The sequence below is a fragment of the Sipha flava genome, unplaced genomic scaffold (genome assembly GCF_003268045.1).
Source record: "Sipha flava isolate LNK unplaced genomic scaffold, YSA_version1 270_pilon_pilon, whole genome shotgun sequence".
NCBI lineage: Eukaryota > Metazoa > Arthropoda > Insecta > Hemiptera > Aphididae > Sipha > Sipha flava.
In genome coordinates, this window is record NW_020272934.1 from 14,572 (window position 1) to 77,034 (window position 62,463).

At 30.2% G+C, this 62,463-nt stretch overlaps 4 protein-coding genes across 4 annotated transcripts; 1 reads left to right on the forward strand and 3 right to left on the reverse strand.

Annotated features, from left to right (window-relative positions):
- Positions 1–16,391: 16,391 nt before the first annotated feature.
- LOC112685241 lies at positions 16,392–18,747 on the reverse strand. The gene is made up of 4 exons (XM_025557075.1): positions 18,736–18,747; positions 17,001–17,078; positions 16,775–16,924; positions 16,392–16,703 (listed from the first exon to the last, which is right to left on the reverse strand). Exons 1-4 carry the CDS (start codon positions 18,745–18,747, stop codon positions 16,482–16,484), a joined length of 462 nt encoding a protein of 153 aa, XP_025412860.1. The 3' UTR covers positions 16,392–16,481.
- Positions 18,748–29,467: 10,720 nt separating this feature from the next.
- On the forward strand, positions 29,468–38,286 carry LOC112685242 (protein phosphatase 1 regulatory subunit 7-like). Its single transcript, XM_025557076.1, has 4 exons — positions 29,468–29,863; positions 30,026–30,182; positions 37,348–37,459; positions 38,235–38,286. The coding sequence occupies exons 1-4, from the start codon at positions 29,468–29,470 to the stop codon at positions 38,284–38,286; spliced, it is 717 nt and encodes a 238-aa protein (XP_025412861.1).
- Positions 38,287–46,594: 8,308 nt separating this feature from the next.
- Positions 46,595–50,594, reverse strand: LOC112685233 (probable protein phosphatase CG10417). Its single transcript, XM_025557062.1, has 6 exons — positions 50,222–50,594; positions 49,470–49,722; positions 47,889–47,932; positions 47,407–47,653; positions 47,078–47,298; positions 46,595–46,984 (listed from the first exon to the last, which is right to left on the reverse strand). Exons 1-6 carry the CDS (start codon positions 50,333–50,335, stop codon positions 46,844–46,846), a joined length of 1,020 nt encoding a protein of 339 aa, XP_025412847.1. The 5' UTR covers positions 50,336–50,594; the 3' UTR covers positions 46,595–46,843.
- Positions 50,595–55,921: 5,327 nt separating this feature from the next.
- Positions 55,922–60,687, reverse strand: LOC112685230. The gene is made up of 3 exons (XM_025557059.1): positions 60,578–60,687; positions 60,274–60,447; positions 55,922–56,275 (listed from the first exon to the last, which is right to left on the reverse strand). Exons 1-3 carry the CDS (start codon positions 60,627–60,629, stop codon positions 56,031–56,033), a joined length of 471 nt encoding a protein of 156 aa, XP_025412844.1. The 5' UTR covers positions 60,630–60,687; the 3' UTR covers positions 55,922–56,030.
- Between the last annotated feature and the right edge of the window lie 1,776 nt (positions 60,688–62,463).

Here is a 62,463-nt window from a genome sequence, read left to right on the forward strand (position 1 = left end):
CCGTCCGCACCCGGTCACTGTCGTCACTAACATCATTACATTACTAGGGTAGAGGACTTGTGGCTCTAAAATAGTTCTAAATATGCAAGCACTTATGCACTTAAAAAATTTTTTAGCCTCTTTATTTATAATTATTAATAAAATAAATAGCATTAAAAACAAGGCAAAACAATTACATAAATATATTATATACCATAGCCAAATAAACAAAATACATATTACTTAATTCATAAGCGGCACTTGGTAGAAACTCATGTGGGTGCAAACGTTTATGGTGATTCACAAACCGGTTGGTGAGGGGGGGGGTATTTTTCCACGACACCTAATATTTAACTACTACTATTACAAAAGTAATAAAAAAAATCTTTATGTAAAACTTTATTATAAATTTCAATTAGTATAATATAAAATTGTAAATATTAGTTATAATTTATAAATATATAAGGAACCTATTTTTATTAACATAAATAATAATAAAAAACAATTACTGTTAGTAACATATATTATAATTAAATTACATTATATTACTATTGTTAGCATTTGCAATTCAATAACTAAAATATAATATGTTATTTTTGACTGTTGTCTGTGGGTGCAAAATGATACTTTTGCCCCCTAGAAAAATTGTCGTGAGTGCAACTGCACCCTCATGCTCCCCCCAGATGCCACCACTGACTTCATTTTCTTAATTTTCCTTAAAGAAACGACGTTATCACTTCTAGGAAAAATGTGTGCCCGCGGACAGTCAAAAAACATACGAAAAAAATTAAAAATAAATACATTTTTATCTAAACATTTTGACTGTATTGTTTGAAATAAAAATGTCACTTTGGAAAAAAAAAATTTAAGTTAAATATGTTTTAAAAAGTATAAAATAGCGTATAAAAATGTAAAATATGCCCTAAAAACAAAAAGGACTCAAAATATGCATTTATATGCAAAATAAAATTTCAAAACTTTGTGAAAGCATGAAATGTATTTGTTTTGTACTCTGCTATTTTTGTGACTGTGCAAAACAAATATGCAAATGCCTTAATCTGCTCTAATCATTACCGTTTGAGTTTCGGTTATCACGTTAATTCATTGTTCATAACCGGTCTCTCAGTTTTAATCGTTTCGTGTGTACTCGAAAACTGAACACTGCGAACGCTATGACGTGGTGCACGAACTCCGTTCAGCATTCGTCGCGCTCAAAAGCGTACCTGTGGGGAGGAGTGGGATATTCGCCCTCCCCCTTCGTAAGCCGTAAAATTATATGTGTACATTATTTGTTTTTATGTGCTTACAATATTATTATGAAATTTTTTTTTCTCGAATAGTTGATAGCTATAAGGCGGCTTGTTCACAATAGTTGTTTCTCTAATCTCTATTATTATTTCAATTTATCACTCAAGATTTATATATAATATTATTATCCGTTGCCTCTTATCATTGATTTTCAGTTACAAAATAATAAATAAATATTATATCCAAATTCCTAAGTGTTAATACTTAGTAGTTAATAATATTATTCGTTTTGAACAAGCAAAGTAATCTAAGTAGCTGGCTGTGTAAGCAGAAGCAGAACCATCCATCAACAGCAACAAGTATAGATAACAATCATACAAGCAAATGAAAATGAAAGTAAGACAAGTAATACAGTTAAAAATGACGATTCTATTACCAATACTTTATCTACCTCCAAAAAGAGAAAAGTTGATTTCTCAGATCAAAAGGTACATAATTTTTTGTCTCCTAGTGAAAGTTCAAGTAATAAAGATCAAACTTTAGAACTGTTTAAATTCAGTGATGACATAGGGTATTTTTTAAGACCTGCTAATCCTTCTGATCATATCAAGTTTAAGATTCTTGAGAAACTGAATATCCCAAAAAACAATTTCGTTTGTCCTCTCCCAATACATATTAAGAAAAGCAGAGAGGAAAACGATTTCTTAAGCGCTCACATTATGAAAAATTTAAGTGGCTTGTCTATTCAAAATCAAAAAATGGTTTGTTTCGTAAATGTTGTGTTTTTTTTAGCAATAAAGGTGGTAAAGACAATAATGTGGAACTGAAAAAGTTAGTAAATGAACCATTAAATAAGTTTGCTAAATTGTTAGGGAAAGATGGTGATTTAGAGAAACATAATTCAAATTTATATCATTTAAATGCTTTAACATCTGCTACTGATTTTTTGAACTGTTATAAAAATCCAAAAAGGGAAATAATAAATATTGTTAATACTTCAAGAATGAAGTAAGTTTTAGAAAATAAAGAGAGACTAAAACCAATTATTGAATCCATTATTTTTTTTGGCCGCCAAAATATCACATTGAGGTGGCATAACGATTCAAGAAATTTGTTTGGTGAACATACAGATAAAGAAATAAAAGAATCTATTTCCCCCGTTACTTTACTAATAGTGGTAATTTTCGAGCTCTTCTTAAGTACAGAATATTATCAGGTGACACTATACTTGAAAAACATTTAAAATCAAAATCATCAAAAGTCCAAAAATTTAGAATGATATTATTGAACGTTGTAAAAATTATTAATGAAGTTGAAATATTGAAAGTAATTTCTCCAGTATAATATTTGATGAGACTACTGATATAGGCCACGTTTCACAGATGAGCCTTATACTCAGGTATGTTCATAATAATATTGTGAAAGAAAATTTTGTCACTTTAATTGATTATCACAGTTATTGGTATTCTAAAAATGCATCTACTTCCATAGAAGAAAGTGAACTAAATGAAGATGATAATATTACAAGAAATGATACATTGGAGCCAAAACTAACAGGTGATGTCCTTGGAGATATTGTGATAAAAATATTAGAGATAGTTTCACCTTCTAGTGCATTTCTTAAATAATAAAATTTTTGAATATCTGTTAATGCATTATTCGAGTGCATCATTGCACAATATATGTCTTGAAATGTAAGCCGATCATCGAATTTACCCGTAAATGTAGGAATCTCTAATGCTTAAAGTTTTACTAATGGAAAATTATGATTTTTTTTGTAATTTCATCTTGATTATCCTCTATTTGTTGTTGACTTTGCACAAGCGCGTTGCTTCCCGATAATCTATCGTCAACTTGTGACATTAAATCGAAATATAAATCTTCGAATGTAGATCGATATTGTGACCGGTCATTATTAATGTCTAATACTTCAATATTGTTTTGAATTGTGTCGAATTCGTTCCATGCTTCGCGAATTTTCTCGGCCCTTAATCTTAATTGCGTTATAACGTTGGACTTAGGATCACTCAGAAATTACTGAAATCGAGTGAGCATTGCCTTTACGTCAACGACGTAGAATGAATGCAGTTAATTCGCTATTATTTCCCTGCATTATGATCGACCTTTGCCTACCTATTTTATTGATAAAAGAAAGGGCCCCGGGGTAGTAAATAAATTAATTTCCTTAATTCTATTTATAGGAAGAACCACATTATACGTTAAATTGTTGTTTAAAATATAAATACCTCTATAAAACCATTAATGAAAATAATAAACAGATAATTAATTGATACTCTTAATAAAAAGGAAATTCATTTCATTACTAAAACAAATTTTAAATATTTACATTTTATCATTATTAATTTATTAATTCTATCTAATCAAATGAAATTTATAATCTTTTACGAGCTTTAATATTAGCAAAGTGATGTATCACTTCACTTAAATCCAATTTTGAAGCTGCCTTGTTTTCAACTGCAATCAACGATAAATATTTGATTAGGTCTTGTCCGGTACTATTTCTAAAATAATTTTTGATTATTTTTACTTTGCTGAAGGATCTTTCAGCTCTTGGTGAAGTACAGGAATAGTATAAAATAGTAAAATTGCCATAAAAATTTTGTTATATCACATTCCATCACTCCAAATTTGGTTATTATATCCCTGGACAACTGGTAAACATTACTACGATCACGATAACTTTGCGCTGATGATTGAATAGTGAATATTATGCTACTCGTACGTGAAAATAATTATATAATAATATGTTTAATAATATTTCACTCGACAATACATTATATACATTATACATTATTATACCAATACATTATAGGTAGTAGCATTGATTATATATACTAGTATTTATAATCAATGGTAATAGATACAATAAAATTGACAATATGCTATTTTAGGATTGTTATTTTCGCGGCAATTCCTATATACGTCCCAATTGTCTTTAATATTTACAAGCCTTGGTGACCGTTGTGCGATAGCGATTACTCCGCAGTCGAACACCGATCGTTGTATATTGTGTGTTCAAGGTACCTATATAATATTCATATTAAATTTCTAATATTCAATTATCATAATAAAATTATCCAACCTTTTTTCAATTTTATTTAAATTATTTTACGGATTTATTTTTAAAATTTACTAAGAGCTCTGAGGGCCCCTGAGCTCTAGGAGCCCCAGGGCACTGCCCGGCTTTGCCCGATGATAGCTACGTCACTGAATGGAGTATAGAATATACATTATAGAGTACTACTATATGTACATAATAATAATTATAGAAATAAACTGAACGCAGCTCCAGATTTAAGATTATATATTGTATCATTTGAATCTGATTTTAAAAAACTATGAAATTCGGAATAAGGTCAAAGATCTTACTGTATTTTTGTACTACAATTTTTATATTCAAGTTCAATAATTTATATATTTTTTTTGTGTATTATTAAAAATATAAAAATGTATTATTACACTATATTATATTATTCTTATTTTTAATTTAACCATTTTTAGAGTAATAAAAAAATAAAAAATGTAATTAAAATTCAAAATTATCGAATGGTTAACAATTGTAAATTAATATTTAACTAAGTAAACAAATAGTTTATATGTAGAAATTAATAAATAAATAAATTAATAAAAAGGTACGACTGGTTTCGAAAAAAATTATCGTTAAGTCGCGACTCACATGTACCTAACAAATATTATAGTACTCCAGACTTATATATTTATATATTATTTTTAGAGTACTCATATGAAAAAAAATTGTAATGAGGATACAATTTAGCAAAATATTAAATTTAGGAATAAGGAAGGAAAAAATGTTTGGAGCCATTAGTCTAGTCAAAATAAATTTAAAACACTAAGCATTAGGTAACTATCATAAATTGTATGTGTTTATTGAAAGTTGAGAGTATAATATATTGCTTATTTGTTGTGTATATTATAATTTTATAATTGTATATTTCATATTAAACTACTTTTTTCAAGTACTTACTGATATAACTTAAGGATTTATATTGCAAATAACATTTTATAGCAATATGCACTTAAAAGTATCGAAATATGCCATATAATATGAAGTAAAAATCATGAAAATATGGAAAAAATATGCAGTCAAAATTATTAAAATATGCAAAAAATATGCAATAATATTTTATTTATTTAAAATTTATAATTCAACTTATAATAATTAATTACTTAAATACTTAATACAAAAAATTTAGGGAATTATCTGAATTTAATTTATTTATAAAATTTTATTTATTATTAAAATGAATGCATCATATGCATTTCAAGTTTATCTTCTGTGAAGCTGTGTCGTTTATCGTTTAATATATTTTTAAAGACTAAAAACGAACGTTCGATGTCAATTGAAGTTATTGGGGCATATTTGAAGCAAGTGGTATGTCGATAACCGACTGATAAAGCAAGAGCGATTATTTTTACGTCGTAATCGATTATTTATTTTATAACTAAATATATATATGTAAATTATTATTTAGTGACTATGAAATTTAGTTTTAATTTTTCTACTTGACAAAGTATTATTTTATATATATTTTTTTAAATTTTCACATCAATATGCAATAAATTTTGATTTTGCTAAAATATACAAAAATATGCAGAAACATGCAAAAAATAATTTTTAACATTAGCTTCTAAATAAGATGATTCGTGAAGATAACTGACAAAAATCGAAAAATATTGACAGGAAAAAAATATGCAATTGCATAGAAATCCGCGTTCTAGTTATTATATTAAAGCATTATCTTTTTATTTTTTTATTTTTTTTTTTTTTTTTGGAAGGTCATCTCATACTCAATACAAATAGATCTTATTGGTTCTAGCATAAGGGTTGGGAAACACTGCCTTAAAGCTATCACTATGGACCAGATAATAACCATAAACGAACTCTTAAAGAAAATAACGTATTTTTTTTTAAATTAAATGTTGAATAAATAATGATCGGGTATGTACCTAGTTGCTGATAGTATGCTGATGACATAATAATTATGGGAGAAACCGAAGAGGACCTAAAACAGTCGGCAGAAAAACTAATAAGTAAGGGAAAAGAGATTGGACTACAAGTTAATGAAGGAAAAACGAAATACTTAATAGTATCACGTAGAGAACAAGTACAAAATTCGTTAGTAGTCGGTGGATTTGCCTTTGAAAGGGTAACAAACTTTAAGTACCTGGGAGTAGATGTTAACCAACAAGCAAACAGCCATGATGAGATTAAAAGGAGAATAACTGCAGGAAATAAGAGCTATTTTGCGCTCGTACCTATATTTAAATTAAGATTAATCTCCAAAAATACAAAAATAAGACTATATAAAGTACTCATTAGACCTATAGTATTGTATGCTTGTGGAGCATGGGCATCAACAAAGTCGGACGAGAAAAGATTACTACTATTTGAAAGGAAAATACTGCGAAGAATTTATGGACCCAAAAGAAACGAGGAAAATGTATATGAACGAAGAACTAATGCAGAATTAAGGGCAATGTTCAATGAGCCAAACATAGTGGGAATACTTAAAAGCAGACGAATAAGCTGGGCCGGGCATGTATGGAGAGCGGAGGGCCAAACAGTATATGATGTCATAATGTGGAAACCAAATAAAAAACGACCGATAGGAAGGCCAAGACAGCGATGGACAGACCGGGTTAAAGAAGACCTCAAGCTCCTGGGGATTAGAGAAGGAGAACAACTGGCGAAGAACAGAGAAGTGTGGAGAGGTGTAGTAGAAGCGGCGATGGACCTTCAAGGTCCGGAATAAGCCAAAAAAAAAAAAAATGTACCTAGTTTGCCAGCTTTAAATAATAAATATGTACTGTAATAAGTCGCTTATATATTGAGTGAGATTGTTGACACAAATTGACGCGGACCCGTGCGGCAGCCGTTACCGAAACGGCCGTCGCCGGCCGTGCCCTTATCTCTCTCATCAACCACCACTCCGCGGCACGTAACGTCGCAGCGACACCCCGTCCTCCCATCCATCGCAGGTCAGAGGACGCGAGCGGTCGCAACGATGTCCGATAAGTACCACCATCTGAACCGTGCTGTTTTTCCGAGACCATGTAACGATACACAGCTCTACTTTCTTTGTCTTTATCTTTTTTTTTTTTGTCGTTGTGACTACTGCCACACATTATACCGATATATATAAAGGTTTAAATTTGTGTAAGAACTCGATTATTAGTAATTAATCATTTTGCTTTTAGGTAAATGCATTATATCAAAAATTATCCAATGACAAATATGGTATAAACTAAAATTCTCTAAACTAAACTAGATTCATTCTCGGATTCATTCATTTTAAGAACTTAAGATTTTTCATAAATAGACCAAAAATAAACAAAGCATTTTAAATATAACTTGTGTGAATGATATGGGTGTTTTGATAAAAGATAATCATATTAAATAGAATATTATGTCATTTTTTGGTTCAAAATAAAAATTTACCATAAAATTTTTTATAAATGTAGGATAAATAATTATTATATTCTAATATATATTGTAAAGGTAAAGTAAATAAATGAGTTGTATAAAAGTAAAATGAAAATAGAAATAGGTAGAAATTTCATCAATAAAATAAAGAATTTTTTAATTTTTAATAAATTAATTAATAATTAATATTATTTTATCATGAAAATTAATAATGTAATGAAAAAATGGTTTTAATTTCAGTAATAATTATTTTTCACATAAATACTTTTTTTTACTTTTTAAGAATATAATTACTATGATAAAAAATTTCCTTTAGCCACATCATAAGGTCACTCATTATAATATATAATCTATACTAGATAATTTGTTCAATAGAATTATAAATTACGATTGATAGAATAAAATGTCTGAGAATTTGACAGACGTATAATGTTTTATTAAAACCATTTACACACAAACGTGCAGAAGAAGTTGCCTATATGTGACTTGATATTTTTACTACTTTGGAGCTCCATGTAGCAATCTTACAGATTGATAACGATAGAGAATTTGTTCATAAGGTTATTGAACAGTTATGTAGTATGTAGTAATTAATTGTTCTCCTCATGAGGCTTTGGTACACGGGCAAAAATAGGTTAGAATAAGCCTGAAATCTACTTCTCTACCAGAAATTATTACACATAAACTTAAATCTGATGATTATTTAGAAACCGTTCTGAATTCTATAAAGACCATTCATAAAAAAAAATGCCGGGAAACAAAACGAAAAAAAATCTGATCATACGTCTTTCGAAGAAAATATCGATTTTATCGAAGAACCAGTTGATATTATATAGGTAATCAAGACAGGAAACGATAGTAAAAATAGAAAAGAATCATTGCATAATTTGAATGTCCAAACGATGAAAATTAAGTCTAACTCAGAATATCTACTTCATAAAGGCAAAATTGGCGAAAGTGTAAAAATTAGAATATCTGATGTCGATAAAGCACGGAGTGATCTGCGATCCATTTTAAGAGTCATTATGTCTGTTCATTTTTATATTGAATTAGGTATAATTTTTTTTCTTATCATCTTATAACTAAAATCTGATAATTGTGATTTTGGTTCCACTGAAGATAAACTTCAACAACTTTACATTAGAAACCAATTTAAAATATGTAAAGAGTCATTTGTCCAGATAGAAACAGTACCAATAACACATCCGATATTATTAAGAGAAGCGGTTAGAAAACTTTTAAATCTTGGCGGTCGAGACAAATAAATGCAAGTATAGGGCTACATGTGAACTATGTGTTTTTAAATGTCATGATAGCTTAAGTTGTAAAAGTAAATAGAAAAAATTGATAGTAAATAAATAATTATAAATTATAATCAAAAACAGTTTTTTTCTTTTTTGTTGATAGAAAAAAAAATAGTTTAATTAAAATTTCAATCACTTTTATTGGAATTCAAGGTTATATATTTTTAATTGTAATTGCCCACTGTGTTTTGATTATTTTGAAAAATGCCTGGTCAAAGTAAATAATTTTTCACATTGTCCATAGAATTTGAGAATTGTATATATTGCCAAGGCATTGTACTACAACGCCCAATTATACACTTTGACTGTAGCATATATATTATTTAGATAATAATACATTTCTATTGTATTAAAATTCTATTAAACCTGTACAAATAATAAATAGGACTTATTCAACAATAAATACTCGCACAATGCACATTTATAATTGGAATCAATATTGAATAATTAATAGCCAATCTTATCATATATATACAAATAATATTTATATTGCACGCGTGCGTGTATTGTACATAATTACGTGTGTGTATTACATACAGTATATAAGTATATATTACACAACGATATATCACATATCAAACAAATCATTATTTATTTCTTCTTTTTTTCTCTCTCTAACAATGTATAAGCTAACCTAATTTAAATTATCTTAATTTTATTATTTATTTTGATTAAACGGTCGAGTCCAATTACAATAGTTAATGTGGAAGTATAAAATAACAATATGCAGTATGTCATATGAGATTATAATATAGGTACATTTAAATAGTTAAATTACTAAGATATAAGTTAAAAGAAATACTAGAGTTACATATGAAAAAATCAATATTAAAATTATTTACATCTTGCATGGTTCTAATTAAAGTAGAGTTTTTACCATATAATTTACGCTGGAAATAGATGGATTTTAATATATACTCTTTGTATTTGTTGAGCTATGGTACTCATAGTTTCCACTAATAAGTAATAAGAATATAAATTAAAAAAATAAAATATCAACGATGTAATATTATTTGTGTTATCACCTTATATAATTGTACTGTACGGAACGGAACACAATTATTAATATAAACATATTATGTTATTGTTTTTTTTTACCATGTGCAAAATGACCAGACAAAGTTCATATCATATAGGTAAATAATACCACATTGCCCGTCTAAATATTTTGTATAATGAACATCAATTAATGCAAACGTTTGTCAGGTATTATAAAATATTCCGGATTTTTCGATTTACCGGGACCTACTTATAAATATAAAAACAGACACCTATTAATATACAATATAGTGCGAGAGACAAAGGCAACATAACCAATGACTAATGTGGGTACTGAGTTTAAACAATTATAATTTATTTATTGTTACATCAATGGGATAGTAAAACAAAAAAATAAATAAATAAATAAAAACTTTAAAAAAATATTAAATTTAAACCGCGTTTTGACTGCGGTGCGTTGAACGATTACAACATTATAGTTTACACTATCATTACAACAGTGAATTAATTATGTTTTCCAGAAACATTACGTTATAACAGATTTATTATTCTGTTTATAATTATTTCATGCACATGTACGACGAAGCGACACGAACACCGTTACAACAGTATAAATCGTGTCCGTTAATTATCTCCAAACCTATGATACACGCGTCTCGTTTTACTGCGCGATAAAAATATTATTGTCACTTATTATTATTGTCAGCAATTTAAGAACAATTAAATGTGGGTACTCACGTTTTATGAACGACTCGATAGCTAATACTATGCCATTATGTTTGATTTATTATAATTACAGTCACTCTGGGAATGATTTGAACATATATATGTCCTGGGCACCGTTGTTAAGTCTAAGAAAAAAAAAATTGAGAAAGTCTATTAACAGTCTAATCAGTACTTTACTTAAACAATTTAATTACGCACTATTATTTTAGTTTTTTTTATGCAAATTCATCGATTATGTCATTAAATGCTTATTTGTTCGTAACATAATGATTGTTTACGGGTTATGACAAAGGGTCCACTTTTTTCGTTGTTAAAAACGTAATATTTTTATCGTACTATACACACAGCGAACATTATATTATTAAAGAGTGTAATAATATTATTTACATAAATTTAATTAGGTAAACTAACATTTTTATATTCTGTTTCATAATTATTGTTTTGTTAAGCACTCGATACCACTGAAAATAAAAATGCACATGCGGGTTTTGAAATTACCTGGATCACTGTAATGTATCGTGCATGTGCACATCGTTTACAATGCAATTATTATATTCACTTTTATTATTTTATCTAATATTACATACATTGTAGTATTTAGGTTCGTAGTTAAAATAATCGATTCAAGGCTCGATTTTAAAACACGAGTAATACAAATTATAATTATTATTATGGTTGCCACCAGTATCGCTCGGTGATCGAAATTCGAACAGAAAAACAACATTATTTATCTTTGCGATTCGTTCAAGCGGACAATTAAACTGAGTATGTCTAACAGTAATATTAATAATAATTTCAATAGCAATATAAATTGAATACTAATAATAGTGAGGAGTATTGACATCAATAATGATTCGGTCGACCATAAGTAATGTCATACTGGATTAGAAATGAAGCGTAAGGTATACTGCATGACGAAGATGTGCAAAAAGTGCAAAACTGCACTTTAAATCCATTAATGCAAAATCATAACGTCGTTAACGTTTCGTGAAATTAATATTAACACACGCTTAAACGCAAACGCTTAAAGTATTATTATTTTCATTTGAAATTATTCTACGATAATCGTTTAAAATCCTTTGTTTCTCATCCCAAAACGCTGTAAAACACGAAACTTCAATGGATTTATAACTATGGTGACCAAATATTAAAAAAAAAATAAGTACAAAGCCCATAAGTATTACAATATAAAATTATTATATTATATAGATAAAAAATACAATACAAATAAAACAACCTTTATTAATTTTAAAACATAGCTTACATAACATATCATACATTTGCAATCTTACTAATAATTAAAAAATATTAATTGGCTTAAATCGTGTTCACACTTTTATAACAACATTTTTTATTTAAATAATAAACTTTTAGAAAACATACAAAAACTTTAATACTTATTACATATAATCATCTTTTAACTCGAACATTTAACTTACTTTCTTAATAAAAAGTAAAATTTATTATATTAAACAAACTAACTTTTAAAATGAACAAATGTTAATATTTTAAATATTTTTGAGATATATGTATTTCTCTAAGCACATTTTATCTGTTTTCATCTTTTTAAACATTTCATAACACGTTTGGTCATTAAAAAAAATTTCAAAAACTTTAGCATTTTTGACATATTATCATATTTTAACCAAAAAATTTAACTTAATTAATAAGATATAAAATGTATTAAATTTAACAAACAACTAATTTATCAAAGGAACAAATATTAATATTTTAAATATTTTTGAGATCCATGTATTTCTTTAAGTAACTTTTGATCTGTTTTCAACATATTAAACATTTCATGACATGTTTCATCAAAGTTTGTATAAACCTACATTACTGATTTTAATAAAGAAATTTCTAGTTGGGATTTTTCAGAACACCAATATTTGTTGATTTGTCAAGATTTGTAAGACACTGATAAGGATGCATTACATTTTCCTACAGCGATAATTTTACGAATTTAATAATTAGGCGACGTTAAAACAAATTTCCATTTAGAATCGGTACATAATTTAAGATAAGTACTTTTTGGTGTACTCCAGCCATTTATTTAGGACAATAGGACATGTCTTCAAAAAGAAGTACTGTCCTTATAAAATAAGTACATCTGGTGACCATACTTATAACTCCCGCTGCAACGGCAAAAAGCGTAATATTTGTTTTCAGATAATCTTCTGGACAATACCTTACAAACGACATGATTACTTTTATCCGGAGATGTACGTAAACTCGGTTCAATTGATAAAGAACAAAAAAAATTCTCAATTATTACTGTTGTTATTATTATTTTAACTGTGCCCGTCCGAAATGGTGTGGAACGATTACTGTAGGCACACGTTATTTTACATCAGAGTACCTGTACAAAAATATTTATTATATTTATTTTATTTTTTTATTCCTCTGCCCGTTGGTGTTACCGATTAATCATCGCGTTCTCACGCACACGCAGTCATCGCACACTTACGTATACACAACACACGCGCACGTACTACAGGTACATATTATATAATATGTAGATTAGTTTTCGGAGGTAAAAGTAACCGGCTCCGACTGACTAAAAACGTTTTACGACAACGACGCATCCTGCACAGTGTTATCCACGGCACATATGAATGTACGTCTTGTGTATACGTGCACTCCTCTCACTCCTGTCTCTGTCCATCGTTCCACCGCTCACTCTATAAACGTATACACGTCCCACAGTCGTACTGCGCTGCATAACAGCTGGAAGGATCGGTGCAGCAATAAAAACGTTCGGGTCGGCGCCATTATACCGAAAACGTATAATATTATACATATACCGTACATAAATGGAACGAAAAAGATAAATAAAACCCACCCTATTCGAGATGACATGAAATAAAATAAGAAAGATTTGTGTCGCGCGGGAAAACTCGTCGTGCCTGTTGTCCATGTACTCGGTACAAAACTACTGCGGGAACCTGCCCCGGCCGCGCTGTCGAATAAAAGAAATCGGTCCGTGAAAGGACTAAGGAATTTCTCGAACCTGTAAACAACTTCTTAATTCTTATAACGCGTTTATCGTTTACGATCTCGACGCGGTAACCTTTTTTTTTTCCCGAGTATGCCTAAGTGTATGATAAATATATACATATACTCGTATATATGGTTTTTTTTTCAAATATTATTAATACGTTGTATTCTGTCGGTTCTCACTGATTAATATTTATATACCATTATGCCGCATTCTCAGACCGTTTTTGAAATCGTGAGACACACGCGTTTTATTAACGTATACACCTTATTATCGTCGTTGAATAATCAACACTTGAGTCGTTCATAACATTACGGCCCCCAATCATACGGGTCGAGTCCTTGAAGTAATATTCTTCCAAATATTTTATGTTTTTTCTTTTTTTTACATCGATATAGTACACAGTATAATGATGCACGATAAGTATTTAGTGATTTCGAATCTAAAACATTAATTTTCAATTAAGAAATCACCCTTAAGTGGACATTTAACCAAAGAATATTTCAAAAAGATATTTATCAAACAATATGTGTATATATGTAATATATATTATATATTTTGACTAGAGTTATTTATTAAATGTGTACACGTGAAATTAAAAATTTCGCTTTGGAGACCGTGTAATCTGGAATTCACGTACATTTCGTGTGTTTAAAATTCGTGTAATTTATGAAAACCTACACGTTAAAATATAAATAGACGTTTATTTAATAATAATGAATAATTCAAACGATTATTAAGATATGTTAATTGTAGTTATAATCGGAAGAATGAGAATAGTAAATAGTCACTGTTATATTTTAATCCATATGCAATTAATTTACACAAAACAGAAATATACGCAGTATCCTACAAACCGTAGGACACATGGTTTAGCAATTTATCACTCTCAATAAGCAAAATAAGCGCTCAACTAACTATGAGCCATCGTAACTCTGTAAGAACTACTAAGAGTTAGCGACGAATATTAATAATAATCTTAATCTTAAATTTGGATATTCTGCTACATAATATAAACAATAATAATATTTGTTGAACATTTAATATTTAAAACTAATTTATAGTCAAATACTTAACATTTATTTGAATTAATAATTTCGAAAAAATTAAAAGTAATTGAAATAAATACATACTTTAGATAAAAGATATTTCTTAGATTAAATATTAATATCACAAGGAATGCATTGGTATTTTAAATTTGAATCTAATATATCATGGATCTCGAAAAACGATTCTCAGTAAAAAATGTATAACCTTATAATCAAATTATGAACAATTGAAAAGCTCAAGTTTCGATAAACAGCGTACATTTCATTAAATACCAAACTCAACTTACGAATTTAAATTATGGTACGTTTTTTGACTTCACTTCTTGTTAATTGTCTATACATTTTATTCAGCCATAAATGTCATTATAAACCTCATATAATAAAATAGTACCAATAATATAGCGGTGAGTAAGTTAATTTACAATAATTATATAAATGGTAATTTTTCGATATAATTTTGATTTTAATGGTAAACAACGACATTTACAACATGGCTAACGAATGATAGACCGGACAAATTATTTTATATAAAAAAAAAATAAAATAAAATAACGTATTAAATCAAAAATTAGAATTTACTAGTAAAATGTTGTACAATAAGATATATGCTAACTCGACGTTAGCATATAAACAAAGGTTAGAAATTTAGAATAAATACCGTCTGCAGGAGTGCCTATATATGTGTTTGTTTGTAAAATTATGCCTGAAACGGTTTTAAATGTCCTGTTCGTAATATAAAAATTATCACTAATAAGTTTAATTACTTCGAATCTGGCTTAAAAGTTTAAAACCACAGTGCTCTTAGATATGTTAATATTTCTTCTAATAAGGTCGGTCCAACTGATAACGATTTTCTTTAACTAATTATCTTCACCTAGGTACTATAAGATACGATGATTAATTTATCTGCATTACTCATTTATACCTTTATAAAGTTTTTAATGGATTATCACGAGTCGATTGTGCCTATTTGAGATTGTTGGGTACTTTTATTATAATTTTCTTGAGTGTTTCAGTAACACGGTTATACAACAAAAGGGTTTTGTGAACATTGTAAATGACATTGCTTGGGTTCGTTGTAGCGTTAGCATGACAAAAACAGTATAAGGAATCTCAAGACCTTTTTTTGTGACAATTCTTTTCACATTTTCAAGAGAAAAAACGATGTCCATAACATTTATATTTTGTCATCGTCACATATCCGTTTATAATAAATTTACCGTCTATAAACTCCATTATAAGTGAAGTGTATACAGAACGAACACATTTTTGACCCTTAAAACAAGACGCAACAAGTTTTATACAACGCGCTAGTATATAACACTATAATCGAATGAAAACAATTATCATTTCGAAACTCAAATTGTATATAGTAAAATCTTCTGTTATTAATACATAAATTAAGTGCGTTATATTTCTTCATACCTAACGTTATAACTCTGATAGAATGTTAACTCGATTTAGTTATTTTCAAATTTGTTATTTTTTGTTATTTATTTATTAAAAATATTGATTATCTGTTTTGCTTTATTTTATTTTTTAAGAAATTTATATTAGTATGCCCAGTGGTGTAGCCAGAAATCTCTCAAGGGAGGGGCCCACCAGATATAACGCCAAAATCATACGTTTTAGTATATTATATTTTATATTTAATTAAGATTAAGACAATTGAAGTACTTATATTAAAGCATGTACAATTTAAGTAATGTTTATTATTTTGACCAGTCTTGTAATTGCATTCTCCTGGCGGAGATTTTTATGAAATCTTGTGCTATTTCCTCCATAGTTACATTTACTTCCTTATTAATGTTTGTTAAAGCCAAACCATTTAGCCTTTCTTGGGATATTGTTGATCTCAGGTAAGTTTTTATTCTTTTAAGAGTAGAAAACGTGCGTTCTGGAGTGGCAGAAGTAACTGGTAGTGTGGAGAACAACTGTAAAAGTGTTTTAATGTTCGAAAAAAGATCTTCGCAGTGCTTTTTTGATTGCTGAGAAGTACGTTTACCGCTGTTTGGTCTCCATTTTCATAGTTTTTTAAGAAGTCTTTTGCCCTTTGACTAGAGATCATATGATAATTGGTTTTAGAATGTTCATTTAAATCAGCCATTGCATTCTTATACTTGGTCATCGGCTCTCTTACTAGATTATTTAACGACTACAAGAAATAATTATAAAATTATTATATTTATAAATAATCAAGGGAAATAGTTATTTTTTTCTGTGTAATATACCTGGTTGCCTGATCCACCGCCTGAAAGCAAATACAACACACCATTTGCAATAGGCTCCTTTATTAATCTCACTATAAGCTAACCATGGAAATATTTCTAAATACTTATATTGAAATTTTCTGCTATGTTTGCCTTCTGCATGTATAGGAAAATCATACTTTGGGTCGGGTATCCAAGTCAATTTCAAACAATTAAATATTTCAGAAAACTGTAAAGTGTGTTTGACCACAAAATTGGCAATATCATACAAATGCCCTGATTTATAAAATAATAATAACAAAAGCGTATTACATATTACAATACTAATTAAACCTACATTTTTAGTATTCATAGCTAAGAATTGAAAATTTAATACAAGGTTTTCTATAAGTTTTAAAATTTATATTTGATGAAAACTGTGTCTTAATAATTATTATAATTCTATACATGAGTGGTGTCATATTATTAAACTTTTTAAAATAAAAACAATAATTTGTATTATTTTATTTTTGTTAAAACTGCTATGTCCATGCTATTCCATAATTAATATTATGATTATAATATGATAATGATCAAATTTTTTTACTTCTGTAAAACAAAAAGTATGTGCAGCTCTAATATTTCTTTAGCGCAATCTCTGAGACATTAAGATTTTTAATATTTGAAAAACTAAACGTCATATTACTCAAATACTACACAATAGTATCATTGCGACAATACGTATAGCGTATATACCTACAGTCTTGCTTATTTATTTTATAATATAATACCTTCTTGATTTCCGTTGAAATTAGTCTCTGTGAGTCATACTGTGACTGCTGCTGTCCGTCATCCACGACGTCGTTAGATTCTGTTTTAATTTTTTTTTGTGTTGAGTTAAAAAAATTAGTTATCTTCGATGTTCTTTTATTTTGTTGCATATTATTTTTAAATTCGGTTGTCAATTTATACAAATATTAAAATATATACACAAGTAGATAGTTAAGTTATAACTTATAAACAATGCATTGACAAGTAAAAGAATACGTTATTCACAACTACACGATTAGACTAGGATCACACTATATTGTGTTTTATCGGCAATTAAACAGCAACTGAAACTGAGCAACGCGTGTGCGGTATCGAACGGTTCCAGAGAAACAGTCTAATCTAGAATCTAGATACGATAATCCATTATCGATTTTATCTTTTGCTATTTATATTTTACTGGGTATTGCAAAATAATGCGAATTAACAATTTACTATTTTTATTTTGGTTTTCATATCAAATCATTATTTAATCATACATTATAAAGTATTAAAGTATAATACGAGTGTCGATTACTGAGTAGTATTGTGTTATACTATTATAATATGTACTACACGGGCCAAGGGGGGGGGCCCGGGCCCCTATGGGCCCCTCCCTAAATACGCCACTGAGTATGCCGGTGTAGTTTTGAATATAATTCGGTGTGATTTGATTTAGCCAGATCGTTAAAGATTCGTCGAATTTTCTATGTGTAAACATTTTTGTTTGTAACATATTCAAAGTATTAGTTTGCTGATTTTAATCTTTGTTTTAAATACGAGTACGAGTTTCATTTGAAATGTTTATTATAATTAGGTATTATAAATATTAACAAATGCACGTTATTCGTGATTACGAAATTGTTCGTAGTCCGTTTAAAACAATCAGTAATTCATAATAGTCTACGATCAAATCATTCATTTTCAATCCATTGACCCGTACCTTTGTTGCTTATATACTCGTACTTACGACACCGGCCATTGCTTTCCACAGAGAGAAAGAGAGATGCGGTAGCCATCAAAGGTTTTTGGGGTGACGCCAAGATTAAAGAGCTGTTATTTGTAATGTAATACCTAACCAGGTAGTTTAGCGAAATGAATTATATTTTTATGAGAAAATAGTAGCAACTATATGATTATACAGGAAGATCATCAGCTGAGCAGGTAAAACCATAAAAATATATGGATAACAAAAATATGTACCTTCATCAATTGCATCTATTGAAATTCGAGTGTAATAAATAATTGTACAATAGAGTATCAATTAACTGCAATATTTGTGACTGAGGAGGGTGTACAATCAATTTGAGCGGACAATCAAAAATGAGCTTAGATACTTGCACAATAAAAAAAAAACTAATGCACTGAACCTATGTTTAATGTTATAATGTAATATATGTACCTATATATTATTAAAGGTAGATAATTATTAAATAATTTGTATGTATTTGAAATAATAAATACAAAATAAAAATATGATTCATGAACAAACTAAATTTAAGATTACGTATTATCTTCATTGAAGTGAACTGTAATTTATATTAAAATTATCTCGAATATCATAGTACAAACAATAAAATCGGAATCTGTAAATAAATGTGTACATACATTTCATAGTGCGAATAATTGACATACAGATAATCGATGCTATTCTACTGCGTAACAATTTATTGCGTTGATTATATCAAAATATACACATTATATTGTTTTTTTAAATATGAATACTTACCATGGGACGATAAATGAAAATATTTAACGGATAATTAATAATTATACAAAGTAAAAAGAAAATCCAGTTCAATACTATAAAAAACATGTTGCATATTACGTGAATTATAATTCTACTTAAATACTCGATCATAACTAGAATTGATTTTGAATAAATAAGTGGCATATACTATTTAATTTTAATATTAATTATTTCAATAATTTTCATTTACTGTTATTATTTTCCATCTAGTTCTTTATAACATAACATGTACTCTTTAAATAAATAACTAAATTATAATATTATCAAACTATCACGCATAATTAGGAATTAAATTTATCAACATTCTAAATTGTTTGAAGGAAGTATAGTCTCAGAACTTTCCAAGGTCCTCTGTGTTTTGGGGCTCTGAGGTACTGCCCCGCTTTGTCGTGTGATTGCTACGCCACTGTACATAATAGAGGCGTAGTTGCCCAAATTAGGCGAAATCAACTTACACCGACGTACAATAGAGCCTTAATAATTTTACACACGTGTAAACCATAGTACTGCCGGATCACCGATAAAACTAGATATTTTAACAGAAGTCGGGTAACAATTAAAATTAATGAAATTATAATAAAAAATATAATACTATTATTGGTTTGCGACGATTAGTAATGGCTTAATGATTGATTGAATTCCTAAAATTTAAAGAAACACTCCATTTAGTTAAATCTTTAAAACGACGAGCCGAAGACGTAATTATAGCTGGACGTAGTGAAAAAATGCGCTTAATTACTTTATAAGCGTGACAGGTTAATGCCAGTGTCGAATTCGTCAAAACTCTACGAGTGTGCGTTTCATTAAAAATGAATTTACACTGGAGCGCGTACGACATGCCACGAAATGTTAAAAAAAAAAAAAAAAACGTCAAGAAAGAACAAGAGTTACAACTTCTCAGATAATATTACGATTCGATTGAACACTGTTTTAACATTAATATATGAATTCGGTTTCAGATTTAAATGTAATATTAAATAACGACGAGCGCATTTTAGAACCACGTCCAACAACACCAGTGTATTACATAACATGACGAACTCTGCATTCCATCCACGGTTGAAACTAGGCGTCTTACGTGGATACAAACCCACGTGTTCACGGATATCATAACAAAATAAAATACGTTCGATTAATAAGTGCTGAAACACGTTAACACATATAGTCATAATCATTTGAATACGTACATTTGTGAACAAATACAGTACGTATGAAAATGTATACTACTTACTACTTATACCATGATAAAAAGATATTATTTTCGGGCATTCGAAAGTGCGTGTAAGTATACAAGTAGAACTATGGGAATCTATCGGCCAAAATTTAATTTTAACCGTAGTTACCATTGAATTCGTAATAGCGGAACTTCAAAATAAAATATTCAGTAAACCACATTGTAAGCAGTTAGTTCTATTTTCACCGTATCGGAGTTTATTGCGTGGTTGTTCTATATACACACGTGGAAAAAATGTATAGTCACAAAGTGAACAAAGTTCAACCACAATTCAATTTTCTTTACATAGACAGCATGTGACGTCGAGTGGTCCCGATGACCAACGTTGCTGCGGGTTATATTAATAATAAAAACGAATAAAAAAAATAGTTATCTTGTCCAAAGCAATAACCGTCTGATTTTTAGAATATTGTCGTACATTGCACTGGAAAAACTATAAGACGTGAACGCAGACGTTCACGGGCATACGCGTTAGTTATAAACGCATCGACGGAGCTGTAACAACCAAATATTGCGCTCGTGGTGAAACTTCAAAATGCAACTTTAAGTATATGAGTTTTTTTAAAAAAAAAACTCACAAAAAATTGAATATTTTCTATAAACGCAATATAAATAATAAATTTTCCTTACGATTATGTAAGCGTTTCTTAATATTATTTAGATCAATTAATAACCTATTAAAATATAAATATACATAATAATTATAAGTAGATTCATAAATGTAGCATAATAATATTTATCAATAATATAATTAAATATATAAATATATAATATTCCTTTTCTAGGTAATAAGTTATAAGTAACAATTCAATTGAAATTTTTTCATTTTTACGCCCTCCAAGGAACTGCGCCCGGGGTGTAAGCACCTGTAGTCGCCCCTTGCTACGGTCCTGCCTACGAAAAACTCTGAGCATCGGATCTTGAAAATCGAATTTCAATATCACGTGGACAAATGAAAAAAGGAGCCACTGGTCGAAGAGTCGTTTGCCCGTTACGCGATCGTTACCGGCGGCCACTGGTGTCATTGCGGTGCGACGTATAAAGGACAGAAAGAACACAGTGAGCGTCCCGTGGGGGATGGGGATCGTAGACGCGACAGTCCGCGAGCCGAAATAGAGCCCCTTCGCACGTAGCCACTCGTCAGCGTTTCTCAGCAGCGCGTCAGTGATGCTACGAATCATTGATCAATAAAAACTGAAATCAAAACGAGAACAATTGAACTCGTTACGCTGATTAATCGCACTACCAACGAGCTACAAAATTGTTGCGCGATCGCAGTCGCGTATGAAATCTCTAATCTAAAAACACGTTCCGTTACTAGAAGCGCGACTTTTAAATGCGATGTTCTGTGGTGGAGTCATCCACTGACACCGTCTGTGGCCCTTCATGGGGTGTCCTAGGTAAACACGATTTTGCGAGCTGTTGAGTGGGCGGGCGGACAGGCAGTTGACGCGATATTCAATGCGAGCGAGAGATCTATAGGAATGCATACTTAAGTTGTAGTTTTTTTATAATTATTATTACATATTATTAACTATTCATTATTATTATTTATAACGGTGTAATATTATGAAGTATTTAAATTAAAATTAAAATTATAATTGAATGCTTAAAAAAAAAAACACTGACTAATGTGAACGTGTGTGAAACCATCCGTGTGCGTTCATATTTTTCCATGAGCAGCGCTGCTAAGATGCGCTACTGAGTGGCCACATGTGAAGGGGCCTTAAGGGTGCGGGTGTGTTAACGTCGAACGCGACCGTAATATCGGTGCGTATTGTTCCTGCCCATTCGATATCGGACCGCGTAACGTACAACGTGTACAGGACGCATCCGGGAGAACGCGGTGTATAAAGCGGTCCGACCGGATACCGGACCACGAATCTCACCCCCGTCCGCCATCTACTTCGCACTCCGAATCCTCGACGAAAACGTTCATATGCGATCGGTGTCCGTTCGACGCGGCCACTCTGTACGAGGCCAGTTAATTTTATAGATTACATATAACAACCGTTCACGGGTGCAGTCCAAGGGTTATTTTCGGTTCGATCGAACACCAACTTATTCGTTTATCGGTCTTACCGGTTCTTTCCGGTCCTTGCTGAAACAGCTGCTTAGTGACTAAAACCGGGTGGGTGGGTGGGTGGGTATTGCGGTGCGATAGAAATGTTAAATCGTTATTTTTTAAAAAATACGATTTTGAGCGGAGCTTAAGCGTTACATAATATACTGATTTCAGTCAGTTTTTAGAATCCAGTAAAAATGTTATTCGATCAAAAGTTTTGTCACATATTTTCTTATCTAAGTACCGAATCGCAAAATTGTTACAAGTGATAAAAACCTTCTTTCGAAGCAAGCCGAATATATTTTCGTCCCATTCAAGATAAACGTTGATCAGGCAGTGCCCGGAGTTGAAAACAAAAAAAACGACGATGGGTAGTGCCGGTGATGGGCAGTGGCTCGGTACAAATAATCGAGTGGAGATCACCGGCCCCGGTCGCGCAGCAATGTCCCGACCGTGTACAGGGTGTACCGCGGTCTCGGGAACGGTCGAGCGTCCGCGGCACACCCGGTAGTGCAAGGCCGCTGCGTGCGCAACAAAGGTCTGAGAATCAAGGCGCGGACGTGTTCGGGAATTTCGGGTATTATTGTTGATTAACAAGTGCACTGAGACGGGAAAAAACCGAACGACTCGGTGGCGGAGGAGGCGGTGCGACCAAGAGAATGGAAACATGCGCATGCGCGGGCACACTGCACCGCGTAGCGATCCTGATCGAGGACGAGCGGACGAGTGGACGACGGCGGCGGCAGCGGCGGACGTGCGTTTACACCGAAACGCGCGCGAGGGTGCGCCGGGGGCTACGGGTGAGATCGGCTACCCGATACCGGCGGTATGGCGACGGACTATCGACCCCTCGGCGACGGCGGCGGTGTCTTGGGCCGGTAACGATATATTATATTGTGTGCGCGTCGTTAGAAATCCGCGGATAGCCCGGCGGAGCGGGAGGGGTGTCGGCCACCGCCGACGCGACGACGAACACAGCGCTCCCCGGACAAAGGCGCCAACCACCGACTAGGCTCGTCGCGGTCCTTGTAACGCATTCGGCGGGGTCCGACGGTGTTTTATTTTTATTTTTTACGGTCTTGATCTTCTCCTCGGCCGTCATTTATTTTTATTTCCATTATAAACGGACAGTTCCATTACACCGCCTCGCGCGCAGGGCATAATATATACACGAAACGTTGTTACGAGTGTTGTGCGCGCACTACGGGTCGAGAAGTACCTTTTTTTTTTTTTTTGTTATAATCGAAGTGGGGGTGGAGGGGTTAAACAAGAAATAAAACCATTAACTCGAATTCTATAAACGTAAAAGAACCTTAGACGCGGCGGTATTATTACACACGGGTCCGTAAAAACGAAAAGTGGTTTCGAATAAAAAAACAACAAAATATTTATGCCCTCGCTTGACGTTTGCTCGATCGTTTGTGAACCGTATGTAGTCTTTATTGGAAAAGAAAACAAATGAAATACAAACCGAGACTTGTGGTGTACACCGTTTCCGCGACGAGTTTATTTTTTTATTTTATTTTATTACAGACGTACCGCGGTCCAACTAATTAATAGAAACGCCACGATTGGTTTTAGGTAACTTACGACTGCAGCGACATCGAATTTATCAAAATAAAATTTAAGCCATAACATTGGTAGTAAAAGTTTTAATAAATGTTAAGAATAAAAATCTAAATCATTATTATGTAGAATTACTATTACGTTACGGAGTATTGACGGGAGACAATGTATGTATCCAAGGGAAGGACGAGTAGTACGTAATAGACGGGGATCCGTATAATGTATTTTGTTAATTTATACTTAATAAACGACAATCGTATGTTTTATTATTCAATATTATTATTTTCAATAATATAATGACCTGTTGTGCAGAATTTTCGTAGAAATATCGGTTTAAAAATTACAGTTCCAAGTTGTACCTTAAAAGTCCATTACGACGTACCTATGTACTATGCGTGACGAAATGTGTCGCCGACGGCCGAATGGGTTTCCGCACTGACCGATACCGTGAACCGTTATCTACTAGATTGCACGAGGAAGACGTGAAAACGAAAAAAACCTAACATTTCTTGTACCCGCCCGATTTAATACCTATCATCATCATATTATTAATACCGATGGCCAAGACCCGTGCACCACAAATATGGTATTTTTCGTAAATCTTGTTTTCGAGTGACGTCAAAAGTATTCGTGTTCGCGTCTACGACGTTTGAAACGCGTCATCACGTCATCCGAGGGACACCGCGCCGCGGGGCAGGAAATTCGACAGCTATTTTTCGCATCGAACAAAAAATGACCGCCGTCCGTGTAGCGTAACGCGCAAACTTTGCACCTTGCCGACGGGCCCACAATTCCAATCGTCGCGGTCGGTGGTGTACTCGATTGTGCGGAACAATCGTTCTCCTAACCGCAGTTTCGTTTCTCTAATCCTACGCCGAATGCACTTGCGGTCGTGAAAAGTGTACTAGAAGTACAGATGATCCGAAAACAGGTACATCGTGACACGATGTATTTCGATTTCTCCGTCTTATAATTCGCTATCGGCATTGTACGCTGTACGCTGTATACATTCTGCATCTGCGCACAACGTCATCGGTAAAACGGTACAAAATAATCAGTGGCGGTTCGTGAGTTCTGGTGGTGGATGTACTACTTTATATTCAACACCCCTAATCATAGGTTTAACGTATAAAACATGAAATAACACGCTGTACACATATTATTGATTATTTAATGTTACTAATTTCAAGCTGAATATCTTATCCGTCAACGTATCTCAAACCTATACAGGTGTATTTTGGTATATATTATTGTACGATTTTAATAGCAGTTAACTTATAGAGTTGTCTTGTGAATGAAATCCATGCGCCCGTTTTTGGCTGATGGAAAACGGTCGTAAACTAGTGTCTGGTCGCGGGCCGCAGTGGGAAACAGAAATACAATTTTTAACGTCGCGGACGACGTTGCTGGTCGTCGAAAACGCGTACACAAGTGTACGGTTCAAACGTACGCGCGTGCACACGATTATGAGCATTCGCTTATTACATGTCATAATACGCTGATACGTTTAAAAATAATAATCGGCAACAGTGACCGAGTGACGGGTGTTTACGTAGTTATTTTTTTTTTTTAAAAATAAATGACCTAACGTGCGAGCAGTTATCAGTAATGTACTAACGTTTTACCGTACGGACGATACTGCCAAACGTCCGGAACGCATATAAAGATATATAAAGATAGCAGTTCGCACGCACGCACACGATTGCCGCGCCGTCGACTATAAGCTATAATGTACGTGTTCAGAATGGTTCGGACGACGCTGTATGGTCGTCCCATCACTGGTCAGTGCTCGTGTTTACACGCGTACAAACCATACACACACCCTTGGTATCTGAGGAAACAAATTTTTGTTCGAACACAACAAAATCTATATAATATAATAGTAATAATAATTGACGTACGGTTATGAACCGTAGAACTCCGATCTAATAATTATTTGAAAACTTAATTTCAACATTATTCGAGTTTTAAAAATCTAGTTGAATGCTATTCTAATGTATCTCAAAAGGCTTTCCAAACAGTTTGTAGTCAAGTTATCTTATTATACATTTGGTTCAACTTTTATTTGCGAGCAAGTGTTTTTCACTACGAAAACCAATAAAAGCAAATCTTGGTCTCACATAACGAATGAACATTTCGATCGGCATTTGAGTAAATTCGATAAAATAAGAACCTAATATTGATGCTCTCTGTGAAAAAAACAAAGACAACACCGACATAAAAAAAAATATATATGTATACGTATACTTAAATTTTTTTTTCATATTTATCAATCAATATATTATAAATAATTAAATTTGTCACTGTACCTATATTCAGATAAACCTTCAATAAATTAGAATATTTTATTAAGTTGAAAGAAAAAGTTCTTGGCCCATCTAGAATTTTTTTTTTTAACGATCCTTGGTCACCACTGGTGTAGCACATATCTACAAATAAACAACAATAATGTTTATACTATACGCGTGTATTCCAAGTAATAAATTTAAATTATCAAACACACACACACACACACACACACATATACACAGCTGTGTTATTTTTGTAACTATCGACTACTTTCTTTCTTTGTCACAACTGACGATCAATGTTTTAATTATTTTTACAATTATTAAATTTCTATGGCATACCGATAATTTTTCTAAAATAATTACGATCGCTTGCATAATTCATATACGTGTATCTAAATATTTTCACGCATTATCGTTATAACGTTTTCAACAAGTACACTGTAGGACTATTAACGTCTATGCAATCATATAGACTGATAATTTTCCAGTGGACCACATGAGTTGTCAACGGAACTTTTCGAGAAGATTATGTAGGTGACTTATTTTTACAATTTAATATGATTATCTATCCCACTGATACTATTATATTATATTTATTTTATTATAATAACACCACTGATGTTCTATGTTTTTATACATATAAATTATTAACGTTTTTATTAGATTTATTATTTTATTAAAATCTTACAACAATTAACATTGCAATTATGATTCTCGGTAGTATTAAAAAATAAAAAATCGTGATTCTCAAACATGGCGGGGTTTGGGTATCTTAATTTCATTAAACGTGTAAAATAGCATCAGTTAGCCATTATATCTAACTATAGTTAATAATAATTAACTATAATTAAAATACATAACCCTGAGGTTCCCAACCAGAACATCGCGGTGCTCTAGGGCGCCATAGAATTATTTGAAATATATTTTTTATGAAAAAACGATTATATGGAAAATATAGCACGAGGATTAATAGCACAGATATTAATATAAAACCTATTGTGTTTCATATACTTTGTGGTAGTACTGAAATGACCAATCTATTTTAATTTTCATACCGGTTTAATTGCTATCGCTTCGGCGTGGACTGATGTAAAGTTATCACTTATTTACGATGAAATATTTGTGACTTTATCTATTTTTATAGTTGAAAAAAATAAATGTGTATAGAGTATATGAGTTGAAAGATGAACTTATCATACTTTTTACTCTTGAAAATGTACTTGAATTTTGTGAGTAATTGAGTAATTGAACAAAAAATGTGGTTGACAATATTATTATACTTATCAGATATATTTTTACACTTAAATCACATGAATTCGGGTAAACAAGGACCAAATGAAAATATATTAACATTGTGTAATATGTTATTTACTCTTAAAGATAATTTAAATATCTGGAAAAAACGTGTGCAAAAAATTAACAATTTTTTTTATTAGATGTTTCGTTTATTATCTATGACACAAAAAAGTTCTGAAATTATGCCTTTTGTGTAGAAGCTTTAAATGCCTTAAAAGAAAGTTCAGACAAGTATTTACCCGATATATATTTTTTAAAATATTATTGGATAGAATTTGAAAGAAATATACGTTTTACTGAATTTAGTCTTGAAGAAGAAGAACTCATTGAAATACCAAACAATCGAACAAATCTTTGAAATAATTTTTTATCAAAATTCAAAATCGTTTCATGAAATAAATCTTGGACGCAAGTTAAAAAAATGTACGTAAGCTTATATTGCAAAAAAATCTCTAAGAATATTACTGCAGTTTTGACGTCATAATTATGTGAACAAGGATTTTCCACTCTTGTAAACATAAAAATAAATAAACGAATGAACATGAAGTTCATTGAAAAAGAAATGAAAGTAGGTACTTTTAAATATTCGACCACGAATTTGTGTAAAAAAAAAAAAAAAAGAAGCCCGAGTGTCACATTAGTTCCATATGCTACCTAATTTTTAATTAATCTTGATAATCAAATAATATTATCTAATAATAATTAAATATGAAAATATATAATTAACGTTCCGTATAATAATTTGTTATATAAAATAAGGGTAGCACTACTTATGTTTATACTAAGGTAGTAAGCTAAAGAAAATAAACGTAACAAAATGTAATAATTATATTTACTTTTTATTTTATTGTACTTATAATTATTATAAGTACACGTTATATTACTATTAAGTATAGAAAGCAGGTTGCCTTCGGATTTTTAGAAAATAACTTAGGGTGCTGTGAGACAAAAAAGGTTTCGGAATTTCTGACCTGATCGAATGCAGCAGGTAGCATTAAATAGAATACCACGGTACAATTGAATAGATGTTTAAAAATCAAAGAAATTATACACAACAGACAGTTGACATCATACACATCAAAAATAAACTTATAACCATAAATAATTTATGTATACAATAAAAGTAGTTATTATCATTTTTTTTTATCTAATTACAGACGAAGTCAAAAACTGCAAAAAAATAAAAAAAACAAAAAATATTTCAACATGAATATAAAATATTTCGAACAGATAATGCTAATTAATTATACAGAGATAACGAAATATCTAAACTTTGAAGATATACTAAACGTAATAAAAGTTCTTGATATAAAAAATATAAAAACTAATTACGATACTATATTTATCGGAAACCGGGGACACTTAAAAGAATTACAAAAGAATCCAAAACATTTCAACTATTTGCATTTGAATATAAAATATGTCAATTTAAAAAATGAACATATTGACTTTAATGAACATACATTAACATTAAATTTATATAATGATAATATAACTAAAATGCCATTATTAAACGGATTCACAAATATAAAAAAATTACACATGGTCAAGAATTTCATCGTAGAATTGAACGAGAATCATTTACCCAAGAACGTAAATAATTTAGACTTATCCAGCAATTTAATCAAGAAAATGAACGGAATAGCCCACTTAAAAAAACTACAAGAACTCGACCTTTCAAAGAATCAGATATCAGAAATTAGCAGCACTAGTGACCTTACAAATTTGACTTCATTGTATCTCTCATCAAACAAGATAAGTAAAATTACGAATCTCAGTACACTAAAGAAATTAAAAGTACTAAACCTTGATTATAATAATATATCATTAATAGAAAACCTAGAGTCCCTAACTAGTTTAACCTCACTTAGTATCTGCAGCAACAGAATAAAAACAGTACAACATTTAAATGGTTTAACCAATCTGGAGTTTCTCAGCTTATCTTGTAATAATATTACCAAAATTGAAAATTTGAATATAAAAACCTTAAAATATATGAACTTGTCTTTCAACGATATTAAAAAAATTGAAAACATTCAATACCTAACGAATCTTCAGACTTTAATGCTGTCGGACAATAAAATATGTGTATTAGAAAATATTTCCTCTCTCGTCAGCTTAATGGAACTAGATGTAAATTATAATTTGATTGACGACATAGAAAATGTAGATTATCCACCAAATCTACTTTGCATACGTACTCGGAAGCCTCACGGTACCGAAAAAATCATCTATAAAAATATGATGCGTAATTGGCGTACGGACTCTTGTTGTATTTAACCGATTTATGTCATACCTTAAAATCATGAATTGAATAATGTATCTAAACTGATAAATATGTATATATAAAATGAAAATACATTGTACGCAACTTAACTGTATGAGTTATTACAGTATGAGCTATGTATATATATATAACATATATATATGGTACGATCAAAGAGTATAATTATGCGTTATAATACAATACCCGTTAAATTCGAAAAAAAGTTGATTATATTTTATGAATGGATTACACTCCTCGATCTTTTTTATACATTTCCCGACACTCTGAACCTAACACACACATACACTCAATGAAATGTATGGCTTAAAATAATTTCAATAAAATATAAAAATAAAAATTAATGCTTTTCACACGGTATAACCATTTCTCAGAACTAAAGTCGTAATATTTGAATATATTTAATGATATAAATAAACGTATATTTTAAAATAAAACGACCTTATATTTTATTCCCAACCGCCTTTAATGCTCATGCTTAAATTCTTTTTAAAGGTCAGCCGTACAATTTTGTTTAAGCCACTCCTCCGATCACATATTCTGGGCTACGTGTATTTGTAATGATGCGGCTCGTCATCAGCATCATAATTGCATCTCTATTAAATCTCTTTACCCGTTCCGTCTCAAAATTATTATTTGAATATTATATTTACTAATGAATAATCGTTTACCAGAATAAGTAGAATGTCGAATTAGAATTTTATAATGTAAAAAAAAATTAAAAATCAATTCAGATGCGATGGTGCGAGATAAATTACCGTATGGGTGCGAAGACGCTATCATTGTATCGTTCACTGATCACTCTTACTTGTAGCATTTAAAATGTTTATCAGAAATTAAAATATTTTAATCGCCACATCGGCGGGCCCCCGTAAAAGTAAGTTCATGGTTACCGACGGTCACCACTGACCACCACATACGCAACACACTTACACACGTGTACACAGCGGCGTAGATACAATTTTTTCTAAGTAGGGGATGTTTAAGAATTAATTCATAACATTCTTATTATATCTTAATGCGAGGTCCTATATCATAATATTACTTTTAAAATGGTATTATTATTATGTCCCGTATTTAATAAAAATTATTTTGTTACTCAATTTTTAATCTATACTTAATTATAGTAAAATGAAAATATAATTTTACCATAATATGTAAATATTAATAAATAATAATTAAATAACATTTAAAAAAAAAATTTGGGGGGGGGGGTTGAAACCTCATTACACCCCTCCACCACCACCACCACACGTAATTACGTCACTGCGTGTACATATGCTCATGCACTTGCACACATACGCTTGCACATGAAGTGTTATGATAACTAAATCATCAATCATATCTGTTCACGGTTTTGCGTCGCAACCGTGTGAGTTATGCAATCGAAACGATGCCAGTTTTATTCTGTACGGTAGCAACTACCGTAAAAAGTTAACAATTATGTACGTGCTAGTTTTCTCTTCTATTTTTACGAATCGCCGTCGTATTGATAATTTTTCGTTCAATTAAAATACGCGCTCATATCTCCGTTATTCGTACTATAATTTAGTGCACGTCGATCCGAAAAGTTTTTAATATTAAATGATGTACGCGTATTGGTCACCCTGTTCTATTAATAATTTATACTATTTATTTGTTTGTGCGTCAACCGTTGTTTTCAGATTCCCATTTAGTTATATGTACAGTTTTCTAGAACGAGTCGCGTGTCAAACGTACACAACGTCCAGTGTCGTCATAAAATAATTACGTATATCTGCGACAGTTATTTGTATAGGTTTCAAGTAATTGCGGCCGTCCAGTTTCGAGGTCCACAATATTCTTAAGTTATAAAAATTTATACACATTTTTATTTACAATCGTTTCGATATCCTTTTCTGTTGCGGACTGTTCGTGTAAATGTATTCGTATCATAATCGTGTTTCCGTGAATTGTTTTACATTCATTGTTTTTTTTTATTTTATTGCTAGTTCGTATTATCTGGACTCGCCCGAAATATATTTTACTGTCTTAGATCACTACAATTACTAATCCTACACCTAGAAATGTTAGGTCGGAAAAGCGCACAATCATCGTTTATTACTATGATATTTATTTGAATTTATTTATATTATATTTAATAACATATAATATCTCAATTGGTGATAATTAATACCAACGTGTTATAAAAATAAAATATTTCTAAACGAAAAAGTGAAAGGAATTAGATGACTGATATTTAATATCAACAATAGAAGAACCTATCTAATGCGATTCCAACGGAACATAAAAAAAAATTTTTGTATCCTTAAATTAACAATGATCTACAACCGCAATGGTGTATTTGAGACTTGGTTTCCATGTAAAAATGTGATCAACAATAAGTGATAGTTTAATACAAATTATAAACAATATAAATATTGAACAGTAAATGATCTGACCGAGTCCAAACGATTGAGTCAATAAAAACAGGCATAACAGTACACAACAATAGTACAAAAATTGAACAAACAATAATAACAGCTGACTGAGTAAATTATGAATTAGTGTCTTGCAATCACTCTGCAGTCATTCAAAGAAAGTTTTTTAGTCCTTTTGAATACATTCAGTCATAGTTTGAGATAATTAAAGAGAAAGATTTTAATACTATAAGTAAATGTATATAGGTTTTGATAATTAATAAGGTTAATAAATTATTATTTATTAGATTAAATTACATTTAAAAGAATATACAAAAAAAAAAAAAAATTAACACTAGAATAATGAAATTTAAAAAAATATTTCATCAGTAGTCCGTGATCTTCTAAAGGTTAAGAACCACTGGTCTAGAGAGTATACGGTAAAGTCCCGGATAACCATGAATAATAATAAATAATAAACAATAATTAGTTTACATTTATAGTATACATTTTACAATATAGCCAATATTATATCATATATATGTATATTAATATGTTCTACTCATCAAACAGTTTAAAAATATGATAAAAATTAATTATTTCAATTGTCTATTATTTAACTATAATTTTGATAGACGTTTTATTTATTAAATAATCCTATAGTTGTTGTTTTTAATTTTTCAAATTATGCATTATATCGAGGTTTTTTTATGAACTCAAATAATACGTTTCTTGAAAATCATCATTTTTTATGTTAAGGTAAAAACATTTGTAAGATATTTTTGTTGATACACAAGGTAAGTTACAAAAATGTTTGTTTTAAAGTGAGGTTCCTATTTGTTTATTTATTTATTCCGGACCAATGTTCAATTACAAGATAAACAATAGTTCACAGTTAATATTGAGCAATAACAAATTATAAGAGAAAATTAATAAACCACAATGAAATATGACTATTAACTATAATAACAATAAAAATAATAACCGAAAGAAATTCCGGTGATTAATTCCAACGCATCTATGAACGCGTTCAGAGACGCGCAGCCAATGCGGCGCGATTTAATTTTGGCTGTACAATTACTACATTACTTGTTTTTAAATGTAATCGATTCCTATGACCACCCCGAGACGCACAATTAGCGCAACCGGGCAAAATGTATTGTTTTCATATCGTCCTTAAAGAAGATTAATATATAATTAAATTTATGAAATCAATGTGGAAAATTCCCTGAACTTAGTTTCATCTTTCCTTAAATGTTTTCCTATCAGGAAACTGAGAAATCCTTCGGTTTTCCTGGATATTAACATTTCATGTGCTTCGTTTTTAGAACTGGCTAGTGTATATTTCACTGTTTCTTGTTCTTCATCTACTTCTTGTAAAAGAAGTAGATTCAAAAATAATTTTTTTTTTTTTTTGTTAACATTTTAAAATCGCCTACATGGTACGCGTACCATGTATGTTAATATGTTCCGAATTGAAAACTTGATGTACCTACACAATACAATAAATCTCGCGGTCAAGAATTCTTGTCAAAAGACGCGTACATGAGAAGTTACATTAACATTTTTCCGAACATATTGTTATCAAATATGACAATGTACTCGTACGTGTATGTCTTCTTGTGATGTTACATAAGGGATATCTTTAGGAAGTTTTAGTTGATTCACGGTACAATAGGACTGTCGTAAAAATTAAAAAAAAGTCGATTTCCGAGTAATCCGATAATACTATGAGCTCCCGGCCCAAACAAGTATCTTAACCAACGATTGTGCGTACGACCTCGAAACAATCTAACATTAAACGGGACGAAGATGTTCAAGAAAAAAACGTGTACACATTTATCGTGTAATGTCATATATAACCTAATATCGTTTTTTCCCAGCATTCAATCAACCGTATCGTCTTTTCAATAAATATTTGGTTTTTAGCGATTCAAATTGTGGTTTGAATTTGCGGTACACGAAAAGTGTATTGTAGAAATTACTTTCGCGGGCATTGTAAATTTAAACGTTTAACGTATGTTCCGGTGGAAATTGCTTTGGACGTGGTCCCCGATCCGTGTGTGCTGGAAAATAGATAATAGGTCAGTACTCGATAGTTGCAACGACTTGACTACCAGTGGACCGACGTTTATTTTGTTATTATTATTATTAGGGATCTCGTTTTTGTACGCGAATATAAATAGTACGTATTCTGTGATTGCGGGAACGAAACAAAATAAACTACCTTTTGTTAATACAAATTAATTAAAAAAAAAGCTTAGTCATGTAAACACGTATCTGAATCATATTCGTATATATTCTGTATATTCTGTATAATATATAAAACATTACCTAATTATTTACTGAGCCAACTTAAACAATTACACTTAGTGTTATTGATTATTACACCATTCTAATCTATATTGATGTTTTAGTTATGTATGACGAATTCTTAATTAATTTATTACTGTCTATGTGTTAGGCTTAGTATAATTATTATTGTTGAAATACGGAGGGCACCCGACTTCAAAGGAATTTAATAAATACCAATATTAATCATGGATTTATTTTTCTCTGTTTAGTTTATTACACGTAATTTAAATTTATTCACATTTTTTTATTTTATTACGTTATTTTTTAAGAAGTCGAGGGGTTTTTGTTAAATTTTTATTTTTTTAAAAAAAAGCTAATTCGTTTAATGAATTTTCATAGTGCAAATGATTCTCGCGATTATCGATGTAAGTAAACCAATCGAAAAATATATTTGTATATATGACAGATAGCTAGTAGTCGGTGACCCGATAAATTCACAGATTTACTTCCTTATATAAATTCAGAGACTCACGTGAATAAAATTATAGATGCAACGTGCAATTTTAAGCAACGGGTCATATAAATTAAACTTTAATTTCACACGTGTGAACATGTGAAAACATGTACATGTGAATTAGGGATCTCTAATTATTATTATTATTACTAGCTTAATTACCCGGTTTCGCCCGTGTGTAGTTTTTGCTTTCTCTGAATGAAATGCTTAAATCAACACATATTTTTGTGTTTTAAAGAAGAAAAAAATGTATTTTACCTAATTTAATCAAGTGCTAAATAGTAGTAGTAGTAGCTGATTTATAATTTATATATAAAAAAAAAAAAAAATAATAATAATTATAATAGTTACAAATGATTCTAATGATTCTATAATCGTTATTTTTTTTCTTTTATATATAAATACTTTTTTATCTTCCAATTTTGTGATAATAATATTTAAAAATTTTCCAATTTTTTTTTTTTGCAAAGTCGCGTACTGGCCCACTGGATACCGAGAAAATCCCGGTAGGCCCTCTTAGAAATTATAAAATCTGGGCCCCTTGCTAAATAGGTACCCGTAGCTTCACTTAAATTCAGTAATTTTATTATTTTTAACAATTTTAATTGTACAATTGAAAAGAGAAAATTACATAAAGGACAAATAATACATTTCGTTGGTTATTTACTGATAATGCAATTTTTAGTGTATTTCTTTATGATTTCAATTTTATTTTCGAAATCAAGTAAATCATTTATTACGGTTTTAATATGAATTTTTAAACGATTTTTTCCATTCCTTGACTCCGGTGTCAAATATACTACTGTACCGTTCGAACATTTTATCATCAGTTATTTTAAAAAGATCTTCTCTTCTTTTTGTAAACGTCAAGAACATATCTTTTAATTCTGCATCGTACTCGAGTATCATAGGAGTAGTTGACGTTCTTATTTGTTTAAAATACTCAAAGGTTTTTTATCATATTTTTTATCTACAAAAAATAATGTATTGTTAAATGTACTAAGATAATCAGATATTATAAAGTATAAAAATATATTAGATTATACACTATATGTGTAATTCAAATAAATAATTGTGTAATTAACTGCATATTTAGGTTAATTTTATATAAAAATATACTTTTTTGATCTGGTCGAAAAATAATGTAACGTGATCAAACGAAATGACAAAAAATATTTCATAGGGCTCAAAATCTTTTATGATTAATATGTTTTGCATTTTATTGTAGCAATTGAATGAATGATATTTTATTGAAATTCATTCGACAAGTTTTTCAATCATTATTTGTTTTGATTGTTCCCAAAAAATCTCTGTGTTGTTGTTGGTTAAATAATTTATGCTGCTTATGACAATCTGATTTAAACACGTCAAAAGTATTTCCGTTATAAGAGATTTATCGAAAGAGTAACAAGAAAATGTTTGGAACATCAACAGAGTATTGAAAACATTTTCAATTGATAATTTCAAATGCCCAATATCACTCGAGTATAATTCCTTGAAAATCGCTTCGCACGAATTCAAATATTTTACAGTGTCTTTGATATTTTTGTACAAATGTAGAATTCTTTGTTTAACAATCATCCAAGGCTGTAATTCGTATATATATCGATTATTAATATAACTATTGATTATCACGTAAGATTACAGAGCAAATATATATTTACTTTAAGTAGAACAGAATTAGTCCGTTTCATAGCAGTTTCGGCAAACTGAGCTAAATTTCCCTCGATCAGGAAACATACTTTGTCTAACTTAAATTACATTTTTCTATAAAATGTAATTTGTGTATGCGGTCCGAGTGTTAATGTTTTTTGTAATTCATACTTATAGCTCTGAAGCATCTATAATTAAATAATTTACATTTAATTATTGTATTTTATAAATTATATTTACATAAATATATTAACAGGGAGTGTCGTGATCGAACAGGATAAGGTAGCAGCAGATACTGGTTTGAAACCGGTCAACGGTAGTTTAGCGGCACCAAGACCACCTTCAGAAAAGAAATCACAGATCGAACGGTAATAGTATGGTAATAATATGGTATATTATTATCTATATTATAGACTATGTTCAATAAACGAACTATATCGTAATCACGATATGTCAAGATTAGACTCTAACCTGAGTTTTGCCACTGAACACCTTCATCGCTGTTCGTTAATACGACGATTTTAATTTTAAATTGTTCCGCTGATACTAGCCGAAATGTATTGTGATTTGAGTTGTTTTACCAATAAAAATGTAACAATACAGTTTACCTTGAATGAATTTAGTCTTCAAAACCATTATAAAAATAAAAAAATAAACCCATTTATATAAATCATACTATAGGTACCGAAAATAAACACACGGTAGGGAAGGGTTAGTGAACTTTGAGATAAAAATTATCTTTAAAAAAAAATATGAGACGTGATAGAGAACCAGTGATAAGCGAAACGAACAGAGATGATCGGAAAATTTTTTGGAAAAGTTAAATGAAAGAACGTTGTATTCAAATACATAAACAACTGTTTTATATTATTGACATTGATATTTTTTATCACTCGCTAAAATTATGTCCAAAATGTCACGTCGGATCACGTCGATATCACACTCATCGTCGTCAATCAAATCATTGTGCAAATGCATGAGTGTAAGCGTGAATAATCGTTCATAGAATTATTCATTACCTTACGGCAGTGGCGTATGTAAGGGGGGTGCATAGTGGGCTACATCCCCCTCCCTAAATGTTATAAAAAACTTATTTTAAACATATGTTATATCGTATTTTAATGATGCTTTATACTTATTTAGAATTTGCGTCCAACGTCAAATTGTTTTGGCACTTTCTGTAAATGAAAAATAAATAAGTACCTACTGTATCTTGTTAGTAATTCTTAGATAGCAATGGTAATTTAACTCTGTCCATAGCAGCCCCTCCCGAAAATATTTTCTGTATACGCCACTACCTTACGAGTATATTACGCACCGATTAACGAATAATAATAGTGTGTTACGTGATGGGCACAGTGCCACAGGTGAAGCTTGAATTTCGTCATTACTGAATTTGCCTTTCCCCGCACTAGCCACAGATATTAATTAGATAATAACAAACACTAATTAGTAGGGCTCGGACGTTTATAAAATTGCTTATTTTTTTTCTATTTATCCAATTCAATGCTAATATGGATACAAATTTAATTAATGTTCTACTGAATCAAATAATACTATTTTTACATTGCATATTTTTGCATATGTAATGGTTTTGTTTTTTAATTGAATATTTTGGGGTTTTAAAATAAAAATGCATATTTTAGTACATTTTTTAAAAAAAACAATTTAAATTAATGAACTATACAATTAATTCCACCAGTGGCAGACCCAGAATTTTCTTTCTTTTTTTTTTTTTTTTTTGTGGGGGTGTTGAAAAATATTTTATGGGATGTTTTTTATAACATTGCAGTCAGTGATTGATAATGAATTAAGTTAATAGTAAGTAATATAATACATTTTTTTAAATCTAAGACAACTAATTTCTTGTATGAATAAAAATACAAATTATATACTTTCCCTCATACTTTAAAAAAAAAAAAAAATTCTTAGTTCATAAAATTATTGATTTTTAATGTATATTTTTTTCCTGATTTGGGGGGGGGTTAACCCCTATACTCCTCCCGTAAATCCACCTCTGAATTCCACTATTTGTATATATAAGTGTTATAGGTGTGGTAACTACAATTTACCACGCATTGGGGAACATGATCAGAGGCGGCAATTTACTACTCTGATAATTCGAATAAAAAACAAATTGAAGGTCAAGGATCATAAATTCTTCAAATATGCTCCAATAAATCATTTGATGTAGAACGAAGTTTTTCATGGTATAAAAATATACTTAGTGATAACCAGTGTTGGGACTTATAAATTATCTAGATAGATTTTTTGTTATATTTTATCTTATCTAGATAAATAACGCTAAGTTATCTAATTACTTATCTAAGATAACATTTTTACTTATCTTGATAATTATCTGTATTCTTGAAAGATTAGAGTTATTTTTATTCTTGTACGGAGACGAATCCAATAAATCAGAGATCATAAAATCGGTCCAGCGTTCTTGAATTATAAATTCTGTAACTAACCAGACTTTCTTATATATTTATATATATAGATTTTGTATTTATAATCATAATTCGTGTATTATAAAGGTTAATAAGTAATTATTTCCTGGTATGACATTTTGTTTGTATTTTCATGTCGGAAAAATATTTTTGGTATTTTTAAACTTAATTTCTTATTTTTCCACGGAAGTTTCAATTATAGTAGGTATTTGATTTTAATAAATACATGTAACTTATATGCTGAATAGTCAATACTTCACTCTTGGAACCAGTAAAGTCGTAACTACTTATATAATAATGAAAATCATCAAATTATGATTGTATGAAAAACAATATTGTTAACTTAAAATAATTTTTATGTATTCTGTATTTATCGTACAGAGCAATTTTCATTTTTTTTTTTTTTTTTTTTTATTTAACATTTTAGTGATTAACTATCATTAAATATTATACATTGTATATAAATACTGCTTAATGGTACACTATATTACTACAATAAACATTAAACACCTAGTTACCTATTGATAATAATGATTATAATTGAGTCTTCATAGATATTATTACAAATATGAAATATTGACCAAAAAATAAAAATGTTTGAAAATATCTTTTTTTTTATCGAGATAAAAATAAAATTATCTTTTATCTTTATCTAGATATTTTAACTTTTTTCATCTATTATCTTTATCTAGATTGATTTGGACATATTATCTTTCATCTATACCTAGATAAATTTTGCATTATCTATCCCTAACACTGGTGATAACAGACGCAGTTACAAATTTGATTAAACTAAAAAAACCAAGTATTACAGTATAACGCTAATAATGTAATATATAATAAATAATAATGTAAATAAAACACTATACTATAAAAATGTTGTTTTATGCGTAATTTCGTGTTTTTATTGGCTAAAAATGTATATTTTATAATTTTTAGCGCATATTTCGTAATTTTTTAGTGCATAAATGCATGCATATTACAGTAGTTTTAAGTGCATAAACATCCGAGCACTACTGATTAGTAATATTTCATAGAAGTGGCGCCAAAACCAAAATATTCATGAGCCCATTTATCAAATTAAGAGACATCATCACCTTGCAACTTAATTAAAAGCCCTAATAATATTTGCATTATACAAAATATATTGTTCAAATATGAAATATTTAATTAATCTACCGGGTATTATATATTAATTATGAACCGTTTTTGTTATTAGTTAATAACTCGTTGGCTCAATTACCGGAAAATGCACTCACACTCACATCGCTCGATTTTAATGCTTTAAAAAAATAAATAAATGCCGTATCAAAAAATACATTCATCACCTAAAAGGTCTAAAACATGCCCTAAAAATATTAGAAAAATGCACTTTTAAAAAATTAATTTAAACATTAATTTACTTTAAAACATTTTATTTTTGTATTAATTTTTTAAAAATTCAGAAAAAAAATTTTTGTTTGACATGTGAACTATAAAAATGTATATAAAATTATATGTAAATACCTATATAAAAAATTTGTAAAAATTCTAATCCAACAAATCGCATCTACAAAATGTTTAAACTCTGTTAATGCTAATTAATTAATTAATGTTAATACCATGTTTATAATTCAATGAAGTCAATTTTTTTAGTCTTAATTTCAGAAATAGATTAAAAATGTCTTAAATAATAAAATTCATTAAAAGCGTTAAAAATGCAAATTATATACTTTCCTTCATACTTGAAAAAAAAAAAAATTCTTAATTCATAAAATTATTGATTTTTAATACATATTTTTTTCCTGATTTTGGGGGGGTTAACCCCCACAGTCCCCCCATAGATCCGGTTAGACCAGTGAAAAATACTACCTTTCCAAAAACTATTCTTTTTCCCTCATAGAACGGAATAAAGCTCACTTTTCATATCGCATCTATGCATCAAACTCGCATCGATAAATAATCTTTTAATGCATGTGTAACAAAAAATAAATTGCCTTTTGGTGCGAATATATCCCAGCTTTGAATCATTTTTTCAGCTTTCAAAACTAATTCTTTTCTATAAAACATGTTCTCCGCATCTTTAGATGGAACTTTTAAATTTTCCAAAAAACTTGATGGCGATTCAAATCCAATATCCGCAGTACAGTTCTTAGATAATTCCATAAAATATGCTTTTTAAATAAAAAGTGACATTTCTACAACTAACCATTGATGTATGATCCCATGACTTGAGCATTTCGCACAAGCATTGATAGCTGGCTGCGTGGCAATTGTTTCGATAAATTACATTTTTTAATTGCATTTGCGTATAATTGAAAAATTTGATTCATTCCTCAGAGCTGTGCCATAATTGATAACAACTAAATGTACGTTTATGTTATTTATAAGATGAAAACTTAACTCTAAGCAATATATTTAAAACTAAAACGCTTTATTATAAATTTATTTTAACAGGTTGAATATAACTATAGAATCCCTAATTGTTAATTATTATTATATTATTAATTATTATTAGTTCAATTATTCGTGTTAATTAATTATCGTTTCTTTTTTTGTGGCTTACGTTATCGTTCGTTGTTCATTATTACTAAGGCTCGGATTTTATAGTATTTGCTAATTATTATAGGATACAGATAAAAGTAGTAGAGTAAGCTATAAGTTTGTTTTATGCACATGGGACTCTAAATATTGCTATTTATTACATATTTGAAGTATTTTAGATTTACAATGTTATTTTTGAAGTTTTGTTGCTATTTTTTTTTTAATATGCATAACATAATGCTTCATTTTGTATTTTTCATAAATCTCGCTTATATTGAATGAAAAATAGGAAAAACTTTTCATTTATATGAATCTATAAGAAAAAAACCCACTTTTTCGTTTAATATTAATATATTATATAATATAATATTAGTGATATTATAGTCTATTTTTGGTAGCTCGAATATATCAAATAATATTAATTTATTATTTTAACCACTTATCTGTTTTATTTATATTTCTTTTATTATTGTTTATATTGTTGTATTTCAGTATTAGTCAATTTTACGTATCGTTTGCTTATATTTATAAATTGTAATCGTTTATTACTTTATTTTTTTTATTTTTTTTTTTTATTGCTATTTTAAATGTTTTCAGGGCATATTATAGCGCATATTTCAGTACTTTTTAGTGCTATAAAATCCGAGCTCTGGTTATTACTAAGGTTCGGATTTTTAAACAAAAATTATTATTAAATATGTATATATTTATGCATTTAAAAATTCTAAAATATGTAAACAATTTTTTACAACACTCTACGAATAATTTATCTTACTTTATATCAAGCAATATTACAATATGGTCTGTTGGTCTGGGTAGGTACAGCTAAAAACTCAATACAGCCACTAATAATACAACATAGATTAATAATTATAATCTGCTTTGTAAGTTAAGCCTAGAAGGATCAACAATAGAAAATTTTAAACTATTCAATGTTTTACCACTAGAAAAACTGTACAAAAAAATAGCTATATTTTTCATAATTAAAAATTATAATCTATGGCTGCACGTATTTAACATACATGATAAAAGAGAAAATAGAGCATATGATGCTAAAATTCCTTACACTAAAAAATCTTTCGTATATAAATTTGTTAATTACGTATCTTATCCTATGTATTTCAACTCACCGCCAGTTAATATTAAATAAGTATATACGCTAACTCTCTGAGTCTTAAAAGTCGAATCTCAAAAAATTGATTGTTAACTAGTTAAACACTCCTTTAGATTAGTGTTTTATGTTTATTATATATTATATTATGGTTTGTTATGTACAACTCTTTGTTTAATTTCTTTATTTATTTTATTTACTTTTATTTATAGTTGATCAATTACTATATTAATTACTAGATTTTGTAACTCTCTACCATCATCACAAGCTTGCTTACAGATGGTAGATAGATTCATCTTATTTTATTATTGTAAACTTGTTTTTTTGAGCTAAGTATAATTTATAATAGATTAAAAAAAAAATTCTTTATTGTGTGTGTAAAAAACGTGCAAAATATATGTATAAATATATATATTATATTGAAAAAGATACAATTTAAATATCAGTATACTTCTGCTAACAAATGTGTACAAAATGTTTATAAACAAAGTTTAATTCAATAAATGCAAAATTAATAATAAATAATGAAGGTATTACATTTTTTTTTGATGAACTGTAAAAGGGAATTGTTGGCCAACTGACTTAATGTGTGAACAAAGTACAGAAATGTTAAGAATGTTGAAAGTTTGGTTTTCAAACATTTTACTGAACTATTTTATAGTTTTGTGTAAGAAATTGGTAGATAACCTGGCTTTTGTAATTGATAGGTTAAGCTACTATTGATAGTTACATGAGACTCATTTCTATTGGTATTTATATTAAGTGGGCCTTAATTCCGATTTTGCGTCGACATTATTCAACATTGATTAAATTCGACAAAAAAATAATAAAAATTGAGCAACGTGGTGATACTTTGAAACTACTCTGAGAAAAAAAATTGGAAAAATGTTAATTGGTGTTGTCACAAAATTATAACATAAAAAAATACCTATGTATATATATATATATATATATAAGGATAAGGATTATTAATATTATTATCTACAGCAGCTGTAGACGATACATCGTCGATTTTGATCCGTCGTGTATTTACTCCTTCGATTATACGTATATTAAATTAAATAAAACAATTTTATCGTTCCACCGATGTTTTGTTATTATATTATTTTTCCGTCGACTATTGTTTTACGACCGCGTTACGGTTGCTCGTTGGTAATAATCGTTTTTCGACCGACCGCCGTCGAGGCCGTCGCGTAGCTATCGTTAAAAAACAAAAACTATTGCGTTCGACCGTCAACCATATTATAATACCACCGTAAACGGTGTTCAATTCGTTTGATTCGTGTCGCACGATCGTAACTCGAACCTAACCGATAACAATCGTACTTGGCAGACCAATCCTACATTCTAGACCGTTCTACATAATTCTAATCTAGAATCCATTTTAACTAAACTTCTCTCTGATTTAACTTCTATAATAACTCTTTTATCATTTCCATATTTAATAAACAAATTCATAAATAAATTATCTAATACTGTTATCGTTTAACGTAACTTATCTTATATTATTTTAACTTAACATTACAATTTACGGGACCACCTAATCGTATATTGCTATTTAGGTACCTATACTAAATTCTATATATATATATATATTGTATTATCTATACATGTTTATTATTATTTTTTTAATATTAATTAGTTTTTTTATATCACCATCTACACTCTATCATTTCCTGCATTGTTATTATATCTGTTTCTGTATTTAATGTAATTGTCGAACTATAATAGTATTTGCTGAAAGTTCTAAATAAAACAAAAAACAATCTATTAGATTAATACATTTGTAAACAAGTAAACCACTACTAATTTAAATAAAACAAAACCGTTTTTTTAAGTCTTATTTTTTACGGCACATAATTTGATATGAGTTCTAGGAAATGTGATATTGTTTTTAACATTATCCATGGTTTAAAAATGTTGAACACCGCCCTAGGCGTTGGCCACGTCGCCTACCCCTTGGACCACGCCGTTCGTTGCACACATCAATACAACCGCAGGGCCGCACCGGTAGACGTGTACCAATTAAACGTACTCGTAGTTTCCCTTCCGTTCCCTGTTTGAAACGATCCGATGTTGACGTTTACAACGGAAAGCATGTGACAATCAATCGAGCGCGATGCCGGTTTTATGTTTAGTACGAGCGCGTTTGTAGCAGTTTGTACCCGAAAACGTGTTTATTTTTTTTGTTTTTCGGTGAGGCGTTGATGTCGCTAACGTGTTATTGATGTACATGCGGAAAGACTACGAAATAATTGACCGCTGAAACGAAAAAGATTTCGGCGCGGTCGCACGTTGGTGAAAACGACGAGTGGGATAAAAAAAAACAACCTAATCCATGTCAAATCGTTCAACGCTACCGAACACCGGTCTAGTGCGTGACAGTGTTTTGAGACTCGTGGGATGGCCCTGCGGTGGTTGCGCGGAGGATCCAATACCCGTTTCCGTTGCACATTTGCTCGCACCTGTGAAACTTACGTGTCAATATTTTGTTTTTCGTCTAGGTACCTATAAGATACGTGATCGGAGATGGCTGGCTAGACTAATTCGGTTTGCGTTATCGAAAACAAACGAAATGGTTGTAATTATTTGTTTTACAATCATGGCTTATTATTTTCGATAAGCATATAGTACTTTACCATTACTACTACTAATCATTTATGTTAATGAAACGTTCCAATCGAGTCAACTTTTCAGAACACTTAACATTCATTTCACATGTTTTAGTAATTTTTCATTCATTTACCGATAAATATTGAGTAAGACGTATGGAGACTAAGATTAAAGGCGACAAAAAAGCACGAGAAAATCTCTTTGCCGAAAGGATTGGATAAAAGCAATGAGATGATATCAAACGTTATTCCACGAAGTCAATACATAAAAAAATATTTTAAATTAAACTATTTTATTAAAAAAAAAAAAAAAATCTTAATCCTACAGTATATGATATCTTAATATAATAATAATATAATATAATATCTTAATGTAGTAATAATATATTATAAAATCTTAATATAATAATAATATAATATAAAATCTTAATATAATAATGATATAATATAAAACCTTAAAATATAATAATGATATAATATAAAATCTTAATATAGTAATAATATAAAATAAAATCTTAATATAATAATAATATAATATAAAATCTTAGTTTAATAATAATATAATATAAAATCTAAATATAATAATAATAAAATATAAATCCTAATATAATAATAATATAATGAAAAATCTTAATACAATAATAATAAAATATAAAATCTTAATATAATATCTTAATGCAAAATCCTAATCCTATAAAATAATTTTGTTTTTTTAAAATAAAGTATAAATTTAATTTTGATATTCATAGTAATTAAAAAATAGATTATAATAATTATAAACATGTGACAGAGAAAATACTTCGCCAGTCCCAGTTTAACGCGTCACACGTAATTTATTTAATATTTATGATCGATAAAAGAATACTACTAATATTATATTACTTTAATAATTAATTATGGCACAAAATACAATTCTCCTTTTTGTTAGCATTGTAGATAAAATAAAATATTATTTTAATGTATGTTTTGTACGCTACTTATATTGAACTTCCGGCAGCCGAATAACACCAATGTTTACACCAAAACTCCATAGACTGCCGGTCGATGTCCGAGCAATTATTTCAATTTGAGTGAGTTCATCGCACCTGCACATACGTCTTCGGGAGCGTCTTTGAATCTTATGAGAATGCAAGTCATATTGTCCAAGCCACGACCACCGCAAGCAGCTTTAGAGGGCGCCAAACATCTAAGGATCAACTAAAACAAACAAGGTGCAGTCGGTTTAATCGTGTGCTGGAGAAAAACAATAGTTATTGTAGGGCCGGTCGAGCGCATACGATATGTACTCACGTGTTGGCAAATCTCCGACATTTTCACGGTAGGGCTTTTAATGAACTCGGACACGATTATAGCGGCTTTGTTCCGGGTAATGGAGTTCCATATGCCATCACATGCGATCAACATGAATCTGCCGAATTCCGGTTTTATCTCTTTCACTTTGACCTCTGGCATGCCAATGATGATCTGCTCTGTCATTGATAGCAAGCTGTTCCCCTTGTACAAATGGTCACCTGTTGGGAGAAAGAGTATGAAATGACGTTTAAAACAATATAATCGAAAATCTTGTTGTTATTAGACACACGGTGTACAACCACTGCAAGAAGTACACGAGCAATTACCTAAAGCCCGGGACATGTTCAGATCGTGGTTCACTCTTCCATTAGCAACTATTCCGCCGGCCGCTAGGATTCTTGACAGCTCCGGTTCGTACTTGGGATTATGATCCTTTGTCATATAAGTGCATTGGACGAGATGATCGGAAATGATGCACCCAGAATCTCCGACGTGAGCCACATACATTTTAGTATTTTCCCAATCGTTTACTGATAACGCCACTACGGCAGTAGTACCACTAGCATAACCGAACTTGAAAATAAAATAAACCGATCATCAACGACATGTACAAGTATAATAACAAAATAAACATCATGAGTCAACAAAATTCGATAAAATAAATTAATTATTACGTTTTAAGAAAAAAAAAATTGGACATTTATTTTTAATAATATTAATATTATTTTCAATTCATCGCACCAATGTAATAAAAATAAATGTCATTTAAAAGTTGATAAAAAGAAATATTAATAATGATATACATTACCGAGGTTTTGCTGGAAAACTTGTCATTTGTTCCATCACTTTTTGCTAAGGAAAAGAATAAAATATCACAATTATTATAAATATGAATATTGTTCAATACATATCAGCAGTGCTATTACGGCTATGTCGTTAGTTGTGTATAATTTGTATGCACAAAGTATATAATTGAAAAAAACGTTCGCGTATAGCATCACGGATTTAATTCAATACATTTTAAATCATTTTATAATATGTACGTGAGTATAATAATAACATAATAATAAATAATAACAGGACGCTGAACTAAAAGTAAAACGTAGACAAATAATAAATGTAAGAAAGAAGTACGCGTGGAAACGATTAAGTTATTATTTCCATAAGTACATTAAGATAGTTGTGATTCACAGGCATCCGCCTAAAGGTAAAAAATTCACGTAGACCTACGAGAAAATTAAAGTGTTATACAATTCGATAATTTTTGAAGTACATATAAAAGTAAATGAGAGAAAAAGTAGTATTAAAACATTAAAAATATGGTACTTTTAATAAAAAAATGTTTCGATAAATGTACCCGCGATGTATTTTATTGACAAAATTATCTTATAGTCCTCGCTAGCTCATTGGTCATTCCTAAAGAATTGGAAAATAACAACAATGTTCTACTAAAACTAATACAAGACAACTATAAAATATTTTGTACGAGTACAAATGCAATTCATAAGACGGAAAAATAGTGAATACATTTTAAAAAAAAGTAATTTAACGTCAAAAAAAAAATTATTCCAGAAATATTTGGGAAACGTATATTGTATTTCAATTACAGCATTCCGAATACCACCAGAGTGGTGTGTACAGAGTGAACGCAGTACCAATCCACCGTACACAGCTGTTTATGTAGTACAGCTGCTGTGGCTCCTCAAATCATGTCGCACTTGCTACATGCGCGTGCAACGGTACATCGTACCGTCATTATATCGCGTAACAGTGGACCTTGTGTAGACGTAGGAGCGCAACACCGTTGTGTGAAAAAAGATGACGTGATAGTGTTACGTTCGAGAGCCACCGGTTGCCGGTGAATCTTAATCGCATCAAATTATGTCGCCAGGCGAGATTACGCGAACAGCGTGTACACTATCTTTCACCATGAATGCAGGTTCGAGCATTCGTAAATTTATATCATCCACAAACATTGATATATGTTAAACAATATTTCGCTTCGGAATGAAACGAACAGATTAAAGTTTTAATACAATTAATTGAAATTTATTAGAAAAAAAAAATACAATAAACACTGTACGAACCGGTTGGAATTTCAAAACTTCAATTTAAAAATATTAGAAACGAATTTCTATAATAAGCCCCCCCCCCCCCCCCCAATCAATAGTGGATACGTACTCATATACTATAGAAAAACCGTCTTACAGTTCACGTAATCGTCATCAGCGAGCGTAACGAGTGAAAAATAAAACAAATAACAATACAATAAAAATAATATTATTCGCTTGCACGGCACGTGATGATAAATATCGTTTTAAATCATAAAGTCTATTCGGCTAATTGATATAACTAATATAAATTTGTACTGAAATAACAAATTACTTACAGTTGTTCTTCACAGGGTATCCGTGGAGCGCTTTCATTCTTGTATAACCGTCCATGGTCAGCAGATATTCGTCGAAATCCATGAACGCTTTTTTCAAAGCCTCCCCGTAATCACCATCACGATAAAAATCATTTTTGATCAACTCGGGTATCTTTTCGGCCGCGCATAGAGCCACCTCGGGGCCACCGTGTCCGTCGAACACGCCGAAAAGCGATTTGTTTTCATCAAAGTTCAAAATACTCAAGTGGGCGTCCTGAACAACGAGAAAAACAACAATTGTAATATTACAGTCGGGTCATTGTATAGTACCGACTACAAATTGAAGTGCTTTTCAAGCAACGCCTGTCGCAACACCGTACTACATATAATATAGAACTTGAAATGTAATTCATTAAAACGGTTTATTTCGAAAGCATATGCGGTTTAAGAAGAAAAAACATTTGTCACGTAGGTAAAAAACCGTTCACTGATTGCTTATTGTCATTACAAGATTTGCCATGAATCAGAACTAGTGTTAAGTTAATTGTTCGTACGTATATGATTGCAAGACGTAATAATGGTCACCACATTGACGGTCCGTTGACGATCCCCTGCACGCACCCCTGTTTATTCGATATTTATCGCGGTGCGTGATAATAAAACCGGTGATGCGGACGAGACGATCGGAGTGGGTCGCGTGGGAAAATCAATTTAGAGCAAGGGTTGCACCCAGCGAATGTGACGGGACGCAGGACGCGCGCGACGGTCCTTACCTCCTGTGACGAGCGCCAGCCTTGCATGGTCGCGACGCCGCAAGACACGAACTCGTTTTCCGTGTCCTCTGTGACCATTTCAGTGATCGGCTCGTCCAGGTAAGCCGATTGCATTGGTGTGTTCGACTTGAACGCGAACGTGATGATGCCGGTTCACGTGCACGAGAGCGGTTAAAGTGTGGCGCGCGGACGAAAGAAACTGAACGGACGAACGTGACGAACGGACGAGACAACGAGCGCAACTGACGGCGGTGTACGGCGCAGCGCGACGGCGGTCCGGCTCGGCTGGCCCGGGGGATAGCGTGCCGACCAATCGCAGAGCTCGCTCACCGGTCCGGGTGCGCGCGGGACGGTCTCGAAACACATCGATACCCCTCCGGACACCCGCCACGATCGTAGATCCCACGAAACGATTGTGCGGCTCCTTCTCCAAGACGGTCTCACCGGGGTGCAACGCGTTTCCACGTACTTGTTACGAAGGGTGGTGTGTTTTTATTTTTATTTTTTTTCGTATTGTCCTGCTCGTCCTTTTTTTTTCTTTCTACGTTCCGACGACGCGCATCTCGTAGGACTGGTCGTAAGATTTCTATACGCATTCCTGGCACGGAGATGTCCCGCGTACCTCTCAATGCGTACGCTCCGTCGTGGGTGAACGTTTATCGCTTTCGAATGGCCATTCGTTTTCGACATTGTTCGGTACGTCTTTCCGAAGATTTCGACGTAGTTCGAGTTTTAAATCGAAAAGCGTAAAACAATTTGTAGGCATTTTGATGTTTTCCTCTTCTACGGTAAAGTGTACGTCGCAACGTATATGATAATTGGGTCATTAAATAATACCAGTAATTAATATATTATATATATATATATCAAACGAAAACATTTTGGTTGAATTATTTTATTTGGTGGGGAAAATTTAATTTAAAAATTATTACGAACCAAAAATCGCAGTATTTGTTAAAATAATACATTTTATCTATTTGAATGTTTATTTTTCCATGAATATAAATACATTATGCCATTATTGTTGTACAGTTGTATACCTTAGGTTTTGTAGAAAATTTATACAAAAGAAAAATTTGTATTTTTTGAAATTCAAAAAATCATTTTTAGCCAACTATTTTCATTTTCGAACCACTGTGCGTCGTATTCACGTTATCCCTAACTGACAGCTAATGTTAATTAAGCGAAACGACTGATTATTATATCATGTTGCGATGCGGATCAAATAAATTACGCAAAGCCCTTCATAAATAAGTATTTAAATAATTCCAATAAAATGAGGTGTTTCACGAAAACAAAATTTTATATCACCAATCTTCAAGAAGTATAAAAAATCTATTTATTAGAAAATCTTATCTTATAGTAGACGTACGTTTTTCAAGAATAGGAATTTTAAAAAATCCATCATTTAGGCATTAAAAAGGGTTCCTTGAAAAAAATCACTCTGTATATAACATTCGAGATTGTTCGTATAACCCAAGCAGTTCTTATAGACTACCATAATATTTAAAACATTTCTAGGTAGCCCCACAAAAAGCTCAGTTGCATATTTTTGTGTCGGACAAATAATACTGAATTAAATTTCATTTTATTCATCGTCATCCACGTAAGACTGCCACTACTAGAATTATTTTATTTATGGATGATCAAATATAAATAAAAAACGCAAAAGTGTGTTGGAAATTTGTTCGCGTTAAAATTGTTTATTTAAGATTTTTCACGGTAAAATCGTACACGGATTAGTTCACTAAAACCGAATTAATTTTTGAAATCGATTATCGTTGGTCGGATACGTATATAATCTATACCGAACGACCGCTATCACGAAAAGTCGCCGGTAGACTTCTTTGTTCGACTAGCGTCGTTAGTCCGTGTAATATCAACGTCGCCGTAATGTCCAGACCGTTTATCTCGTTAGTCTATCGTTCATATGGTACATCATCAATCTGCAGGACGCCTGTGTTGCGAATCCTGGCGACGGGGCGGAATCAACCCTAGTACCCAGTGATACTGGTCAAATTTACTTATTACTTCACCCCCTCACCCCACGCCGACAACCATTGATTATTATTTTCCGCCTTTGTTGAGGCATCGTTATTGTTATCGTGACCACTAGCTGGATTAAGACTTTTGTTGTCACGAGATATCCGTACAATAACGTTACTATACCAAAATATTTTTTTTTCCAATTCCGACAAAATCGTTTCGACACGACAAATCGTACTTTTGTCTCGGTGGATACGCGCGCGTTGGACGATTTCGACAAAGACACACGTTACGTTCAATTCACTCGTATATCAGTTCTAATCTTGCGTGTAAAAGGTATGGGACTTGCTTAATTTACATAAATTCATGTTCTCTCACGGTTTTCATATACGAGTCGGAACGTGCGTGATTTGACGGGTAGATTAAAATCATGGTTATTTATCACAGCATTTGATTAAAAAAAAAAAAAAAATAATAATAATATGTAAAATAAAAAAAATATTAATAATAATAATTTGATAATACGACGGCCTACGTTTTAAAGTATTCCGTGTAAATCTTCCACGATCAACTCGAACGTGTCTACACACACTCGGCTGCCATCACAGTAACCGTACAATATTCATCACGTGAGTCGTTTACATGTTTTTTCCATTTCATCGTATCGAATCCGATTAGGAGGTATATACAGCATTAAGAAATATCTGTTATGTTTGATTTTAGGCGCATAAATTACCCGTGGAATCCCAGTAACCATATTATAATGCACACTGGTGGACAACGATGCTTTCCCCCAAAACGGGTTTTTCGTCTTTCGTGCGCACAGCTTAAGCATATTACGGGCGCACCGTGAATGCATTATCTTTATCGAATAAATTGTATTTAATCTTCATTCGTACGGTGTACATGCATTTATAGACACACTATATGCATCATAACGTGTATACGCACGCACGCGGTATATGTACATAAATATCTAAACGCATACATTACGTGCACACACGGAAACCGGTTGTTAGAAGTTATTTCGTGTTAGGACCACCGCCGTACGCCGTTGTAGTTGCAACGCAGCCGGGACACATAAAATACGACGCGCGCAGTCCAGGATGTTAATATAATATGAATACCCGTGGATCGATCACAATAGCGGCCGTGTCAACGCAGCATGGGGGATCCTTTTAGGGAAAACGATAATCCATGTGTACACGTTACGTAACGGACCACAAGGCAAGGCACCGGATTTCGAATCGTACGCGACATTACCATATGCGCGTGTGTATAATATAATAATTATCGTTATTGTACGCCTAACTAGCCAACTCCACTCGAGCCTGTTTTTCAACAGTGAAATAACGATGGCACTATAGAAGGGTTAACGATGGTAAAGGAAGACCGTACGTTTGACACCAGCATGACGTCGTGGTATGCGCTCCGGTCGGAATATGTATATAGGCAATGGCGGTGGGGGGGATAGAGAGGAAAAGATGATCCTCGATCCGTTCACCGAAGAAAAAAAAAACCGTTCAAATCTAGAATCCAGTTTTAGACGTACCACAGTGAATAATATAAAATACAGGCGTTTTAAATGAATCAAATGTATAGTTGATTAAAATAATTACAATATAAGCCAATGTGGTACACTGATACGGTATAGAACGTTTTCAATTTTTCCTAGCTAAAAGCAGCAGGGTCAACAATAATTGTTTTAGTTACAATAATCCGAAAATCGTATTATCGAAACGAGTGAAGGTTCAGGACAAGGGTGGCCGACCCCAAACAGTTGGGAGAACGGCGAAGGAGAAGAAGAAGTTACAATAACACGTGTTCAATGTTAAACATAGTATTAGTCTGGTTCATGGCCTTCGGAAAAAAATGTACAATGGACCCCCGAACGATATAATTCTACGGAATGAGATGCAATAACTGCCCGCTAAAATATTTTTTTCTTGCTACGCTCAATCTATACAACAAATTTTATTCTCTTTTTATTTTATATTTTTCCAAAGACAATATTATTGAATTATCATTGTGTTAGTTAACAACACTAATCTCGATTTTTTCAAATAATTATATTTATATTCGTTTGACTTTGATAAAAAAAATAACTAAAATGTGTTAACTATAGCGTTTATACTCAGTTCTATTACAGCGTTAGCGAGAGGTTTTGCGGACCCCGGGGCAGATTTTTTTTCGTAAAGCCAAAACATTTTTTTCTTGGACGTCCGTAATACTCGTATAACATATTTTACTATTTCATACGACTTGTGTAAAACATTTTTCCTGAGTATAATACCTCAATACCATGACAGGCGACACTAGTTATTTAATTTAAAAAACAAGACTATGGGCTTACAAATTTTTAAATCCTACGAAAGCCACGGGGCCCATAAAATTCTGAGACAGCTAACTTGACCTTCCACCGGCGCTTTTCTATTATATTATAATTAACGTCAACAATATTTCAAGATTTAGATAAGAATAACATCATTTTAATTTAATTCAGAAAAATAATTACTATAATTTCTTATTAGCGTGGTTGTGTCGAGCCCCTATTTTAAGAATAAATCTCAGGCCCCCCGGTGACCGCTGCGTTTCTGGGCGGCAAAACCGACACTGGTGAAACGTTGATGTACAAGCCGTGGGACTCACCTTTACTATGACACTGTTGTAGGTGTTAGGTATTGTGTCAAACATCAACAAATAAATATCGAAATACAGTAAACAAATAAAATAACTTTAATTATAAACAACTGTAATGTAACATTTCCAAAGAGTTCATAGGATTTAACTATGAAAGTAGATAATTTTATTAGCAATTTATTATTACGTAGACATACTTCTATCTTTGATTTTGGACACAATAATCACTACATATTATATTCAACAAATGTAAACTATATAATTTTAAATAAAAACTCACTCGATTCAATAACAATTTATCTAACCAGGTAATAAAATGTTTACAATTTAGATCAAAATAATCACAGCGTTGATTTACTTAAACGTCTAAACTTAAACATTAAATAGCATTACCGTAATTATTATTTGTAAAAATAAATTAAGCAAAAAAAAAAAAATTAAAAAAAAAATAGATAAATAAAAAGAATAAGATTGAAACTTAAACCAAAGTATACGTAGAAGCTTGTGTATTGTATCTTGAATCAAAAGAATATACCATACAGGTTAGATATAGAATATTTCGAAATATTTAATATAAAAAAAAATATTACGTAATGGCGTTTGACACGTCTTTCCATGTAAACCTATAAGATACGATTTTAACCACTGAATTTATTTTATAATATTATCGACTATGGTAGATAAATATAGACAATAGATAAATAACGGGAATCGGGAAGAACAATATTAAGAACACATGGTCGTATTATATTTTATAATAATTTTAAAAATAAAAATATTATAATGAGGTTACGTGACAATATCGTCCCTATTTAGGTTTAAATCTGTGTAAGTCAAAACAATAATAATAATAATAATAATAATAATTATAATAATAATAATAATAATAATAATAATAATAATTATAATAATAATAATAATAATAATAATAATAATAATAATTATTATTATAATTATAATTATAATACTAATAATAATAATAATAAAAATAATTATAATTATAATAACTATAATAATATTAATAATAATAATAGTAATAATAATAATAATAATAATAATAAATAATAATAATAAATAATAATAATAATAATAATATCGTAACAATCAAGAGCGAATGAATTACTTAACAATTGTAAAATATACAAATCAAAAGGCTACGTTTGATTGGCACCAAACGATCGTCCTAAGTGAATTGAAAACATTCGATGGTCGTGTCGATGTAGTACGACGTCAGTGCTAACAGAAGTGCGGACAGCCCGACGTGCAACATCGCGTTCGGCTTGCGGTCGTGTCCCGAATTGCAACCGTCGAAGTCACAAGTCAGAATGCAACCGTTCATGGTGTGCTCTTGGTACTTGAATTTGCCGCACTGCGAGTCCATGGTCTTCATAGCGCATTGCCTGATGACCATAACTTCGTGGGTGAGCTCTGCAACACCACGAACGTGCGTAAACGCACGAGGATTAAAACTGGAGTAATATTAAAAGTATTCAACGGTCGGACGCCCTCGATGCCACGTAAGCTGTTACAAATGCTTATAGATGTTTACGTTTCCACAATGTGGCAGATACCGAGTATTTTTCTAAACACTTTATTTTCTTTGCGTTATTAAAGTTTTAGTCAAACCTGTAGTCCTGTACGCTAGTAGTACCTGGCCAACGACTGAAAAATCAAATGAAAAGAAGTCGGAAGCGATAGAAAGTATATCGGCCCGAAGAGAAACGACGAAGAAAATATTCGAAATACGAAACAATGAAGAGCTGGCCATGTATGGAAATCGAATGGACTGATTAGCAAGGTAACCGTGTTAAAACCAAACACAAGGAGACCCGGAGGATGGTTAGGTTTTTATAACTAAAAAAAAAAAAAAAATGAAATTTAAGTACCATAATTAAATAAAAAATTGATAAAAAATAACGAAACAGACAATTTTCAATTTTAGTTTTGTAGGCCTTTTGAATTCCCCGACATATAAGTTTGATTCCCCACTATATTATACTCCTGCATCGCCACTAAATCTGGCACTGACTTTGTAACGGCAATATAGTTTATAGGATACGATATATCTGGTCTCAATACTCAAGTGATAAGTTCTTCGAATTTAAAATTCTAAAGCAGGAGTGAACAACCCAAATGATCTTGCGGTCCACTTTTGAAAAAAATTACGATTCCAGGAGCCACAAATAAAATTATATTAGTATTTTGTCACAATACAAAAAAATTTGGACTCAACATTTAAAACAGGATCAATTATTATTATAAAATAAGTTTTGTTGTATTAATTGTTTGAAATAAACAGAATGAATTATTATTTTTTTTATCACCGTATTCTGAATCCAATTCTTTCAGGAACTCATTAAATTGTCGGTGCGGAAATGCATGTGATAGAATATATTCACTGTTTTTATGACTACTTGTATAACATGGTCCATTTACAATACTTGGAAACAAAGATTTTGTTGCTGAATAAAACAGTTTGTTGCCATTACGTTGTTAATAATACGGCTTCTGCATTGTGCAGGCATTCCTGAATATTTTATTGGGACAAAATACATTTTTTTTTTTTTTTGTAAATGTTTGATAAATCTCGCGGGCCACATACTTTCAAGGGTTAAAATAATTTTAATATTTACAGAATCTGATAATAATTATTTTTATCACACATTTTAATTTCAATTTAGTTATTATATTCAACTAAATATAAAATTATTCATTCTTCGTAAGTTGTTATTTTCAAATAATTTACCTTTACGGAAACTTCTGCAAAAATTTGATTTAGACTTGAAAGAAACGTTTATTCATACTGAAGCCACTATTTCTACTATTAAAAAATGCAGTGAAAACATAAATCAGTTTCAAAAATCGTTTGAAGAAGCTGACGTAAAGATAACACATCTCTGCTGATTAGCTAAGAGCCCTTCTAATTGAATTTATAAAAATAATTTTATTTTAGAAAATTACTAGGAAAATGTTTCATAAACTTAATTTTGTTCTCTAATTTATAAAATAAATTTAACAATTATATTGTAATACAAGAATCATTCATTATTTATTTATATTTTGTAAAATATATCTCGTTTTTATATTGATTCCTAAACTTATAAATAATAAAAAAACATTTCTACCCTCCTATCTCCGCCATTTAAATTCCTGAGCTCGCCTCTGATCGGTATTTTTACGTTGACGTTAATTGCGTTGTGTATAGGCTGTACGGGTTAAGGGATGTAAACGAACGAGAAATTATTCTAACCATCCATTGTTTTCATGATATAGTTGCTGCGGGGTGTTAACTATAATTTAATATACAAAGCCATTGTGCAAACGCTTAAAAGATTCCCAATCTAGATGGGTATCTTTTAAATTGAAAAATAATAATAATTTTACACTTATGATCGCATTTGAATCGATAATATTTAAATACCAAATGAGGTATCGGACAATCAATGATAAAAAAAAGGAAAACTGTTTGGCCATATTTTACGTTACGTTCAAGTTTTCCAAACTCTTGAAACATACGTTCATCATTAAAAGCATATTTTAACCATTAGAACACGTCTAAGAGTTCAAACAAACTAACCGGAAATCTTAACAATAATACTCAAAAAAATTATTCAATGTATTGATTTAAATACTCAAAACGAAATTATATATCGTTTTAGTATTCTATAGAATAAAATGTAATACAAAGCGATAATCAACAGTTGAAATCCTATTGAATTAACAATATATAATCAAGTTAAATATTCGATTTGAAGTATAACGATATTAAATTATTATGCTCTGGTACAGCTCGGCAACTGATTGACCACAGTCCAAAACTGCGAAAGGCAAATAACTAGACCGTTAATATATTCTACTTTAATGTATTAATTACATTTTTTATATAATTTTTGTAATGATTAATGAAAATGAAATATTTTATTCGATTCAATATTATCATCTGATTTTATTTTACTCGGATTACAACTGTCCCATAAAAAAAAAAATTCATTCGGATTCCAACAGAAATTACTTACCGACCCCTGCTCTAGTGAACTGGAGTAATAACTGGAGTATAAAAATTATTATTATGTAAAAAGGATACATATTTCAAGACACTTGAACCACTTGAACTATTAGATAGATGTTCTGGGTAAATGTTTGTATTTAAACTAATATAATTTATGGTTTTTTGGTTTTAAACCTTTTATTGCACTCATTATAATAATAATAATTATACGATCGATGTTAATAAAACCATATTTTGCGAATAATTTTGCAGACATGCATGCACCACAGATGCCTACCTAATACGCCGTATTAGCATGTTAAAAAACAGTTTTAAAATAAATTTTCTCCGAATTTATTTTTAATGTGTATTTTTAATCAAAATAATTTTAATTTATATTCAATGAAAATAATAATAATACGTTTTTTATTGAGTTATAGTAAGATGGGTAAGAAACTTGTAAGAGTCAGCATACACACACCCACCATACAAATTTAACGGTAAATAATAATCGGCTTACGAAAATTGAATGATATAAAATTAGCTTTATGACAAAAAAACTTATCGAGTTGGTGATATTTTTATAATAAAGCAACTAATTAGATGCAAATTTTTTTTTTTAAATTTGTATCTTAGAACATTTAATGATCATAGAGGACAATAATTCTTTTTTTTTTATTCAATAAATATATTAACTATAGATAATACATTTAAAATGTATATATTTCATAATTTTTTTTTTTTAAATTTTATAAATGTTAATCACATTAAAAACATTAACTAAACGCAAATAGGTTTTTGCAATTTTTTCAATTGCTTTTTAAATTCTGTTTAAGTTAAATTAAGTTTTGAAAAAGTTGGTACTCGAAATTCGAATAAACTAACTTTATTCGAACTTCAATACATTATACCATTTAAACATCAAAATAATTAACAAACAATGATAGATTAACTTTTTTTTCTAAAATACACTAAATTAAAATTTGATCGTACTATAATTTACAATTCAGTTTATTACATACAGCTCTTAACGTTTTTGTTTGAAACTGTTTATAAACTATTATCGCTTCTAATGCTACATGAATTATTAATAGCACTATACAAACACCAAATGATTCATTCAAACAGGTGCCTATGAAAAACAAAAAAAACCTGTTCCCTCTTGTTATTCGTTTTGAATATGATAAAGATCTTCTGTTAAATATTTTCAGTCGTATACATTTCTAACATAAGTACGTAAAATATACATTATAGGTTGATATTGTCGCTCCAAAAAGTATTTGAATATTGAATGTCATTACAGTATTTTTTACATTAGCTTTAATCAAAATATATTGTGATGTATATAGTATTAAAAACACATGATGAAAAAGTGGTTAATATATGATATAAATATTTAGAATGATCATCAATATTTAATGGGGTTTTTTATGCTTACCGTTTTTTCCAATTATTTTAGTACAAAAATTTGCTGGAAACATTCCTACATGACCTCTTTTTGGTACCATGCATTTTTCTATATATGAGGACATCGCTGGGTTGAAAGGGTCTTCACAATTTGCATTACTTCCATTTATAGAAGAACATTTAAAGCAATTTATGCACGATGTACCTGAAATAACATTTTGCATGTGATAAAATGTGATTGTAAGAATAAAGAAATCAATTAAGAAAATATATTAAGAATAAGTAGAAGAAGAATAAGTGTTTGTAAAATATTATGAATAAAATGTTTAATTTACCTTGTAATATACTCATTAACACTATTGAAATATCTAATAAGTATATGATCATTCCTTTTAGAATTTGCCTTTCGAAGGACAGTTTCACAATCTGAAATTAAGTAAAAAAAACAAAAGTTATATTAAATATAATAAATGTAATTATTTCAATATATATATATATATATATATATATATATATTACTATTTAAAACTGTGATTTAATTCGGATTTTAAGTCCAATTTATAAAATAGATAATATTATTTTTATCATTGGTTAAATATTCAAAAACAATTTTAGTAACAAAGCGCATATTTCATTAGTTTTTTTATTTTTCCCACTTGTTGATGAAACAGAAAACAGTTGAAATTAAATATTTTAAAGAATTAATTTATGTATAATTAATGAGGCCCTTAAATCATGCGTCTTGCCTCTTCTAGCCTATTGATTCTGATTTAAAGATTATTAATATATCGCATACCACATATTGTGTAATTATGGTAATAAGAAAGAATATTAACAAAATGTAACACTTCTAATAAAGATTTTTAAATTATTTCAATGTTTTTCAACTTATTTTCAAATAAAAAAACTTTTCCTAAAGCAGTGTATAATTTAATTTTACAATATATAACTCTTTTAAAACAGTTACGTTACGGTCATAGTAAAGAACTGGCTTAACACAATTTGGATTTAATGACAAGCAATTATTTTTAGTTGAACAATTATAAACTACAGCTACAAATAGACATTAAGCCCTACGTTGGTCACATAAATGTTTGTTAGGTATTATTGTGGAACAAATTTGTATTCCTAACATAAAATAATCAATTTCATTACTTTTAATTGGCTACATTTTTGACATTTAAACAATACTTTACTAATGTATAACTGAGTTATATTCTTTTATATAATTTTTATTATTATTTTTCTCATAATTGTTTATTATGATAAAAAAAAAAAAATAAAAATATTAACAGTAGAAAATTAATTATGCAATGGTAAGTGCCTAATTACGTACAGTTTTTAACATAAACGATGCAGTGCCATCAATTAAATATATTAGTAACTGGTTCTATAATCAAGTTATTAAATATTTGGGTGTTCTCTCATTGCTTATAGTTTTTAATACATTTTTGTATTTATTTTATTCTCTACATTTTATTATAAGCTAACATTGAATATATTTTCTTTTTATGTATAAAAAACTAAAAAAATACCTAAAAAATATAATAATTGATTTAAAAAATGTGACTGATCTCTTAACGTTATGCATTTTAACCACGTATAATTACAAAAACTAATATAATTATATGCCTTCAATCGTTTAGTTAAATATTTTTTAATGTTAATTTAATTTAAACACAGTTATTTGTTTATTAAATATAATTTAATAGCATTCTCATTGTAGTAAAAAACTATAATTGGTACAATTATTGTAAAGAAAAAGTTTAGTTTTAATTGATAAATTATAGTATTCTATAGTTATACATAGATATTATTCGGAGTTGATTGTTTTTATAAGCTTTAAAGTTATGGTAACACTGAGCTCAAGAAAATTTTTTTGTAATAATTATAACATCTTCAACATGTCCACAGTTTGAAAAGTAGTTTGAAAATTTATATGTATTGAATAATTTAAATTGAGAAGTGTAATATTCACATTTTATAGTTGGAATTTCATAGTAATTTTCCAATATTTTGCTCTTTGGACTACGCGCAATAAACTCGGTATTATAACAAAGTGTATTCAAGAAAATTAGGTTATTCGATCTAAAAATGATATATGTAAATCAATAAATTCAGATCATTAAAAATAGTTTTAAAACTAAGCACGTACATTACATATATTTAAAAGTTCACTGACTGAAAAGTTAAACAAAAAAGATTTTTTCGTTCGATCATG

Excerpts from the sequence above, each read along its gene's own strand:
- LOC112685241 (XM_025557075.1), bottom strand. Across the intron at positions 16,925-17,000 it reads GCGGTGGATCAGGCAACCAG|TCGTTAAATAATCTAGTAAG; the intron begins GTATATTACACA and ends TATTTCTTGTAG. Across the intron at positions 16,704-16,774 it reads AAAATGGAGACCAAACAGCG|TTGTTCTCCACACTACCAGT; the intron begins GTAAACGTACTT and ends ACACTTTTACAG.
- LOC112685242 (XM_025557076.1), top strand. The coding sequence starts at position 29,468 with ATGCCATTATTAAACGGATTCACAAATATAAAAAAATTACACATGGTC. Across the intron at positions 29,864-30,025 it reads GCAGCAACAGAATAAAAACA|ACTTTAATGCTGTCGGACAA; the intron begins GTACAACATTTA and ends ACGAATCTTCAG. Across the intron at positions 37,460-38,234 it reads AAGAAATCACAGATCGAACG|AATTTGCGTCCAACGTCAAA; the intron begins GTAATAGTATGG and ends ATACTTATTTAG.
- LOC112685233 (XM_025557062.1), bottom strand. The coding sequence starts at position 50,335 with ATGCAATCGGCTTACCTGGACGAGCCGATCACTGAAATGGTCACAGAG. Across the intron at positions 49,723-50,221 it reads GCTGGCGCTCGTCACAGGAG|GACGCCCACTTGAGTATTTT; the intron begins GTAAGGACCGTC and ends CTCGTTGTTCAG. Across the intron at positions 47,654-47,888 it reads AGTTTTCCAGCAAAACCTCG|TTCGGTTATGCTAGTGGTAC; the intron begins GTAATGTATATC and ends TTTATTTTCAAG.
- LOC112685230 (XM_025557059.1), bottom strand. The coding sequence starts at position 60,629 with ATGATCATATACTTATTAGATATTTCAATAGTGTTAATGAGTATATTA. Across the intron at positions 60,448-60,577 it reads GTTAATGAGTATATTACAAG|GTACATCGTGCATAAATTGC; the intron begins GTAAATTAAACA and ends ATGTTATTTCAG. Across the intron at positions 56,276-60,273 it reads TAAAATAATTGGAAAAAACG|AGCTCACCCACGAAGTTATG; the intron begins GTAAGCATAAAA and ends GTGGTGTTGCAG.